Raw genomic sequence first — 72,089 nt, forward strand, 5'->3', positions numbered from 1 at the left:
CTTTATCTTGGCATCTTGAAGTCTTTGGAGGTTAAAAATGACAAGATTTTTTCGAACATTAATGCACATTATTGTTTAATTGGATGCGTAATAGGTCTAAACCATCTAACATTTCTCGAATAAATTGATGTAATTTCTCTTTTTAAATGTTTTTTGTAAGGTGGCCAAAAGAAACTTACATTTATTTATTTATTATACAAAAAAAATACCAAACAATTAGGGGACAACCCATAAGGTACTGGTCACTTTACATACTACTATCCCACTCCGTAAGGTACATATGCAATACGATGACTTTTAGATTGAAAAAAACAAAGTATGAGACCACAAAAATTGGAAATCATTACAACGTGAAACCTTGAAACCCCAAGTTGAGATTTTGCGAAATTAATTAAGAGACATTTAAAGTTTATCAAATGAAAAGCACATGAAATGGCTATAATCAGAGTATATTTTATAACATTTTGTATGAAAAAAAAAAAAAAAACTAACCTTCATTCAATGGTAAACCTCTCCACTGTTAAGATTATATATTCAATGTAAGGGCTAATGATATGCACAAGAATTGTTAAATTCCCCATTAAACAAGTAATTTCAAAGGCTAAAAAGGACAATCAGTACTCAAAATTCCTCGATGTAAACTCACAGACAGGATATGAATGTCTAATAAAGATTAAAGAACCAAAAATGAGAACAAATTGAGAACGTTTCGATTCAAATTAACTAAGAATGTAAGTTTATTCACGTCGGATACTTGCAATGTAAAAAAACCAACAGAACCGTCTTGCTTCAACCAACATAAAAGGAAAAAGGCATAGTCATGATGGGGATGGAGAAGGGGTGAAGATGACTCACTAGGGAATACTTCTTTTTGTGTAGTTGCAGTTCTGTAGCGTTACAGACATCAGCATGAATCAAGTTCAAAGCAAGCAGGGTTGTGTTCACTGCTATAAAGAATGCGCTCACATATAACAAAGGTACAACTGCTGCTTTTTGTGCCCAGAAACCATCTTGTTAAAGTTAACCTACAAACGCATTGCAAACATTAAGTGTAATGCCACACCATTTGTGTCAAACTAGTAATAGGTACCCTACCATGATATCTCAGATTCTTTACTTAGCAGGAAGAAAAAAATAGAAGCTTGTGGTTAATTTTCTCTCCAAATAAGGGGAGATACAGAGAAAGTAAAATGAATGAAAATACCTTACCCAAACTAACCTAGAGCTACACTGCCTACACACAAAGGTTGTAATGGTAAAAGTGTAAGTGTTTTGTTTTCCATTTTTCTCAAACTTAAAAACCCAAACAGCATAACTGAGGAACATGCAAAAATGGTTACTCTCTCCTTAAATAAGTGTCAGCATGAAAAGTAAAAGCTTTCAGAAGATATGTAATTATTGCATTGCATAGTAGCAAGGTTATAAAATTACCCTTGTTATTGCACAAACTCATAGAAATCAGTTTTGTGAAACAGGTTAGCAAGGGTAAGATAGTAAACTTGATATATGACTTTAGGAAGTGAACGCTTATTTGAGACAAACTAAAGCCTAAGGTATACACTTACTTTGGAACCAAGGGAGTATTACACAGTATTTCCCTTTCTTTTCTTGCATGAGATAGTACATTATTAAACTTTGAATCTTGTTTTCTCTATAATAACAGTAAAAACAATAAAAATAATAATGATGATAATAATTAATAATGCAAAAACTGACCTTAAAATGCCATCGGTTTAATGGGTGCCATCTCCAGGAGGAAGATTTGAAGTCTGTCCAGTATTGTCTTTGGAACCAATGCATGGAGTGAGAGGCGGGAAAGATGGAATCGCCTTCAGTATGAACTTCCTACCACTTTTCAAAGAGCTCAAACCAAGCTCATTCAACCGAAGTCTAGGTGGAGAAACTCTTTTCTTATTTGGTGATGTTGCTATCACCTTATTGGGTTGAACAAAAGAGTCTCTTAATATCTTTGGTGTGTCATCATCAATGGCCTGCAGAGGCACCGGGGTAATTGAGGAACCACGGGAACAAAGGGAAGAGAGGCTCACACAGCTAGGAAGTAAAAATTGAGATTTTGAAGTGTTTGACCAATCTCCAGGTGAGAATTCATCTGTAAATTCAATGTTCGGGTATGATTCTTGATCAAATGAAACCGTCTCAAGGTTCCTGTTGCTTGCTTCTGTGATCATGTTAAAGTCAGAAGAATCTTTAGGGGATGTAGGGGTGGTCGTACAAGGAGGGTAAAACGTGCATTCAGATTCTGGGGATGGAACATATCTTTTGGGGAGAACACGAGTACTTGATGCATCCTTTCCATTGCTGAACAAAAAAAGTGAGATCAAGTAAAGCTCCGTGATTAAAATATGTACAGGTGGCAAAATGAATTCTAAGTAACAAGTCAGGTTGGGCTTTCCTACCAACACTTTCTTTTGTACATTTTTTAAGTGGGGATGGTAAATGTACCAAACAATCAAACATGATTTTACAAACACTATGTTTTTAAAACATCAATCATGCAATTAACATTTTAATTAATGCACTTTAGGATATTGTAAACACTTAAGTGACTTTTGCCTTTTAGCTAATTTAAATAATGTAGTACTTATGCAGCTATTGAATAATACATTAAGAATTGATCCAACTATATGCAGATGAACTGACATTACTATCTTAGCAAATATGCATCATGAAGTGAACAAGTGAACAAATAAACTCATAAATAGTATCTTACTTTGAACATTGAATAGATGGTGTCTGAGGAGTCAAATTGTGAGGTTTGTGGATTTTGGGAAGAGATGATCTTGACGTGAGGGAAACCACCTTGAGCTTATCATCAGATGACCCGTTTAATTTCTCACTATTGGCTTCCATTACCATTACTCTATGTATGCCGCTAACTGTGATGTCAGAAGTTCAGAAATTATTTGAGAGAGAGAGAGTCACAAGAGTCAAAGAGAATTAGTTTCAATTAAAATGTGTCCATGGAAAAATTGATGGAGAAATTAAATCATAATAAACCTGTTAGACTAGAGTCACACACTATACAACACAATCAATTCAATCACTTAAACCCTAAAAGTTTTCAACTGCAAAAGTATCCATATTACCGTAGTTGAAACCATCAAAGCTCTACCTAAAACACACCCAGAGCATTTGCAAAGTGCAACATTTTAAGTGATATATAACAATATCAAAAATACCATTGTTAAATACTATTTGTAGTATTTATGAAGTAATACCATTGTTATGCACTAGCTTATTAGTCACTCCAAGTATATATGTGTCTCTTGATAAAGCTATCAACAAATCTAAACTCAACCAACAACAAAACCAGGCCAAATGAAATAGGATATCTGCAGTGTGCTATAGCTTGGTATAGGGTAACAATTGACTTAGTGGCCCTAATGGACTGGTGGTTAAATATACTGGCAGAGCGTGTACGCACTTAGTTTTCAGTAGCTAAGCTTTATGTGGTAATTACACATCCTTGTAATAGTAATACTTTATCGTATGATATAAAAGTTGCCGGAAAAAACAAAAAAAAATAGGATAGTTGAAATTTGAAGGTAGATAAGCCACTTAACATATCATTCTAAAAATTAGTTTTGTTACACTAACTAATCAATAGGTAAGTAGTTATTGGTTATCGAGGTGGGATATCGGTGAAAATTAATACTTAATTAATATCAAAGTCGAGCTTAAAAGTGTCAATATTTGAAACATCATCTAAACAAATCATATGTCTGGAAAATCTTCCTCCAAGCCCACTTCAACAAGCCATCTAATTATTAATCAAAATCTTCCATTTCAAGCAAGCCATCTAATAGGGTTACTTAATCAGATTGGGTGGACTATTTTGGGTTTGGGCTTTTAGTTTCATGGTCTAACTAAAAAAATTAGTGTTTATTATGTTGTATTTAAGTTCTGGAATAGACTGATATAACTGATATGGGTAAACATCACCGATAATAGTGAGACAGCAATTTTTACTGATATTTTGGAGGAACCCCGATAACCGCTATCCCACAGATCATCAGAATCATGTTCTTAAGAAAATATATATATATCAAAATAAATTAGCCATACACTATGATTATGATTATTGTAACTTCAAAGCGGATGGGTGACTATAAGCATGTAATTTATCTAGATATGATCTCCAAAATTACATTCACTAATAACTGACTTATATCTTTTCATCATTCTATCACTCAAAACTCAGGATACCTATCTACATGTTTAAACTATGCCTATGTGCTTAAAACCCCTCATTACCATGTTTTAGTCCCTCAATGATAGTATTTTGCATTTCTTTAAGATCCTACTTTTTTTCTGTAAGTAATATTTTGTTACCTGCTTTTGCACCATAAATATTTTGACAGCCTTCACACCGACATCCAGCAGAGCATCCAACATTAGCCTGTTGAGATTAATTTAGTACAATGAAACACATATGAAGAAAAAGAAGCAGCTGAAATGAAATGAGTCATATTAACAAGATCACACCTGATAACACTCACAGTACTTTTTCAAGCACATTGATTTCTTGCAGTTGCAACCCCTTTTGTGCTTTGCCAGCGGTGTCACTTGATCTCCATGCTCCTATGAAGAGTCATTAGCATTAGCTAAGCCAATTTTATCACATCTTTTATAAATGCGATAGCATGAGGTAACTATTGATTTTTAATGGATCATATAATTGATCGTATGATCACAAAAAATGAATATAGCTAAAAAAAAGGGATCAAATAGAACAGATTGATTGAAAGTCGACTAAAATGGTACTTTTAATGCATACACTGGATGGCTTTTACGCAAAGAGCCAATTTAATATCGTAGTGATATAGTTTCCTAGTCGTTACTAATTACTTATAAAATACTACTTTCAACACGGACAAACCCTTTCCAGATCTATCCAATGTGACCCGATCCGTAGATAATCACCCATTTTGACCATTACCAACACACTCTACCCACACATTTCACCCCATTTACTATGCAGACATGATTGTAAAAAAGTGAAGTTTAGATGAAGAATCACATACCACTGTTTGACTAATTAAAGGCTGTGAGAGGTGATGAACAATCTTGGGCGCAAATGCAAGCGGATTTCGTGATTCTATTTGTTGACGTGTCTCGAGAACTGTTTGTTCAAATTCAGGTCTGTTAAAGCACCCTTGGCAAGAACAAGGGCCGGCACAATAGATTCCAGCAGCAAAGCAGTCACAATAGCTGCAGAGAAACGGGTTGTTAACCCTAATTTGATAGCCATACTATGTAATGCAAAAAACTTAGATCAAGTGATCAACTTACAGTTTCAAACACTTGGTCTTCTTACAACTGCACCGTTTGCAACCATCACCTGTGTTCTCTGACTTCTTTCTGAAACAGTTAGACAAACATGTAAGCATATTGTTAGCAACAGCAAGCTTACTACATACACTAGTTGGAAAATGGTAGATATGTAATGAAAACAAAGAGATACAGAATAAATTTACTTCAAAATGGGTCATTTTAAGTTTATATTATATCTTTAACATTTGGCTGTTCAATAGCCAATTCCATTTTGGTTCATGTTCTTGACATTCTTAACAGCTCATCATGTCTCATTAGTCGTTACTCCCTTCTGTGGTATGTAAATGAAATTTTTCTTGCTTTCAAACATTTTGGTTCATTGCCAATTAGAGTAACTTTTCAATTAACCCATTTGAGTTAAAACACAAGTTAAATAGACCTAAATAGTTTAATTTTTTAATACAAAAGATTTGCAAATAGTATCGATAAAACCAGACTATGGCTTATTTTCCCGATGAAGCTGATCCTAAACCTGCGCTCGAGAGTTAGCTCTCTGCCCTATTCCTACACCTGATCTGTTTACCTACTTTAATGCTCACACGCCCCTTTATCAAATAGTACACTAAAATATGTTTGGCTGTTCAATAGCCAATTCCATTTCAGTTCCTTTTCTTGACACTCATAACAGCCCATCTCTATCTCAGCAGTCTTTCCTCCCATATATTGGTATGTAAACAGAAAATTTCTTGCTTTCAAACCATTTGAGTTCATTGCCATTTAGCGTAAATTTTCATTTCTCCCGTTTGAGTTAAACACAAGTTGAATAGACCCATCTCTAAGTATATGGGCCGGATTTGCCATCTCTATATACTACACATGTCAAATTATCTAGCCAGGTGCGTTGACAACCTTTGTTTGTCTGATATTTTTTGACATTAATTAATACTGTAAGTAGATAAATATGACTACAAAACCAACCATCTTGAACCCTCTAATGTACACTACACATGTATTTTTCATAAGTATTGTGCACTATATAATCAGTCCAAAAAAATGAACATTTACCGTTTCTTTTTAGGTCTTGATCTTTCTAACTCATCAACTCTTTCAGCTTGTTCAGAATTCAAGCTTCCCTGATCAATATAGTTTTGATATTCACTCATCTTCGTAGATTTTGCATCACTGAAAAGAGTTTCATTACATTCCTCACTTCTGACAGAAACATTCTCTACTAACTTTCTATCTGATGAAACTGACAGGCATTGCGTGCTATCTTGAGAATTAACAGATATCGACTTTTTTCCTCCATGAACCGAATAGATCAAAGGCTTGGGGTTAACAATGCTATTCAAGTGCAAGCCTATACCTGAGGGCTTGCAAACAGGTAGACTAGAATTCCTAACACCTTGAACCAAAGAAGACTCTGGACTGCCTGAGTTGGCGGCAGGAGTTAATGGAGCTAGGGAACTAGGGCAATTTTCTATAACTTCCTCATGAGCTTCCCCAAATTGAAGGCGTCTTCGCTTGCTGAGCTGACTTTGACCAACCTGCAGTGAGTGTTGCAATCATTGTAATTTCAGATAACAACACATTAATATAGACTTTACTAAATGTTATGCAAGGGATAGGAAAAGACGCAAGACATAAATTGAACCATATCTTTATTTCTTTACTTGAATTATGATTAATTACTGTACAAGAAAACACTGGCTCTACCTCTACGTCCTTTAACTCTGTTCTTTTCATTTATAATATTCAAATATTCAATAATGGAAGGATTAAGAGTCAAAGCCGATGGCCAACTTAAAAGTGTCTCCAATCAGTATAATGTGTGTAATCCTAGAAAGAAAGAATTTGTATCTATATAAATGCGTGTGTGAAAGAAAAATGCCACTAACAGTACTGACATGTACCAAAGCCTATAGGTTATTCATTATTATTGCATTTGCATAAAGTGTGAGTTCAACTGAAGTTTGCTAAATTAAACAATCTTTCTAAGGTAACTAAAAAATAAAAATATATCTTTCCCAATTAAACAGAAACTTCAGTCATGTTATTTGAACCAGAACTTACTAAATTTGATAAAGACTGGGGATGAAATTTCAGACTTTGTAAACATAGGTTCAATCAAGTTACATATGTTTGCACTTTGCAGATATATGTTTAAACACGGCTTCAGCTATACATATTATTAGAAAGAAGAGACCAATTCTTTCGCAACTCCGTAATCTACATATCAAAGAAAAGGTTATATTTACTGAAACAACCATCGACATACAATTAATATTGCTGGCAGGCAATTCATAAGTTATTTCGAGCAAAGCAAGTAATATGAATATAAGTATGTATTTTAGGACATAATCATCTCTTACAAAACAAAAATGCACAAGTAATCTGAAATACAAATCAAGGTAATCATATGAAACCTACCTGAGAGACTTGCTGGTCATATTGTTGAACAGGAATATGATCCCCAGATACATTTGACTCAAGATTGTGGCAAATATTAGATTGCAGGAAACCCCGGGTTTTTTCATCCTCTACAACAGGCTTGGGGCAGGAACGTAAACTCACACCATGGTCCTGTTCTGCCAACATGCTGCTTTCTACAGATCCCTCTGGGTGCATTGAATCATTCGCATTAAATTGAGCATCTTTTAAAATGTCCACACTTGAATCTTGCAAGGCTGTGAGATTGGAATTGATCATGATATTGACTGTATCATCTTGTTGGAATAACTCTGAGTCTGATGATAAACGACATTGGGAGCTGAAGATAATTCAAAACAAGCCATTAGTCATCAAGGTCATACGGAAAGGTGGAAAACAATATGCAGTCTTGGCAATACAAGCAGTTTTGGCAACCGACTTTAGAAGGAAACGGGTTGGTTCTGCAAATCAAAACCTAATGAAAAGGGTTGGCCGGCAAACATTTTTTGTCATCATTTTATAACCAGCTAATGTGTTTAATATGGTTACAAAAATGATGTTACAGCAATAATAAACTAGGGGACTGCAAGTAGTAACTAAAAGAGCTACAATTTCAGTCTGTTTCTTCACCAATTCCTTTAAGCTAAACGCTTTTATTTACGTATTTCCCAAATGTTCTGAAACAAGCCATTTGAAATAAATCATAAAGCAAACCGACCAAATACAAGTAAATGTGTCAAAAGTGGCGCCTATAATAAAATGTATTTGATTAACAACCAAAAGAGATTGGACCTTTTCAAATCAGTAGATTGTCGATGCGTATTGATACGAGGTGATGTGAACACGAGGGGAGGAGACGTAAGCCCAGGTAAAACTTGTAAAACAGACGTCCCCTTGACAGGCTTTATAGGAGATAGACTGTTTATGTAATTAAAGATAGAAGACTCCTGAAATGAGCAGAGTATAAATAAATCGTATTAACAAAACTAGAGCAATACAAATGTTTAAAAGCATATATCGTGTAATATCACTCTAGTGTTCGCAGTTAGCAACCAAAGTTCAATCTTCACGATAAGTCCAACAAATAATCGCATCAAGATATTTACAGAAACACACTTATAATCCAAATTCACTCAAGAGGTTAACAGCAAGCAAGTTCACCCACATTACATGAAACTCGGGGTTGCATATTTCAAAGGTGCGACTTCTCGAAAATACATTCAATATAAGCCCCTTCAATCGTGTTTTACGGCGTGTTTGATATTTGCTTACTTGAAAGTGCATATACCTTGTACAAATAAGTCCATAAGCAATTTTTTCGGGCAGAAACAAACATAAAACAGCAATAATCATAAGACTCTAATTCAGCATGAACTGAGCAAATAAGCAGGTGCTTAGTTTTTCTTTCAAACACTCGAAAAACGCTTATTGCGTCTTTACGATATACGAACCTCGATATATCCAATTCCAAACACAACACCACTAATCCAATATTACAAAACAAATCACTTGAAGATAAAATAAACAAATTAACATAAAATGTAAATTTAATTTAATATAAATATATAATAAAAACCACAATTGCATTTACCCTAATCAACTTCAATATTCACACTAAAACCAAATGTAATTACAATTCTATTTAAAATTAACAAAATAAAAATAAATAAATAAAAAACATTTCTAGAAACTAAATTCAGACAGACACAAACTTCAAATTACAAATACATAAATTATATATATATATATAATAGTGGTGGAGATTACTTGGAAAGAAACAGTAGATTGTGGTGAAGATATGGAAGCGATTATTGATTTAATACTTGATTTTTTAGGGGATTCCATAAATTTATTAACAGAAAACCCCAATTTTCATCCTCTAATTAATAATAATTATATTTATATTTATATTTGCTCATCGTTTTCTATACTGCCAATTCACCCTGAAAAAAAAAATGGAAATAAAATTTGTATATGTTGGTGGTGGTGGCGGTAGAAAGTTAAAAAGTAAAAAAAATTAAAAAAATTGAAATGTGTTATTTTTCCCACTAAAAATTGGTTAAAATGAACGACATTTACGCATAAAATTTGTTAACTAATTACGAAATTGTTTTCTATTTTGTTTTGCTTTCTTTTTTTTAATAAAAATATTATATGTTGAAAATATTAATTGGGAAATGTTGGTGGAAAATATAGGGGGCGGTTTTGAAACCAACATTCTTGGGCGGGAATTTATTAGGGTATATTTTCATTTCGTTCATCTTTGGCCCAAAACTAAAACTAAGCCCACTTTTAATATTACTTTTGATTTGATTATTTTGTTGTAATAATAATGCAAATGGAAATTTTAAAAATATGTTTTCTTTTGAAAACTATATTAAAATACTTATGTGTATGAAAAAACCAGATTAATAATATTAAAATATTATAAATGTAAGAATATATAATTTTATATAAGTATTACTTGTAAAAATTACATTGTTAAAAAGTTATATAACTTATTTTTATCTTTACTCTCTTATAAGAGAAATAACATATTTTTATTTTAGGTAATTTTACCTTTGAATCATCAGAAGTACCCTTGACTTTTTATGTGTTGCCCTTAATAAATTAATTTACACTCTAAACTTTTATTTTAATAATTAACACTTCAAACCCTTATCTTCTAAAAGTTTCTAATATCACAATTACATCAATCTACACTACTTGACACCGCCACCACCACCTATAGTCCCATCACCGACACCATTAGACTGTTTTCCCCACCACCGTCGCCGCATTACGCGGGTAACATGCTCGTTTATGTGAAAGACTTGTGTATTTGTTTGGGATTTTGGGTTATCATTTGTTTGTTAGATTGTTAAGATCTTGTTGAATGTGTCAATGATATAAGATAAATGCAAATACTTTAAAAAAAAAAATAGATAAATGCAAATATATATGGATGAAAGAGACTCATCGTAAGTGAAAATTATTAGATGCCCAAATTTCATTTTAGTTCGTCCTAGTCTCCTAGTTGAAAGTTGTTTGGAACCCATCACAACTATGCAAAATTTGTACACGAGTAAGGAACTTTCGATGAACAAATGCGAATGAGAGTGTAAGCCTCGCCCCATCTCGTTATATTTAATTTCGTTACATTTAATTTGTAATTGCGAATATTGTACTCCTTTACTATCGCATGAAACATAATTAGGGGGAGGGAGCCGAGGGTTCAACCCTCCCATTTCCTTCAAATACCCAATCAAATTACTCTACCTCATTTCAACCCTCTAACCTTTTTTCCAACCTTTTTCAACCTTTTTTTCGTGGTAACCGAAATTCCCAACCTTTTTTTTAAATTTTCATAATTTATCTTTAACATTATAAACTTTGCATAATTAACCCTTTTAATTATAACTAACCAAATATATAAATAAAACACATACCTTTCATTTAGCGATTAAAAATTTAAACATACAAAACATAAAATAAAATAAAAACACATACACTTTATTACGGAAAAAAAACTACATAAATAACTCGGCAATCGATGTTGGTTGAGCCGTCGGGTCGTCGAGATGAGATAAATTTAGTCTCCCAACGTGCTCTGTAAGATCATATCGAAGACGATGATGAACCTCTTCATGTTCTATTTCATCTACTGCATCGTGGTTATAAACCACTTGAACTCCCGTATCCATACAACGAACCGGTGACATTGCTCTTCCATCATCCTTTAGAATCATGTTGTGCAATATAATACACACGTGCACGATGTTAGTAATCTTGTCGACTGTCATCGCTCGCATTGGCCGACTCAAAATCCCCCATTTTCTTTTCAAAACACCAAACGCTCGCTCTACATCCTTTCTTGCCGATTCTTGTACTTTCTTGAACTTCTTGTCATTTGGTTCAGTCAGATATGGCATTGCCTTGACATGAGTCTCCCACCTAGGATAGATTCCATCGGTAACATAGTAGCCCCGTTTGTAACGACGGCCCTCATATACAATGTCGATTGATTCAAGATATTGATATCGTTGAGCGACCCTAGAGGACCAAAAAAAGCATGCCAAATCCACAAGTCTTGTGAAGCAACGGCTTCAAGCGTAACCATGGGGTATGGATGATCACCTCTCTTGTATTGTCCCTTCAACGCTTTAGGACAAGTTCTCCAAACAAAATGCGTACAATCAAGACTTCCTAGCATTCCCGGAATCTTGTGTCTCCGTTCATGCGCTTTTTACAACCGGGCAACATCATGAGTCTACGTAATTACTCGTCACGATATTACTCGATGACCGCGCTGCAAAAATGATCAAGGCTTTCGCGAGAAGTTCTCCCTGCCATGCACAAGTAGTCATCAAAGTTATCCGGAGGGTTGCTCGTTCCGAGTTGTTCCACCACGAATGTGCATTTTTGTATGGCAGCTAAACTTTTTCTCCTCGACCGATCTACACGCTTTTGAAAGTAAACCAAACGTTGCTCAATATCACTAACAATCTTTAAAAACAACCTTTGACTCATTTGAAATCTTTCACGAAACCAAACCGGGCCAAACTTTGGGTTTTCAACAAAGTAGTCACGCATAAGCGTTTCGTGAGCTAGTCGTGTCGTCTTCAACCGCATCAAAAACACTTTGCAAAAAAAGTAGGCTACTACCCGTTGATAAATTTGGAAACGACAAAGGAATTGAAAATTCCGAAGCCGAAGAAATCTCTTCGGACGACGATGATGAAGATGAAGAAGATAATGGATCCATATGATGAAAATATATTAATATTTGTGTTTGAATTGAGAAATATAGAGTAAAAATGGTCTTTGGTTGTGTTTTGGTATAATAGGTTCGGTCCTATTTATACAATTTTTTTTAAAAAAAACTTTCCCAGACTTGTCACCTTTAGTCCTTGGAGTGTCTAAGTTTACACCTGTGGTCCTCCAACGGTCACATGAGCATTTGAAATAGTTACATTTTTGGTCCCTGCCTTCTCCAACTCGCAACGAGAATAGTATTCGCCCACCCCAGCTCCCTGGCATCTCCCTTCCATGGCATCCGAAGCTCACTGAGCTCTCTCCTTCTCGCCACCAGCTCCCTTTCGTCTCCCTCCCCCTTAGAAAATGCATGTGCACCACCTTCCTACGTTTTATTATCACATTTTACGCATTTTGCCACATATACATAAACTTTCCTTCTATTACCAACACATGTTTTGTTCACAAACAATTGATCAATTGACCCATTTTGCTACCGCTATCACAACTCCGCAACATGGGCAAATAACATTTATAGATGTGTAAAGAAGCCCAATCTGATACAAGGAATCCGTTTGGATTACAGAGAGAATGAAGACAAACTAATACAAGACATAACCATTTTTGTTCAGCAAAATCCAGATTTAACTTTTCAACATGATAAAATGATTAAAAAAATTCATCTTCAGTTGGCCAAAAATCAAGTTTTACAAAGGAGTCATAACACAACTAGGTGGCTAAATTGCATTTCCGGTACGTTTTGCATACCTTGGAAGTTCTAACCACATGATTTGTACCACATATCAAACTCAATATCGAAAGGAACACTACATTTGAGATCCGTATGTTCTTCAAATTCATTTCAACTTAGATTTTTTTGAGCTTTTAAGAGGTTTTGCGACAGGACGGGGCGGAGGTTTTGCAGCAGCTTTCTGGAAATTATACTTGACGGAAGAGAAGGCACAAAGGACGGCAATTAGCATGGTTGGGTACACATAAACTGATCTTGTGGGATCAGTGTTTACCGGCTTTCCAAGAAGCCCCTCCTTAACGAGTCCCCATACAATTAGAAGAGTTCCAAACATGCTCATTCTTTGTGGTTTTAGTAAACCGATAAACGCCCCTGCTACAGAGAAGTAGCTTCCTGCAAGAACCTGGAAAGAAAGTAGTTATATTAGTGGCTACTTATGAACCAATTGTTAGAGCATTAGGTATGGATGCAGAATGCAAAACCAATTCAACGCTACATTAGCTTTCATCATTTCATCATGTTTTGGCCGTTATGGACGCAGAACCACCCAGGATGCAGAACGTATTTTTTATTTAAATTATCACATTTTTTTCAACTATGTTTTATTAAATAATATATTAATAAAAGTATAATACTAATATATATAACGAAACATTAATAATAAAAAAGTGTATGTAAAAGTATATAAAATGACACCTATATAAATTTTTATGTACACTCTTCGGAATATTTATGACGCCTAGATAAGCTTTTATGTACATATCTATATCTATACTACATTATAAAACATTTACTCCCTTTATTTTTTCAACTTTAAGTAGTTGAAAACCCCAAAATACCTCTATCACTTATTCATAATACCCTTCGAAGAAATTATAAAAATTATATGGGAGTTTTTAAAATTTCATACTCTTTCATTAGAGATGTCATTCGATATACTTTCGACGAATTTTTTAATCCGTGGGCGGAGCCCGTACGGCTAAGGCATTTGGCTATCACACTCTATGACCTATCACCTCCTATGAACTATCACACTCTATACCTATCACCCATACCATCTCACCGCCGCAACGTGCGGGTACTTTCTCTCGTATATGTATTAAATAAATTTATCTATCTTTTAAAAAAAGAATAAGTCGAAGGGTAAGAAATTAACATAAAGTTATGCTATAAAACATGTCATAAAATTAGAATGCCATCAAATGATTTAACTCTATCCTCTATATTCCTTCTAGTGTAATCTAAATTTCGATTGTTTAAATTCTTATCTTTTACCTCAAAGGAAATTATGGTAATCTATTTTATGGAATAAAGACTCATCAATCCATCATCCTATATTAAATAAACATCATGCTATATAAATAAATAATAACCCATGTGCACCGAATTTATATTTCACAAAAGTCCAAGAAGAAATTTGAACGCCGAGCATCGGCATATTCATGAAGAACCCCGATCAAGAATTCCGCATAGAATGGGAAGTTATGGAAAAGTGGACGCTGTCGGCTGCCAAGTCATTATTTGGGGTCGGCATCAAGAGACCATACCCCATGCTCTTTTGACCCAAGAAGAATTGGATCGAGGAATCATAAAAATGAGCAAAAAGGTTTACATACAAAACCTTTGTCAAAGAAAATTAGAGATGGTGATTTCAACCCATTGGCTATCAATGAGTCAGGTTAGGTTCTCCTATATCTCAAAGGGGTTAAATAAAAATTTCTCAAGAAAAGAAACATATCAACGAGGTCAAAAGTTGAACAAAAAACTATATATTTATGAATTGAATACTCAATTATCATACTAATATTGTTTTGTAAATACTCGAGTAATTAACACATTAATTTTTTTTTTAAACGAAAAATCAAAACCACAATTAACACATAAGTATGGAAACGACAATTATATTAAAATTATGAAACTATAGTAAGATGCAAGAATAGACAAACACTACGCACTCTACCACATAATAAAGCATTTGGGCTAAAATCTTAAATTCTGAATTTTTTTAAGAACAAGGGATATTACTACAATACCCTCGCTAAAAAATGAAAAAAATTTAGTCAAATTTTTTCATCCTTAAATATTTTAACAACAAATAAGAAACACAATCTAGATATACCCGTGTGTAACATAGCCAAAAGCCATTAAACAAAACTTTTTCCTTTGCATCTTGATCACTTTTACTTTTCTGTTATTTTGTAACCTACGACCATCACTCCTAGCTGCATGTACTAACTGAAATCTTTGTATTTTATTATTAAATTTGGTGTACACTTGAGTTTGAATTTTTTTTCAGAAACCATCAATCACCATGCATTTTACACGTACTTTTCTAGTAATATATTTAAGTAAACAAGACACAACAAGTTTGATTATTTGCAGGTCATACCTATTCTGTCCCTTTTCAGCCATATTATAAGTGACCAATTTCAACTCAGACCAGTTTTCACCCCATATACTTCGCAACCATCTTGTCATCTTAAAGAAACATTTGCGCAAAACGCCATAACGGGGAAGAATGTATGAAAATACAAAGATCATAATGCAGAGAAAAGGTCCTTAATATCTTAGCAATAATAATTGCTCCAATGAAAATAGACAATGTTCTTATATTGGCCCCTGTCACGAATGGCCGGATCTACACTATATAAAGCTGGGTCATCTATATTATTCCGGGTATAAAATTATTTCAGATGGCATTCATGGCATGTACATATAATTGTAAGCACCTACTTTAAATTTGGACTGGGACCTACTTTAGACTGTATCTAAGACACCTTGGAATTCAAATTAACATATTAACCATTAAGTCAGTCATGTATTATCTGAATGCGACAATAGAGATGGATATTACTTATTTACACAGAAATGTGCTGATTAGGACCATAGTAGATATCTAGCAGGTCAAATGGGTTGAACGGTTGAAAGGGACCGAAAGTCTATGTAAATGCTTTTAAGTTACAAGTTACAAACTCTTAAACTACCTTATGCAAAAAGTTAGGCTGACATAGCTTTTCAATGTTATCTAAAACATAACTACTAAGCATATCAGAGCAACATTAGAATGTTGTTGGGGCATCTCAGCCGGCTTTCACCTGTATACATAAATTACCCTTCTGATACAAACCCGTAAACCCCTTTGTCCGGCCCATTATGCTAGCGACTACCAAGTCTGATAGGCCAAATTTGGGAAACGTCTAAAGCCTTAAATTAGGCAAGCGTTAATAGAGAAAGGATATGGCAAAGTTAAATAGAACAAACCTCCAAACGTTGTAGATCAGGCATTGCCGAGGCTACTTTTATCTCAGTTAGGTTGTACTTGTCTAGTACACTACTCCAGCTCGGAACACTCATATTGTAGATTAAATCATTAAAAAGGGCCCCTGGGTAAAGAAGGGTCTTAACTGCAGCTACTGGAAAGACTTCACTTGCGACCAACTGGCTAGATGTAACATGGATAGGCGTCGTACACATACCCGATCTACATGGTATCCTAAATTTACGAGCAAAAGATAAGTTACAGAATCTCATCTTTTTAGTATAATATACATGCTATCATAATCATGAAGTTAGAAAAAGGAAAAAAAAAAAGAAGCTAATAACCAAGCAAAATAAACATTTTGCTTATGATTGTCATAAACAATAAGCAACGGCTGCACACAGCACACTAGATGAATATATAACACACCTAACAACGATGACTACAAATGAATCTAATGCACCAAATTCAATGACATATAAAGAACTAACTTTGAATTGAACTATTCTAGAATGAGATATTTTTCATTTCTTTTGAATGTCTCAAAGATGAAAGTCTTATGAGATAGAGGGATAATAAAAATGATGGTTTGGTTCATTAACAACGATTCTAGAATGTGTTTCCTAATGATGATAAGGATAACATTCACAAACCATTTAATCTGAGTAACACATATTTATGTGTTACTTGGCAACAGATGCTCAGATTTGAAGAATGGTGATTCATAAAGATGTTTAGTTCTATGACGATATCTCTGCAAGGTTTTTTTATTTATTAGTATAACCTCCCTCTTGATTGTATTTCAAAACAAGCCAATATCGTACAGTTCTATTAGCAGCAGGTTGGCTTGGACTCGGTATTTGTATACTAATGTGATGTGATTAGTTACCATTTACCAACAGCAAGCAAGTTCAAAAGGCACCTACATATAATTAAGAGCAGATATAACAGTGGTACACAAGGTTGCCATTCCCTATTCAAAGACAAAGAATCATGGTATATAGTATATACACACACGCAGAAAACTAAAACAACCGTTCAGGTAATTTTGATGCATGAAGGGTCAAGGAAAGTGAAAAAACCCGGAAAAAATGATTCTAGAAGTAGGCTGCAACTATTTATCCTGAGTGGTGCCTTTCTTTGTTTTTCATTTTATTGTAAATATATTCACTCTTCTTTACTTTGTAGAGATCATAAATTCTTTTGCGATGTTTCATTACAATCAAAGTTCTTAAAAGTGCTGACATGGAGCTTTTTGATCAAGAAACCAACTATTCTATTAATGCTTGATCACGTAAATGATTATTAGGAAGACAATTTAATAGAAGTTAAAAAAGGGTCAATTAAGCAAGTAACTTATAAATCGATGCATGTTATGTAACTGTGAGAAGCAACATGCTGGAGTTATGTTATTTTGACATAATTTATCTTCTCTAATACAGATACTGTTATTCGATTGTTACAACCACTTAGGATGGGACCTCTCCAAGTTAAGAAAAAAGTATCAATGAAAACAAGCTGAGAAAAGTCACCACATTCGATTGGATGACTAGTTGCTACAAAAACACTATAAGCAACTCCTAGTGGATGATTATACAGCCCCACTAACGACGCAACCAATGCCAAGCGATTGACAGTGTTTTGTGAAGGGTAAAGCTGCTAAAGCTACATTTTTAATCCCCGAGTTTCTTAAGGCCCCAAAATTGAGCACTTAAAATATAAGGACTTAAAACCAATCCAAGAAACTTATTAGCATAAAAAGGCCTCATTTTCAAAGTTCCTTTTAGGCCACTAAAGTCTTAAGACGCCCCTTGCGATCAAGTAATGATCTTTAATATATTGATGACAACAGTAGCTAGAGCTAGAGCTAAAAATGAAGAAAAAAAAAAAACACCAACCAAGGCAAATATCGGTTCAGTCATATGATATATAGAAACTTGAATGTCTAAATTATATCACAATGTGACACGCAAATGAAATCCTTTAAGTTTATGGTTTCTAAAGTGAATCTAACAGCATATTTTCACACATCTTTGTTCGATAACTTATACTAAAATATAGTTTTCTCTAGGGGTGTAAATGAGCCAAACTACTCATGAACTACTCGATTTCGACTCGCTAAAATCTCGAATCAAGCAGATCCTAAACAAGCTCGAGCCGAGTTCGAGCATAATGCGGAGATCATTTAATAATCAAGCTCAAGGGCCCAAACAAGCTTAAACAAGCATCTTATCTAATACATATAAAATAATCTAATATAATTTAATTAGTAGATATTATTATTATATTAAAATTCATAACTAATATTGCTAAAAAATTGTTACTTCTATGTATAATTTGTTTTAAAATAATGAATATACAAAAACTACTTATGAGCCGAGCTCGATATTTACTCATAAGACTCGAAACGTTATTAGTAGCATATAAGAAAAAGATCTATATAAATATGTAAGTAATAAAAAAAAAAAAAAGATAGTGAATAGAAATAAGATAATAGACCTGAAAAAAGGAATCTGAAAGATGATGAGAAAGAAGAACAAACGCGATGCGTGTATCGGTAGATTTGAAAACTTCGCCATTGATATTGATATTGATAAATAAATATATAGATACAGATAGATAGATATATATAGAAGAAGATCGCAACTGGAATTCAACTTTTTATATTATGCGTACTCATCAGTCATCACGCTCTTGTTGGGTTTTTTATATTTGCGAGTTTATCAACAAATTTGTTTCAACAACAAACAACAACAACATGACCCAATCTCTACGCAGGGTATGGGGAGTTAAACTGTAGACAGTCTTATCTTTACACAAAGGTAGAGAGACTGCTTACAAAGGGACCTCCGGCCACAAAAGAGTACAAGACGGAAAATAAGAAATATTTAGAAAATCATACTTGTCTGTCGAGACTCTAAAAAGAAAAAATACATGTCTGTTGGGTCCGGCTACTATGCGGGTCGAACGTTTATCACTCATGCGTCCAACCGATATCTTAGAAACATGTTTGACAATACAAATACAAATACGAAAGCAACCATATTGGGCATATTAAACAACATAAAAGTAGCAAACTAATACGTAACTCGAAGAAGTAGTAGGAAACAACAAGACAAACATACAAATAAATAAGAAATGACAAAACCTGAAAAGATCCCGATTGAGCCAAGGTAGTAACTACTTCTAAACAACCTATGGAAAAAAGGACCTTAGGCCACCTAGCTATCCTAATCCTAATCCTCTCACTTGCTCTTCTAAACCAATAAACTAGTCCTAAACCTCTAGTCCTCTATATAAACTCTCATTGGTCATGTCCTCCGACAACCATCTTGGGGAAAACAAACACAAGAGTAACCTCCCCCTCGGTTTAGGCCTCTCGAGACTCAAGGCCAAAAACCCCTACGAAAGGTCACAGAGAACCAAAGTCTAAATAAAAAGTCTACTTAATCTAAAACCCATATGCCTTACCCTCGCATTCCACTACCTCTACCTGGAAGCTCCTCTAACGCATTCGGAATTCCGTACTTCCAACTCCATCTACCTACCACTCTTCCTGTCACGTCAAAGTACTCTGTAGCGTAGCTAAGCCACTTCTCTAGGCCAAACCCTCACAAACCTCCTTTGGCAAGGCAATATGGGAAAAGAAGACTATCTAGGTCGCCCAAAAGTCCTACCCTAACCTACTATTCTACTCTAATCCTAGTTCTCATGCCGTCCTATCTGACGTCATGTCCTCCGACAGACCAAGTTCAATTAGATCCTTCGCTAATCGATCCCCCCACCTCATCTTTGGTCGTCCCCTTCTTCGTATGCCGTCCACGTGAATAGACTCCGCTCTCCTTAGTGGTGCAGTTTCATCCCTTCTCCTAACATGGCCAAACCATCTCAAGCGCTCTTCCCTTAGCTTGTTAATGATGGTCCTTACTTCAAGTTCTGCTCTAAAAACTCCCGTCGGGATCCTGTCTGCTAAGGTCTTCCCGCAAGTCCACCTTAACATCCTCATCTCATCCACCTCTATTCGAGCCGCTTGGGCTTTCGTCATCGCCCAACATTCTGACCCGTATAGCATAGTCGGTCTAATAGCCACTCTATAGAACTTCTCTTTCAGCTTTAGCGGGATCCTCTTGTCGCACATGACTCCCGTAGCTGCTCTCCACTTCATCCATCCGACTTGGATTCGATGTGTCACGTCTTCGTCTATCCCACCCGATTTGTGGGCATATTCTAAAGACTCCTTTGGACGCAATATGTGGCCCCCAATGCTAATAACCTCATCCCCATTTTGTCTTATCTCCTGGTTATCGAAGTCACATCTAAGGTATTTTGTCTTCTCTCGGCTCATGCACAAACCATGGTCTTCAAGGGCTTCTCTCCATTTCTCTAGCCTCTGGTTTAGTTCCTCTGTCGATCTCGCTATTAGCGCAATGTCATCGGCAAAAATCACACACCACCGTAGTTCCTCCTCTAGGCCCCTGGACAATTCGTCTAGGATCAACGTGAAAAGGTATGGGCTAAGCGCCGAACCCTGGTGTAGGTCCATATCTACCGAGAAAAGTTCTGTGTTCCCCACAGGGGTTCGAACACCGGTCCTTTCCCTATCGTACATATCCCTAATAACCCTAATGTATCTCCCCTTAACCCCTTTCGCTTGTAGCGTCCTCCAAATCAGCTGTCGTGGTACACTATCATATGCCTTTTCCAAATCTAGGAAGGCACAGTGTAGCGCTTTTTTGTCTTTCCTTATAGTTCTCCATAAGGCTTTTGGTGATATGAATAGCCTCCATTGTCGACCTACCTGGCATAAAACTAAATTGGTTCTCTGCCACCTTTGTAACCCTTCTAAGCCTCATATCTATCACTCTCTCCCATAGCTTCATGGTATGACTTAGGAGTTTAATGCCCCTATAGTTACTACAACTCTGCACGTCCCCCTTGTTCTTATAGATAGGTATGACCTCGCTAAGTCTCCATTCTTCTGGCATTTTTGCACTTGTCCAAATCTTGTTAAAAAGGCTTGTCAGCAATCTTATCCCCACATCTCCCAAGCATCTCCATGCCTCGATAGGAATTTGGTCTGGACATGTTGCTTTGTTTCTCCCCATCTTCTTTAGGGCGAGCCTTACTTCCTCTTGGCTGATCCTCGGAGTATCGTCGTCGTCGCAACATATGTCTAAGTGAGTACCGTGATCGATTCCTCCTTCACTTCGCCCCGACTCTCTTCTATTAAACAGGTTGGCGAAGTACTCTTCCCATCTTTTCCTAATGTCTTCTATCTTCACAATGCTCCGTCCGCTTTCATCCTTAATATAGATGACGTCTCCTAAATCCCTATATATTTGTATTTCTTTCTTTTAGTCCCCCCTAAAAAACATTTAACTCCTTGAACATAAATACTTATTTAATCTTAATTTATATTTAAACTCAAAAGGACACGATAAAATCTGAGCTCAATAGACTTGTGAAAAAAACTGTTGCGAGAGGATTGTTCTTGAATGTGGTTGCTTTCCATAAATTATGATCTAAGTACTTATAGGCAATGTAAAACGCCTATAACAAGTATCATCATTCGATTAAATCTACAACATAGAGAATGTGGACAACGACATTTATGAATTTGAATTTTGTCTGATGTTCATATCAACTAATGGCATATTGGACATTTGTAGAGAGCTTTTCTTAACTTGAAATCTTTTAAATCCCATGTTGACCTTTTTTATGTTTCGATTGTCCGACGATTGTAAAATGTACAGCTCGTGAGTTATTTTCATCTCATACAATGTTAGGTGTTTTCAAGTTGATATTTATATGCAACATATGTTTATATCTTTTAAATTTAATCTTCAATTTGGCTAAGTGTTATGAATCTTTGTCCAAAAACACAACTTCCATATAATATATCTATACTCCTTTAATAAGCAAACTACCTCACCCTTTTTTTTAACACCTCTACCTTTAAAATGTCTTTTATGCCCTCCTAATTTACACTACCCTATTTTTTCTCCATCACGCTCATTACACACACATACGTTCATCCGATTTCCGATTTTCTCTCCCTCCCCCCTTCTCTGATTTTCTCCCCCCATAAACACCATCCACCACCTCCCCAAATACCACCATCCACCGCCGCAATCCACCTTTTATGTACGCTATCCCCCCATAAACACCATCCACCACCGCCCCAAAAACCACCATCAAACCACCATCCACCGCCGCCGGCTTATTTTTTTTTCCCTTTTTCATTGCCGCCGCCCCACAAACCACTATCAAACCACCGGCGTTTTTTTTTATTCCCCGCTGCATCGCACGGGTACAACGCTAGTTTACATACATGGAAACTTAATTTTAATACAAGAATATATATGTAAGCCGAAACCTAGTTCCACTTAAAAAAACCTTAGATTGAGCCGAATTTAAACATTTCTATCAACAAATCTTACGAATTTGTGACTAGGACTTAGACAACCTTTTAATCAATTCCTATGCATATACATATAAATATATTAAGATTCTTAGCTTATAGCTATTTTTCAAATAAAATACTTAATATGGATTGCAAAATGATCGACATAACACAACAGGTTAAACACGAGTTCAACCTTTTAACACAAATGAGCATGGTACCTGCGTAATACGGTGACAGTAGTGGGGAAGACAATCTGCTTTATTAGGGATTTTGGGTAGTTATGTAAAGAAAAAAAAAGACAAAAAAGTTCAAGGGCAAATAAGGTATTTCAAAGACAGAAATATTTAATAGGGGAGATTTGCTTTATTAGGGAGTTGAGATTATTAAACACATCAATCCATAGGGTATGTTTGACAAAACTAGTTATAGCTCGTAACTATAACTTTTAGTTGGAATTATAGGCTGTAAATTTTAAGCAAAGCTCTTAACTAAAACTTTTATTTTTCAAAGGTGTTTGGTGCAATAACTGCATATTAAAATTATAAAATGATCATAAAAGACAAAATATTATAACAATAAAAATGTCATTATATATAAGTAAATGCAAAAAAAAGATACACTTAAAAAAGTAAAATCAAACATAAAATGATGATTAAAAATCATTGACGTCGTGCATCTCATATTAAATCAGTAATTTCATCTCGAATATGTTTTATCTCATTAGACGTCTTTCAAAGAAGTTTTTGAAGTTTGTTTTATGATCATATTGTTTCATTTTTTAGGAGTTTCTTTTTTAAAACGTAAAGCTAAAGGTCATAATTTTTTTTTTTTTGAAAAGATTGTATCAATCAAAGCCTAACCTGTCATTTGTCAACTCAAACGCGATAGATTTTTTTTAACACAAAGTTAGTTTTTTCTTCTTTCTAATAGTTTAGTACTCGTAAAACTTTGGGTGGCATTTGGGTACATTTTCCAAACTTATAGATTAGATTCCATTTTCATTTCATTTTTCATCATCCAAAAACAAGTACCCACATTTCTTGTTCCTTTCATTCATGGCATCATCATCAGCATCAGCTCTTCTTCAGTTTTGTACAATTCAATTTCATTCGTATACACAACGTGTCTTCCACGCGCCACCTACCGTCTATATAAACCTCCGCCCATTATCTTCTCGGTGCTCCGTCATTACATGTGCTCGCCGTCGTACTACCAACAGCAGCTCTTCAATATCCAGAAAAACCAGCAAAAAGGTCCTTACTTCAATTCATTTCCATATTTTTTCTACTTTTTTTTTTTAATGCAAAATTGAGTTTCTATTTTTTATTATTAAGAAGGGCCCTAAAAAAGTTAGTATATATTTATATAAATTTCCCAATTAGAAGTTCAGTTTTTGCGAAAACATAATTTCAAATTTTTTTTTTTTTAAAAAGATAACGAATCTTCAAATAATTCAAGTTTCTCAATTCAGGAACTAACTTTAGTGTTAAAAAATCATTGTATTTTCTTTTTTTTTGCTGATAGATAAACTTTTGCTCTATTTTTGTTCGAATATATATTTTACATTCCCCGTAAATTATGTAAATACATTCAGAATGTTGCCCTATTATATATAACAACCTGCTTTTAGGTTTTCTTTGTTTTATGCCTTATTTTTTTACTTTTCGCATTTTATAAAAGTTTCATTTTTAACCGATATCCCAAAAATTCGATAAAATTTTTGTTAACTCGTATATGATGACGCATGTTTTAGTTTGTAAACCGTGGTAGGTATGCTAGGATTCTCTAAAAAAAGTTGGATAAAGTTTGAAAATTCCAAATGTAAGTCATTATCGAATTTAACTTATGTCACATTATTCTTGCAAGCAAATTTATATCATGCCATATCCAGTTCGACAAGAGTTTTGCGGTTTTATCAAAAATTTTGTTACTCGTACTAGATTGTTAAAAAGGGACAAGTTTTAGCTGTATGATGAGTAAACAAGAAATGATAGAAATACGTAAGTTGTCTCGTTTTGGACAAAATGAAAAGTAGGTTGATATTTTAAATAAGAAGCCTTGTGATAAATATTATTGTTGGTTTTTGTTTAATTACTTGATTGTATATGTGTGCGTGTTTAAACATTTATATATACTGTTTTTGTGCAGCAAGGTTTTGGTCAAAAAACTGTTGGTAAGGAGGAAGATATTGAAGAGGATGCATTTGAAGCACTTTTTAAGCAGCTAGAGGAGGATCTTAAAAACGATGGCTTATCATTTGATGACGATGATGACGAGATAAGTGAGGAAGATCTTATAAAGCTTGAACGTGAGCTGGAGGAAGCACTAGCTGACGACGAATTGTTAGGATTGTTTAATGATGATGCGGAAGATGATGAGAAAGTTGAGGTGGAAATCAAAAGCAACAAAGTGTTGAATAAAAAAGGTACAACGGTCAGTGAAGTAATTGAGAAGGAAGTTGAATTTAACAAAGTAATAGAAGTGGAAGCGAAGCACCAAAATCAAAGCGAGTGGGAAGGTGAAATTGAAGAAGACAGAGATGAAGATGATGTAGATGAAGAAGAAGAAGGACCACTGGAGCTTAAAAGATGGCAGCTTCGGAGATTGGCATATGCACTTAAAGATGGACGCCGTAAGACTAGTGTAAGCGAGTGGGAGATTGGCAACTCTGATGTTATAACTTGTGGTGTTTTTTTTTTATTTTTTTAACAAAACTAGACAGACCACTACATGAATAGCACAATCGTGAAACTAAATGCAAAGGCTGTAATATCTATAGGAACATGGTTAGGCTGGATAAGAATTTTCATTTTGTTGGATCAATAGGGAACCCCTATATAATGTTTCAGAGATCACCCTTATTGCAGTGCAGGGTTTATCTTTATAGGTGTCATCACAGATTCATGGTGCTCTGAAGTTAAATATATATATATATATATATATATATATATAATTCAATAGTTATTAGGCAAAGGACATATATATGTTTTCCTTTTTTTATGTGGCGATGAATTCTTTCGTCCACCTAGCAGTTCTTGTTGGATTTATATATTGTTGCAATGCTTGAATGCAGATCAAGAATCTGGCTGCAGACTTATGCCTCGATAGAGCTATTGTTCTTGAATTACTTCGTGACCCCCCTCCGGATCTTCTTATGTTGAGTGCTTCATTACCTGATAAAGCCGATTCAAAGATATTGAAGACTGTAATCACACCTGAGGATGCTGCTCTGTTGGCAAGTGAAAGAGATGCAATAAAAGGTAATACCACCAAAAAGGTTCCGGTTCATGAAATGCAAAATAACTGGTCTGCTCAGAAGAGACTGAAGAAAGTGCATGTTGAGACACTTGAAAGAGTTTATAGACGATCAAAACGTCCCACTGTGAGTGAAATCCTGCTCCTCTAATTTTTAATTGCGTAAATGTGGTTCGCTCAGATGAGTCAAATGAAAAACATTAGCTAAAAAGGGAACGAGTCAATTGGGTCTAACGGGCCATATTGTCGCATGCCGCACATAGACTACTTTAAAAGCATACCACCTCTTAAACTGTTTGCAAAGATTTAGTTAATTTTAAAAATAAATTTGTAGATGTAATGCTATTGTTGTGTGAGTTAGAAGTGGATACAATTTGTAATCATAGTTGAAATTTAAGCTATTTACAAAGATTTTTTTTTTTTTTTTTTTTGGGGGGGGGGGGGGGGAAGGGAATTTGAGGCTGTTAGGCATCTAAGTTGGGTGAAAAACCTCTCACATCCCATTTTTTAAACCATAAAAAACATGGGGGCCCAACATTTATTAAAATATTAATAAATTAGTATGTGAGGGGTTTTTTTACCTAAGTTGGGTGCATAACAGCCCCATACTCACTTTTCCCATTTATAAATAAAGTAAATTGTTTCTACTCTCTAGCTCAACCCCCCAAACCCAATGCATTATAACACATTACTCAACCTGCCATCTTCCCACCGCTAGTAGTTACTGAAGCTGTGTTTTGCATTATGACAATAGATCAAGTCTATATATACTCCTGTATATTACATTTAACCCACTACACTCCAAAAGTTCTTTAAATCAATATAACATTCGTTCCTTAATCCATCACAATGACTCATCTTTTAAATACTTTGTTTATAGTCTTTCAGAGTTTCATCTCAACCACTCATCTTTTCAGTATCCAATCATTTTAATCAATACCATTCATTTCATTAGATTATAAGCGTGTAAGTGTGTAACCCGTACAAATCATTTCACACTGTCAAGTCATTGCTGACCATGAAGTGTTCGGCCCGTCACATTGCGCAGGTAAATGCTTGATGATCTTTCATGTAAGTAGGATAGGTGTATGAAGGTCTATGGTTATATGGGATGAAGTAGTCGTTGAAGCCTGGGCACTTCTTGGTTGAGCATATGTATGATATAACTCTGAAGTCTAAGCCAACTAACTAGTGACATTAATACGTTCAGATATCTAAGGAAAATAAAGAACATGCTAATAGTAGTTTTATTTTCATAGAAAGTTCAATACTTTATTGTTGAAGTGTTCCACTGTATTGCAACATTTCTATATTGGGAAAAGTTGAGATAACTTAGCGTGCATTATCATAACTGCAATAGTTCTTTTTAATTTGGGTTTAAAAGATTCCCTTATTTTGTTCACTGAAAGTTTTAGATAACTAGTTGAAGAATCTTTACAGATAACATTCTAAATTTCATGGGATGAAGCTGCTAAGTGTGGCCCAACTGTCAATTGTGTCACAACTGTTAATTGTGTTTTATGTTAATTGTGTATTTTTTTTGCATTTTAGAGAAAGTTAAATTTTTATTTGTGGTTTTTTGTATTTTATGCAGAATGCAATGATTAGCAACATTGTGCATGTGACGAAAATACCTCGCAGGAAAGTTCTGAAATGGTTCGAAGATAAACGTGATGAAGATGGTGTTCCCGATCGACGTCTACCATATCAAAGGTTTGCTTCTGAATCTATATTAACTTCATAGTTCAAGTTTTCAACACATGCGTCTGAAAATCGGTTCAAAGTCCTATTTAAGTGTTCTCGTATAGTCAAAATCAGAAAAAGAGAAACACCATGCATGTTTTGAATGTCATTACTTTTAACTTTGAGTTCAGTCAACAAAACATTTCCTCAACTATAGCTTTGAGTGAAAGTGTTGCATATGTTGCATGAATATAAAGAGCTTGGTTATGTATCTGGCTGTGATTTGGATTTTGGACTATCGCTATTGAGTTTTTGCTTGTTTATTCTCGATCACTTTAAAGTTGTTTGTACATTCTAAAATGTGGAGGAGGTCAGGCAGGTTGGGTTGGGTTGGGTTGGGTTGGGTAGTGTATCAAAATGGGGGTGGATTAGACAAGCTTTAGATGTGGGTCTGAATATGTTAGGTCAGATTGGGTTGGCCTGTCAACACTTTATAATCCATTTTGGCTTGTAAATAACAAATACAGTATCAGATTTGATTACAAGTAGGTGAAATTTCACTAAAACAACATTCATTTGCATTTGGTCCATTTTGGTAAGCATATTTTGGTTGTCCTATTGCATAGTTAAGCTCTGTTTTAATGGCCCATGTTTGTAAATATGACCAGTGAAGCTGTAACATTGTTAAACCGGCATTTTTTTTATATCCTTTTGTAGTTATTATTATAGTATAATGGCCTGTTCTGGCGATCATACTTTTGTTTTGTATGATTTGGCTAATTATTGTTTTCAACAGGTTATGGTAACGTTTATGGTTTTGATTCAAACAAGCATCCCGTAAGATATGAGTTTCTATTAACGAACACGGTTTTGATTGGATTTTACACATGTTTTGATGTCAATTTTTTTGACCTTTGTCAAAGCATTTCGAACATATTATAATTATTCAAGACATGGTTATTATTTTTAAAATCAAACAAATTCATACATTAGAAACAGAGTTAATTACCATAGTTATAAAAAAGTATGCTAGAGTGTATATTTACGAATGATAAAAAATTCATAATGATAATAATTATAAAAGAAATTAAAAATAATGAACAATAAAAGCATGTGTTGAAACCAAAATGAAACCCAGAGTCTACATTTCAAAAAACTGTGATCTCAAGAGTAATTGCTAAGATGGACCTAAGGCTTCATACATTTCTATATAATTACACTTGTCATAATGTTTAGATGTTAATTTACTAAATCAGAATATAAAGTTTTATTTCCATACAAACTTGAAATATATATTCTCAGACATAAATGTTTCAGGATATCAAAAGCATTGAATGCATGTGTGAAGACTTTTGACTCATTTTACCTGTTTGAGCTATTTGACCGATTATACCTCTTTGAGCTATTTGACTCGTTTCAAGTTTTGCTAATTCTATATATTACGTGTATGACCGGTTACTACCAAAATACCCTTAGAATTAATATGTTATCTATCATTTGGGTTGATACAGTCACCTCTACTAGAATGCATGCCAGGTTTATCATATTACAACATGTAATCGCTCTCATTCAATGCGATAGGGGTGTAAATGTATAATGGGGTCAATTTACAGGTCTTACTTATATTGCTTATGGATATTTCATATTGGTTTATACTTTTTCTTATGGATTTGGACACATTTGGCTTTTATATTTTCACGTTGGCCGTAGCATGATATTTGATGTGAATTAGAGAAACCTTACACTAGTTTCAGTGATAATTATATGCTGTCTACTAGCAAAATACTATACCTTTTGCTGAGTTGGCGAAAAGATATTTTTCCTGACACACAAAGATGTTACGATACTTAAAACAGGAAATTTTCAACTACTGTTAGTAATGGATTTTCCATTATACAGGGAAATGGTATCTAAAAGTTTAATCACATCTTTCTTTTTCGCTTTTTCTTGAGCACATTCATATACTCTGTCACATTTGCAATGAATGTAGGGAAACAGAAGAACATGATTCTGAGACCCATGGGGATGTTATAGAGGTTCAAAAAGCCATTTAGGAGGCAGAGATCTTAATGGATTGCAATATTAACGAAATAGAACCAGTTTATGCAAAAAGATGGTAATAGTAAAGATCATGGACCATTTCAGTATTGTTGCAGTTTTGGTTGTGGTGGAGTGAGAAAAGGTCAGTATAAAGAAAAGCTTGGCGTTTACACCCAAAGATTGTACACACCCTTTTTTTGACAGTACGTGTGGTTGGTACAATAATGGTGGTGATTCAGGTAAATTGAACAACAGTGATAAGTGAGTTTGGACACATGCTATTTTGTGGAATCTGTTGTGAAAATTTTAAGTCTGGTCATCCTCTTCATTGTTACTAATTTACTAGGAACTTTTACCGCGTTTCCCAGCGTGATTATAATGCATATTATATAGACAATTTGTGGTATCAATAGTTAAGATTTATTTCAATTGGTGGTGTTGTAGAGGATGGTGATGTGTTGTGGCGACCGTTGCTCTATGTTGATCTTGCCGAGATACAAACTATATGTATCTAGTAGTATGTGCATGATCTGTTTGGGAAAAAGGTGAAATAGAAGGTTGTTAGCATTCTAAGTTATGGGTATTTTCTTATTGGCAACCATGTTAAATGTTTTCCGAATGATATTTTAGGTCTTAAGTTGCGTATATTGTTTTTGCACGAGTCCTTGTTCTTATATTGAAAGCGGCAAGAAGCTCAATTAATTGTTACATGGTTAAATAGGAAAAGGGTCAATTAGTTGTAAAATAGAAGTACAGGGGGTTTATTGTAAAATAGAGTTGGCGGGAAAGGTTGTTGAGAGTCGGTTACTCTCTGTATATAAATAATTCGTATATCAATAACAATAATCAGTTTTTTGTGTGTGAATCTCTTCTCTCTCTCTCTCTCTCTCAGTTTCTCTCTCAAAATTCTGTTTTAATCGTAACAAATTGGTATCAGAGCTCTAACCGCCGGCCTCTTCTCCGGCGACGGTTCTAGTTATCAGTTTTACTAATTCCGGAAAGTATCTATCTCCGGCGATCATCGGAATCATAGATTCCTCTGTTTTTGATCGGAATTCTGCTAATTACAACGAGCAGTTTCCGTCATTGACTCCTCCTCCGACGGTTACAGGTTCCAAATCCAAAAAGAAGATGACGACTCGCAATCAAGAAGTTGAGAAATTATCAAAGGATATTTCTAGGGTTGATCAATTTGTCAATACAACAAATGACGGTCTGTTAGCTTTGAAGAACATGTTCACGGAGATGCAAAAGCAGTGGGAAGCTAATTTCCAATGATTAGAGAATCAGCGGACGGTGGCAAACGACAGCGATGGCGGTTCCGGTGGCCGTTGGGGAAATAACCGTCTCACAAAGGTGGAATTTCCAAAGTTTGAGGGTGATGACGTGGAGGGATGGTCATATAGATGTCAACACTTCTTTGATTTAGATGAAACACCTGAGAACTATAAGATGCGATATGCTGCCGCTCATTTGGAAGGCAGAGCAGTGTCTTGGCATCTGGCCTACATCAAATCCAGTGGGAAAACACTGCAAGAAATCTCTTGGGAGGAGTATGAGAGATCCATCTCTGCAAGGTTTGCACAAACACTTATAGAGGATGCTATGGGAGCCTTAAAAGCATTGACACAAAGTGGTGAGTTGGATGATTATTGTGATGCTTTTGATTTGCTATTAAACAAAGTAAAACTGCCTGAAGAGTATACTGTTAGTTTGTTTATAGAAGGGCTTAAACCTGAAATTAAGTGCAATATTAGGTTATTTCAACCTGAAATTAAGTGCAATATTAGGTTATTAATTCTGCTTTTAAACCATCTTATACCAGAACAAACACCCTCACTAGTGTAGCCAAACAACCACTGTTACCTAGTCCTCCAACCTCTAAAGCTTTAATCCCCATAAACACTAAGGCTGTGGTTCCAAAAAGAATTAAAAGTAAACTGATGGAGGAAAAAAGGGCAAGAAATGAGTGCTTTTATTGTGATGAAAAATTTACAAATGGGCATAGCAGAGTCTGTAAAGGAAGGAAACAACTGTTTTTAGTTGAGGTTTTAGATGATTCTGAGGAGGAAGTATGTGCAGTTGAAAGGCAGTTAAATACTGTGGTGGAACCAGATTTGGTTCAGAGAGACCCTCAGATCTCTTTAAATGCCATTATGGGAATTCCATCATGTTCTACAATGCAAGTGGTGGGGTCAATAGGAACCAGAAGGTTGCACATTCTGATTGATAGTGGTTCAACACATAATTTCATGAATGAATCATTAGTTTTAAGGTTAAACTGCCACACTCTACAGATTCCTGATGTGAAGGTAACAGTTGCAAATGGTAGAAGTGTGGATTGTATGAGTTTATGTAGGAATTTCAATTGGGGAATGCAAGGTAATAATTTCACAACAGATATGCTACTGATTGAGCTGACAAATTATGACATTGTATTGGGAGTACAACGGTTGGCAACTCTCAATGATATCATTTGGAATTACAAGAACTTGACCATGAAATTTGAGGTAGCTGGGCAGACTTTTGAGTTGAAAGGGGTAGTTCAACAAGGGGTTCAATTATGTTCCATGGAAAAAATGTGCCAATTGGTGGGAAATAAGGAAAAAAATAGTATAGGCTGAGCTTTTTGCTTTACAAGATTTTTCTGCAGAAACTAGTATTGCTAATCCAGTTCTGCAAGGATGTGAAAAGAATGCAGAATTAGACAAATTATTGGATAATTTTGTAGATGTTTTTGAAGTACCAACATGGCTACCTCCACAAAGAAACTGTGATCATAAAATTAAGATCAAGGATGAGAAGATTGATCTCAATTTGAAGCCATACAGATATCCCGGAGCTCAGAAAGACATTATAGAACAAATGACCAAAGAGTTGTTGGACAGTGGAATTATAAGGCACAGTACTAGCCCTTTTGCAGCACCTGTGGTGCTTGTGAAGAAAAAAGATGGCACATGGAGGATGTGTATTGATTATAGAAGGTTAAATGAAGCAACTATCAAGGATGTGTACCCTATTCCATTGATAGAGGAGTTATTGGATGAGCTGCAAGGAGCAACAATATTTTCTAAGTTGGACTTAAGGTCAGGATACCATCAAGTAAGGATGCATGAAGATGACATTTACAAGACTGCCTTTAAGACCCATGAAGGTCATTACGAATTTCTGGTACTTCCTTTTGGTCTCACTAATGCCCCAGCTACTTTCCAAGCTCTCATGAATACTACTTTTAAATCTGTGTTAAGGAAGAGTGCTCTAGTATTTTTTGATGATATATTAGTTTATAGTAAAGGGTGGGATCAACATTTGGAGGATCTCAGAATGGTACTTGAACTAATGAGAGCATATAATTTGAAAGCAAAGAAGTCTAAGTATGCTTTTGCAGCCAAAAAACTTGAATATTTGGGACATATAATTACAGAAGCAGGGGTGTCAACTGATCCCACAAAGATTGAGGCAATACAGAATTGGCCACTGCCAACCACAGTTAAGCAATTGAGAGGGTTCTTGGGTTTATGTGGTTATTACAGAAGGTTTATAAGGAATTTTGGGATCATTGCTAAGCCATTGACGGATATGCTGAAGAAGGACCAGTTCAGTTGGTCTGCGGAGTCCAAGGAAGCTTTTGTTAGCTTGAAAACTACTTTGAGCAAGTCACCAGTTTTGAAATTACCAAATTTTTCGTCCCCATTTATTTTAGAAACAGATGCTTCTGGGAAAGGGATGGGAGCTGTTCTAATGCAAAATGGACATCCCATTGCCTTTTTGAGTAAGACATTGTCTGCCAAACAACAGACATGGTCTGTGTATGAGAAGGAGCTTTTGGCGATTATAATGGCAGTCACGCATTGGAACCATTACTTTAGCCAAATAAAAAACTTTATCATCAAAACCGACCGCCAAAGCCTCAAACACCTGTTAGACCAGAAAATTGTAACCCCTTTACAACAGAAATGGTTGGCCAAATTGATGGGATATAATTTTGAAATAAGCTACAAAAAAGGAGTGGAAAATGTAGTGGTTGATGCATTGTCTAGGGTGGAAGGATTGGCTATTTTATAGATGGGAATAAGTTCAATTAATTCCCTTTTGTGGAACAAATTAATTAGTGCTTGGCAGGATGATGCAGACTGCAAATAACTCATAGACAAGCTGCAACAAGGAGAGCAGATTTCTAATAAGAGTTGGGATGGAAATTTATTGTTGAGAAAAAAGAAGATAATGATTCCCAATGATGCTCAGTTGAGGAAGGACATCATTTCTGCTTATCATTCTTCTGCAGTAGGAGGCCATTCTGGCATTATTCCTACTTTGGCTAAGATTAAGGATCTTTTTTACTGGAAGAAATGTCTTAAGGATGTCAAGCAATTTGTAAAGGACTGCCCTGTTTGCTAGAAAGCAAAATATGAGCCAATTGCTTCTCCAGGATTATTGCAACCATTGCCTACTCCAAAATCCATTTTCACAGATATCTCAATGGATTTTGTTTCAGGTTTGCCCAAGGTTCATGGGAAGGAGACTATCTTTGTGGTAGTAGATAGACTCACCAAATATGCTCATTTCATGCCATTAGCTAACCCATTTACTACTGCTTCAGTTGCTCAAGTGTTTTTAGACACTATCTTTAAACTTTATGGCTGTCCATTGTCAATTGTTTCTGACAGGGACCCCCTATTTGTGAGTAATTTTTGGAAAGAGCTTTTTAGGTTACAAGGGCAGAAAGCCATGTCCTCCTCCTACCATCCACAAACTGATGGCCAAACAGAAGTGCTAAATAGATGCTTGGAGTCTTATTTGAGGTGTATGTGTATGGATGCTCCTTTAAATTGGGTGAAATGGTTTCCTTTGGCTCAATGGTGGTACAACACTACATGGCACTCTACTATCAAGATGACACCTCATGAAGCATTGTTTGGTATTAAACCCAATATTCACATCCCATATATTGCAGGGGATACTACTGTCCAAGCAATGGAGGAGTTGTACAGAGATAGGGAGATTATGATTGTGCAACCGAAGAAGAATTTGGAAATGGCAAGGAATAGGATGAAACAATTCAGTGACCTCAAAAGAAATGATAGAGAATTTGTAGTAGGGGATTGGGTATACGTTAAACTCCATCCTTTTGCTCAAAGAACCTTGAAAACACACTCCAACAAGTAACTTTTTCCAAAAACATTTTTGATTCTGCAGAGGGTAGGGAGTGTTGCTTACAAGTTAGACTTACCCAAAGAGGCTCAAATACTAACACTTTGCATGTCTCACTTCTGAAGAAAGCTCATGGACTGTTACCTACACCTACCCCTTTGCCTGCAGGTTCTAAATTCTTGTTGAAGCCTAAAGCTATTTTGGACAGAGGCATTGTTAAGAAGGGAAATAAGGGAGCAATTAAGGTCTTGGTGCAGTGGGAAGGCTTGTCAATTACTGAAGCCACTTGGGAATTCTTGGATGACATGAAATGCAGATTCCCCACTTTTCAATTTTGAGGACAAAACTTTTTAGAACGGGAGGGTATTGTTACATGGTTAAATAGGAAAAGGGTCAATTAGTTGTAAAATAGAACTACAGGGGGGTTTATTGTAAAATAGAGTTGGCGGGAAAGGTTGTTGAGAGCTGGTTACTTTCTGTATATAAATAATTCGTATATCAATAACAATAATCAGTTTTTGTGTGTAAATCTCTTCTCTCTCTCAGTTTCTGTCTCAAAATTCTGTTTTAATCGTAACATTAATCGTTCAGATATGTCTCTGGATAGGCTTAATGTACGTGCGGTTAAGGCTATATGGAAGTCAAGTATGCTTATTACCAATGGATCCTTAGCAGGCACACACACAATCACTTTCGTTATTGTAACAATGGTGCCCTGATCTTTGATCAACTGAATTCAGAGTCAACTGCTTCACAAGCTTGAATCGACAAAAGCCTACACAAATGCTTATAATGTATCCTCACAGTTAATGTTTTCGGGAAGAATTTAGTCTATGGTAGTGTGCTTTTAGGCTGGACAGAGTGCCTCGGGGAGGGGATAGGTAATGGATCGGTACTGGTTTGAACACCGCCCGTCCAACCGGTATTGGTGGGGTGGGGAGCAAAATGGGTAGCATGGTGCTGGTTTTGTTCCGATGTTGACATATACTATATAGGGTTGGTTAGATTAGGGACTCCTTATTTTAGGGACTGTTAGAGACTCGATCTAGACCGTCCATTTTTATCAGATCTAATCACCACTGATCATCTCCAGCGACATCTCCGGCCATATTCATCTCCGGCGACATCTTCGGCGAGACTTATACATGTGTAAGTACAACTTATGTACTTACACATATTGTACTTACACATGTGTAAGTTGAATAAAAATTATGATTCGGAGCGGGCTTCGCCCTTAAGGATATTCATAAACCAAAGCTGGTGGGGGTGATAGGTCATTGAGAGTGATAGGTTATAGTGTGATAGGTCATAGGGGTGACCGGTGATGGGTGATCTACCTAAAAAAATTGTACTTAAAGTAAGTTACTTAGACATGTGTAAGTCTCGCCGGAGATGGTCGCCGTCGCCGGAGGATCATGGTGGTGGTCGGAGATGATCATGGTGGTGGTGGTCAGAGATGATGGTGGTGGTGGCCGGAGAAGGAGGTAGAAGGAGTCCCTAACAGTTCCCTAAAATAAGGAGTCCCTAATTTAACTTTTCCCTTCATATATATATATATATAATGGTGGTGGTGGTCAGAGATGATGGTGGTGGTGGCCGGAAAAGGAGGTAGAAAGAGTCCCTAACAGTCCTTAAAATAAGGAGTCCCTAATTTAACTTTTCCCTTCATATATATATATATATATATATATATATATATATATATATATAGGGGAAAGATAATTTGAGACCACCTAAAAAAAGTCCAAAAAAAGACCATTAATTTTCGTAACTTATACACCACCATCATCATCTACTACGATATACAAGACTTTTTTGTAAAAATACTAAGACTTTTTCAGCGACGGGCCCACCAGAAAATCATGTGTAAGTTACTTAGACATGTGTAAGTATTACACATGATTTTCTGGTGGGCCCGTCGCCGGAAAGTCTTAGTATTTTTATAAAAAAGTCTTGTATATCGTAGTAGATGATGATGGTGTACAAAAATCAATGGTCTTAGTTAGTCCTAAAATAAGAGGTGGTCTCAAAATATCTCACCCATATATATATATATATATATAGGTTGTAGGTGGTGGATTGGAAATAAAACACACAGGGACAATCCATCTATATATAATATTAAGTAAATTCAACTTTACAATTTATACCTTGAAGTTTAAGTTATTTATAATATTGGTCCAAAGTCTTTTTTTTTTTTGTTTTCTGTACATTATATTATTATTATTTAAAATTACTTTAGTTATTATTTAGAATAAAATCAAATAGAAAGTAAATTGAGTAGAAAAGGGTGGGGAGGGGAAAGGAGGGGCGGGGAGGGCTGGTGAGACATTCATAGCATTAGGGAGCAGGCGGGGAGAAGGAGAAAAACCGGGGAGGGGTGGGGTGGGAAGCGCTCCCCCCACCCTTAGTCTAGATTAAATTTGTTGTATGTTTGTAATTTAGACCTCTAGTACCTTGCTAGAGTGTTCTTTAGTTAATATAAAAATAAAAATTATTTGTCGTTAAAAAAAAAAAGCCTATGATGTAATAGATATTGTTATCAATATATTATAACTTGATATGAAGATAGTGAATCGACTAATACAATGATACGTAACATAAGTGTACATGTTGCGTTAACAAAGTATAAAAAGACATTTCATAATATTTTATAGAAAAAATTAAAATATATTTGTTTCAAATAAAAGATTAGAAATTTTAAATAAGCAGGGTTTTTTTTTGTCAAATATGACATCATAAATGAAAGAAAAAACCTTTTAAAAAATGTGTGATCTCGACACATCATAATCTTTCTAAAAATACTTATAAAAAACAATCCTTCTTTATTATATATAATAAAATATAATATAAAGATAAAGATTTTACTTGCTAAAATAATTATCAAAGTTCATACTAAAAAGTGTGAACTTTTAGTTCTACACACTTTTTTGTGTGGAGAAATTTATACACTTTTATTTCTATATATTTTTACACACAAAAAAACGTGACAAAATTTTTAATTTATTCACACTCATTAAAAGTGTGAACAAATGCAGTATTGTTTGTAGTGCCTATTGCATTAACAAAACATAAAAAGACATTTCATGATATTATATTAAAAAGAATTTACTTTGTTTCTAATATAAAAGAATAAATTTGTAGACATCATAAATAAAATAAAACATTTTGAAGATATTTAATTGGTTATTTATCTTTAAAAAGATTATTAACTAAATATGACATCATAAATAGAATAAAAACACTTTAAAAAAATTTGTTGATATGACACATCATAATTGTTTCTAAAAAAAGTTTAAAAAACAATCATTCTTTATTATTTATACTATATTATAAAGTAGATTTCTCTTAGATTTTCAACATTGAACTTGAAATTTTCAATATTGATTTTAAGTATTTTCCCAAAATGCCCCTTTTATCTATTCTATATTTACTTAAAATAACTACAATATCCTTTCTCTCTTCTCAAATCTCAACCAATCATCTTTTTTCTCTCTCCTCCCTAAATCATTTATTCCTCCAATTTATTCAAAATCTTTTATCTCAAAAACCGTACGTAGATAAATTATAAAAATTGTATGGGTGTTCTTAAAATTTCATGCTATTTCATTAGAGATGTCATTCGATATACTTTCGACAAATTTTTAAATCCGAGGACGGAACCTTACGGCTAAGACATTTGACTATCATACTCTATGACCTAGGAATCACCACCACCATTTCACCGCCGCAAAGCGCGGTTACTTGTTCTCGTATATAAAGATAAAGATTATAATTCTAATTTAAATTTCCTTCTATACAAAACACAAAGATGAGTGTTAACTTGCTTTTATTTCTCCCGTTCTTGGCAATTATATTATACAGACAATGAAAATTTATAATGTTTCAGAAGTTTACTTCTTTCGGTTTATTTTAGTTTTTTAGAGAATTGAAATTTGCATGTTACTATCTGTTCATGTCATCGTATCCTATGCTATCAACCAGACCAATCAATCCATAATGTTATTTTTAGAGTTAATTGCACCATGTGTTTTGTCTATTTAAGTAATATGAGTCTCTCTTTTTCTTTTTTTTTTCTATAATATAATTGTTAAGAGGTTAAGAACTTTTTGTATGTTTATTGTTTAAAAGAAAATAAAACCAGAATAAAAAAAAAAAAAAATCAACCAGACTTAATGGGATGAGTTTTTGTGTTAATAAAACTCATTAACCTTCAAATTAATAGTTATTCCATAGTTTCATAAATCGACAAAATTGGTGCTTTAATTTTTGAAAAAATAAGTTTCAAAAGGATTTTCATAGCAATTTAATGGAAATTAGAAATTTCTCAGATAGGGGCTCTGCCCCTGGATCTTGCTCCCAAGGGCGCTGTTATCACTACCCTCAAGGTCATAATAAATTTAGATAAGTGTATATTTTACACCTCCAAGCCTGTATGATGTCTTATTATGACAATGTTTGTCAAATAAATTAATCCAGTACACTAAAATAACCCAAAAAAAGAAAAAAAAATTATACAAAACTTTCAAAGGGGTGTTTGGTACAATGGAATGGAAAGAGTGGAAATTGAATGAGAAACACTTCTCATGTTTGGTTGTAATGGAGAATGGGAAAGAGACCGAGAATAGGGAATCGTTTCCATTTCCTCAATTCTCTATGAAATGTAGAATTGATGGGAATGAAAATTTTTTAATTTTTTTTTTTGTTTTAGTGATGTTATATGTATTAAATTTGATTATTATTTAAAATTTAGTATTTTTTATATATTTATTCTCTGCTTGTACCAAACGACGGAATCGATTCTCTTTCCAAATACTCATTCTCTTTCCCACTATATTCATTCTCTATTACATTTCCACTATATTCATCACCGCATCTGTTGATCAGCTAGAAATAATGATATTCAAAATGGTAAGTAACAATTAGTAATTGCATATCCAATCCAACTCCTAGAGTTATGGAACTTACAACAACACTTAGAGGTGTTTAAGTGTTTTGTAAACATGGTTTGTTCCATCTTATGCCACGGGTCAAGGTCTCACCGTTTTAACTCGTTTTAAGTCGCCCAATTAAGAACGTGTAAATAGTCCGCCGCTGGTCTCACAATGGGTCGGTAATCTACCCTGAAGAGATACCATCCGCCTATGGTCTCACGGGGTCAAATAGTACCTGGCAAGTGCTCTAAGTGAAGTGGGTGACAATGACTTAACTTTGAATGGGTAATGCATTTGATGTGAATCCAAAGTTTATGTACGAAGACTCATGCAAATCTTCATAACATAATATTTAATAAAATCATTTGTATAGTCTTAACAACACAAGAGAGCACGGTAGCTCCATTTGAACGCACAAAGAAGCGCAAGGGCAAAGGTTTGCGATGGACCCCGACTTATACCTCTCTTAGAGTTTGTTCAAATGAGTGAGCCGGTGTATCTCAAGGTTGTAAGACTCCAATTTTATTAAAAAATCTCTATTTCGATAATGTTTAGTCAAGTTTATATTTTCTCAAAACTATTTTGCATCACCATTTATATCTCAATAAATACGCAAAACAATAAACTTACTAATCTATTAACTATTAAGCATGCAACGAGTTATGGTAGGCCTCCTAAACATGTCACTATGGTTTCAGTTATGTCTAAGTTTGGCTCCCCCTTCATAGAAAAGGACCACATACATCAAGTTGCCATGATTGCGTAAGCCTTAAACATATATAAAACAAACAATTATCACATAAGCACATAGTTGCTGACTGGAATTTTTCACCAGCTTGACGACCTGTTTAGACCTGCTTCTGGTCTGATTCAGCATTCGACCAGAACTATAAAGTTTTAGCCCTATGTGTTGAGCATCTACAGTTAAAAGCACAGCCTCTAACTCATTACGGATTAAAAGATATGAATTGTTTAGTGAACTGTCGCAAAGCAGAAAAATCACACGAAAAATTCACATAATCACACAATTATCTCATAATTAACCCTAATTATTGGATCATCATGCTATGCCTTTTATATCTATATATCTCAAGTAATAATCACAAGGAATTTTGCATGAATCTCTTATGATTTTTCACTATTATTTAACAACCTTAAATAATTAAAGTACACAAGCATACAATTTATATCAAATAAACATGTCAATTCATAATATCAAAACTTGCTTAGAGGGTTTTAATTAACCAGTAAATTAGGTTGAATTTAATTAAACAAAACCCTAATTTATTTAATTAAAAATTCGATTTTTTTATAATAAATAAAACAATTAAAACACAATTTTTAATATTTAATTATTAATAAAATTGAACCAACCCTAACCCCACTGTTAAAATATAGTTGACTCGTGACACCACTGTTAAAATATAAGAACATAAACATAAAACAAATCACGAGTACGCAGCGAAATAGAAGCGTATATGTAATACTATTAATTAACAAAGTAATGAATAGAATATCTGTACCTTTGCGCAAAGATTCCAATAATGTTATTAATATTTATTATTATTAATTAAGGGTCTAAAGTAAAATCCATGTACGATCGCACACTTGACACCCCTATGATGTATGCTAGTACCCGATCACGAACTCACAAACCCATTGTGTTCCTCAGTGTAGTAGAAACCGAAAACCCGAAAACCTTTGTCGTCGTCGAACAAAGCAAGTCATAATTAATGAAAACACAGCATTAATTATGTATATTGTAACATAGATAAACAAAACCAATTTGTTAATTTGTATTGGTTTTCTTAAGATCGACCGAACCAAAGAAGGGAGAGAAAAGATCAATGTTTTAGGGTTTTTACAAATCTAATTGGCACACAAAACCCTTAACTCTTAACTCCTATATATAGGGATTAATATTTATGGTTTAATTACTTGGTCACCAAGTTTGAAGAGGATTAGGAAACCCTCTCCTAAATTCGGCCCACCCCCTATTTTTTCGTGTAATTAGAAAACTTCTTATTTTATAATTTACACTTTAATCCTTCTCTTTTTAATTAATTAATAAACACTATTAATCTTTTAATAGTTTATTAATTATTTCATGATCAAATTAATCAATATATTACTTTAATACATTAATTAATTACATAGAGTTTACGTGTCATTTTTGTTTAACCCCGTAAGCTTAAATAATTACCGACATGCGTTTATGTAACATGATCATATACGAACGATATATGATAGAAAAATGTAAATCTGACATCAATTTTTCATTAGAAGTGTTGGTTACATTACGTGTTCAGATCCTATTGGAGTAATGTAAAAACTCAATCGACAATCTCTTGTTTGGTTATGTAATAATTATTAATAATTTAAGATTACTAGAGAATGTAAATTACAAGAAAGGTACGTAAAATATACCCAAACTTGTCGTTAGGTTACTGTAAAACAAGTGAAACAAATAGAAAAATATTTTGATCCTTAAATCATAATAGAATTGATGCATGAATATTCACGAAGCACACCTATATGTATTGATGCACATGATTTTCATGATGTACCGTGATTTTAAATGAAGAGAAACATATTGTTTTACATTAATACTTGTTTTCTTTTAACTTGGATATCTATACAAAAATGATCCATACACAATATTTTTTAGTCATACACAACATTGTATGCATTATACAGTTGTACAATACAATCATATAATGCATATATTGTTGTATATAACAAAAAGATGTTGTGTAGGATTTTATCCTAGGTTTTAAATCTCTCTTCAATTCAAAGCTATTTTAAAAAATTGACACATAGGATAAAATTCTATATGACATCTCTATATTTTTTTTTACAATATTATTTAATAATAAATATCTCTAATATATGTTTTCTCACCGTAAAACTCACTTTTCAAATCACAATATATATATATATATATATATATATATATTCATAATATATTTCTTAAAATTATCTTCCTACCAAAAGATTCACTTTTCCAAAACACATAAAAAGAATTTGTTTTAGGTCCTAGGTTTGTTTGTCTTATCCAAGTTTTTTAAGAACTTTTTGTTGTATTGCATAATATATTTTGACTTTTTTCCATATGTTTTAGTAAGATGGAGACATTCATAACCATGCTTGGAACGGTTGAAATATCATCACTTTCTTTAGTGTAATTAACTTACTCTATGTATCATAAAAGACTTGGATGTCACTTAATGATATATTCTACCTATAATTTTTATTCCATTAACATTAGGATCCACCGTAACGTACGATGCATTCCAGTGTAACTTACGCTTGCCCAAAAGTTCCATTTTTCCTTTACGCAACAAAGAATCTCTTTACGCCCTAAATATTGGCCCGACGTAGCTTACGGGCAAGGCTGGCGTAGCTTACGCCAGCTTAGAACTTCCGTTTTCCAGTTTTGACCTTTTCTCTTGTTTCTCGATCCATTTGGCTCCAATTCGTAACCTGTGGCTTGGAATCACTGACCAACATAAACGTACCATTCACCTATTAACAACGCAAAACATGTCCTTTTCACAAATTAAGATCATGCAATATAGGCGTTTATCAATACATCCCTACTTTCCTTCTATACATTGTGACTAATATACCTTTACAAAAATTTCAGACTCTATCACTCCCTCATACACAAAACACATAGCAAAAACCATAACTAATAATTCGTCCCCCCTTTCACATCCCACCTCGAACGTTGTCACAAACTGTATATTTTTGTCGTTGCAACGCACAGTCACCCATCTAGTATATATATATATATATATTCATAATATATTTCTTATAATTATCTTCCTACCAAAAGATTCACTTTCCAAAACACATAAAACGAATTTTTTTGTCACGAAACTATACTATATGACAACACACATGACATATAAAATAAAATAAAATTTAAATAAATGGTTGAGATATTATTTTCCAAAAATAATTAATAAATAGTAAGTAATTACAACATGGCATATATTAAGTCAAATAATGTTATAAAAAAAGGGAAAAAATAAAAAAATTAAGATAAAATGACACCTAAGCAAAAATTCTAAGTGTCAAATAAACAAAATTGCCACATAATAAAAAACTTATCCCCTCGTAGTTATATAAAGAGACTAGGTTTTTGCCTTGTGCATTGCACGAATTAACATAAAGTTACAACAAATAATTCAACAAAAACTTAATATAAGAAAAACTTCAAATGAAGAACGGGCATAGTTTTTTATGAAATTCTTATAACATTAAACATATAACCTGTAATGATTCCATGACATATTTATTACTTAAAAGCAAATAGTTAGGAAGACACTTACACATGTATAGCATATGGTTACATCAATAAAAATTATAGGTAGAATGTATATATAAGAAGATGTATCATGTATTTATGAATCCTTAATGTTAATAGAATAAAAAATATAGATAGAATATACCATTAAGTGACATCCAAGTCTTTTACGATACATAGAGTAAGTTAATTACGCTAAAGAAAGTAATGATATTCCAACTGCTCCAAGCATGGTTATGGATTTCTACATCTTACTAAAACCTGGAAAAAAAATCAAAATATACTATGCAATACAACAAAAAGTTCTAAAAATTCATATCTTTTAATCCGTAGGTAAAAACAACGCGTCCCTACGAATGATCATGTACTTATCACTAACTATACTACATCTGATCGGCTCCCCTATCCGTTAAGGTGTGTGTGTGTTTTGAGATCTTTACTTGTACAACTTTTATAAATTTAAACACTAAACAAACGCAACTCTCAATTTATTACATTATAGTTTTTGATGATCTACAAGTATTAAAAAAAACATATATTATCTACTAACTATAATATTTCCGCTTAATTATTATACTATTACCGTCCAACGAACGGGTCTAATCTAGTATATTTATACAGAGGATAGAGATCAAAAGAGAAGATATCTTAAAGAAGGATTTTTTAATTTCTTTTATGAATTTGTTTTTAATTTTTTCATTATATTTTTATTAAAGTCATTGTAAATATAAACTTTTTTAAAAACTAAATCAATCAAATGACCCCTAACCCCCCTCTAAAAAAAATAAATTCCAATAAGGAATCCTTTGGGCCCCTTAAGCTTGCCAGTTTATAACTGAACCATAATTGGTAAATGCAGAGCCTGTTAAGTAAATGACCCATTATGCTATTCGGGAAAAAAAAGTAAATCACCCTCAATGACCAAACACTCCAACCAACTATCCATTAATAATATCCTTAAGGGCGAAATCGACACTGTACCCTTATATGTATAGTTAACTAACTCTAATTAGAAAATTTTTTATTTTTATAACTAAAATTATATTATGATATGTGAAAGACAAAGAGAAATGGAAAGTTACATATAAATCATTGTAGAAAATAAAACAAATAAACCTGGATACCATATAAACTTTGTACAATAAGTTGTAAAAGGCCAAAAACAACTGAAAAAACGACAATTTTAGTTAAAAGTATAAGGTATAAGTAACACGTAAAACAAAAAAACAAACTCGAACTTTTTTGAAAATTTGGGTGATCCATAGACAACACTAACTTGACACAAATACTACATACTCCAACACCTGTTAGAAAAATAGACCCTTCGCAACAGGTTTTGTAGCTGTTGTTATACACTAAACAACATGTGACGATCATTAACCCCCGTTTGAGATAATGGCGTAACTCCTTGTTAGAGAAAGGGACATGATTTGCAACCGTTTTTATTAAACATCCAAACATAAGTTAACAACCAATAGTGCTCGTTGTCATTAGAGTTTTTTAAATATTTGATGATGAGGACTATTGTTGCAAGATATTAAACGACGGAGATTAATAATGCCAAAAAAAAGAAGCCGTTGTGACATTCGCCACCAAAACTGGCAATTTATTAGTCTCTAACTTACATTTCAAATTTCTTGACTAGTCAATGTGTCTATATAGTATAACAAGCATAGAAATGTGGTGATCATTTCAATATGTGGTTTTTATTACTTGGATTCCAATAGTTTAAGATTTAGACATTTGATCTTCTTAAACATAGATGACTATAACTACTCCCGTACTTTTTAGGCGCGTAGTTGTTAGTCGTATTCATTTTTTTATTGTTAAATCATTACATATTAGTTATTTGTGATGAGTTAAAGTCGTAATATTAATAATAAGATTATAAAGGTATAACATGAAATATTTAACTAATACTAATTAGATCATCACATATATTTAAAAGTGCACAATTACTACATACATAATATGGAGGATATCCCTCCTGATTAGTTTAGTTCGACCAAGGGAATTGTAATCCCATTAGGAGTCTAGTTTTAAAAAGTTAAGTAATCTATCTCTTCTAAATGTAAACTCAACCATTTATCCCTTATAAAAACTATATTTAGTTGTAAAAGAGAAACTCTATTACTCTTTGAAAACTTACGGCCAAAACCAAATCACAAATATAAACTCTTTTGTTTTGCTTCTGCCGCCGAACGAGTATACCACCATCAACTCCTCAAGCTATTTTAATCTATACTTTTTTAAAGCAAAATTTGGTAAGGTTGATATGATCCCTGTAATTTTTTGATTAAATACAATTTATAATAAAATCCTTATAGATTATATTTTATTTTGTCAAGGTGTTTAAGGAGTGATCATTAATTTCGGGGTAAAATTTCTTATCTTTTCTTTTCATATATTTATATATATATATATATGAATATGAATATATCTTTATATTTATTGATCGTTTATTATAAGTAGCCTATTTGATGAATATATATTAATAGATTAAACTCGTCCGTTGGACAGTAATATAATAATAAGTAATTACTAATATACTTCTTAGAAACCAAAAAGAAGTGAAGCAATCAAATTAAAAGAACAAAAGACGAATATATTTGGAGATTATAAAACATCATTCATCTCTTTATAATCCAAAAGAAAATCACAAGTTAACTTCAAATTAAAAAAAAATTACTATATAAGAGAAAAAGAGACAAAAAAACAAAAAAAACAAACTCATTTGAAAAGATAAATAAATTACTGATAATTTATTTACTATAGAAAAATATATATAATAATGTTTGAAAGATTTTTAAAGATATAAATCTTTAAAAGAAAAAATAAATTATATCATCTCTTAGTTATATAGAAGAAAGAAGAATAAGAATAATGTATAATCTGTGAATATATATACTAATTATAACCGTAACTTTGTATTTTGGTGAAAAAGAAATCTATCCATTAAGTTTAAAGAGATATACATGAAACAGTTAATTATGATAGTTAAATTAAAGAAGTAGACATCCATCAGAAGATTTTATGTAGTAATAATAATAATAATAATAATAATAATAATAATAATAATAATATATAAATATAATATATGGGAGATGAAAGATTTTCTCTCTATAACTAATAGATCATAGTTTTTCTCTTAGTTGACATTTATAAGAGATTGACACAAGATTTTTGATTATTTTGTCATTTTTCATTAAATTATTTTATTTAAATTGCCATGTGTGTAGGCATATATTAATCTTAATTATCAATCTTAACTATTTATCAATTTAAAAAATAGAAGTTAAATTTTTTGGACATTTTAAAATCAACGGAATAAAAAGAAAAAAGCACTATGTGATAAGTATGATAAAGTATAAAGGAATTTTTTTAATTTTTATTTGTTTACATATATATCAATATTAAAATCTATATTTAAATTAGATAATGACTTAGAAATTCCAATTTTTTGTATAACTATTTTTCTTTTTAATCTTTTAGACGTTAAGTTTAATGGTATAAAATTAATTACCCAATAATATAGGATTCCAACTATTTCTTTTAACCGTATCTTACAATTTATCATTATATATGTATTATCATTAATGATGATTAGGATAAAAAATAATTTTTAAAAGTAGAAAATTAATGTAAGTATGACACATATAAAAAAAATTCTACATGACATTCTTTCATAATGACCAACTAATCAAAAAATTATCCTCTCTTAATTATATAGAGAGATGGCAAAATTTACAAAAACTAATAAAAGACTTTTTAAGGTTAAATCAAAAGCTTGAAGTATAGGTCACATTAATCTTAAAAATTCATGTATTATTTGTGGTGTAGTAATTAATATAATATAAGAAATCTGATTGTGAAGACATGGAAATCATAATAACAAATTTATATAGGTGTTGGAAAGATTTGAAAGTTTATATATAAATATTTATTTGTAGTAATCTTTCAAACAGTAAGTTTGAGTTATTCTAGAATCTGGACAGATTCAGTTTGTTAACTTTGAAAGGTCGTATCTTGGTCATGGAAGATGGTTAAGTCACGTTTTTGGTGTCTAAATTTAAGTTCAGGAAGTGTAGTCTCTGGTGGAATTGGTTTCGTGACAAAATACGAAGTTTAAGTTTGCGAAAAGAATTTTGTAAGAAAACTGCGCAAATCTGAGTTTTTCGAACAGATTTGAGTCGACTTCAAATAATTATAACTTGGTCAATTTTAGGATCTGGAAGTTTTCGTTTCTCCTGGAACATGTTTTAGGTGTAACAAGTGTTAGTATATGATCACGTAAAATGAGCGTATGTCCGGAAATGATTTAAGCTTACGGGGTCACACAAAAAGACACGGTAACTTTATATTATTAAGTAATATATTAAAGTAATATATTAATAAGTTTGATCACGAAATAATTAATTTAAATAACTTAAAAGGTTAACTGTATTTAATTAATTAAAGAGGAGGATTAAATGTGAAAATAGGAAATTAGTGTTGGACCCTAATTTTCCTATGGGGGGTCCGGTTCTATCAAGGGCTTTTTAAGCCTTGATTTAACTTGTTTTCCAAGATAATTAAACCCTAATGATTCCCTATATATAGAGGGCTTAATTTAAAGGTTTTTCATTCAATTTCACAAATACGTTTCTCTCCTCTTTCTCCCTCCTTTTCTTGGTTCGGCCGAAACACACAAAAACAAAGGGTTTCGGGTTTTGTTTGGTTCGACTAATAGGGATAGTAACAAAGGGTTGTTCGGTTCGTGATCGGGGTACTAGCATACGGTATAAGAGGTGTCTAGTGTGCGATCGTAGAGGATTTACTTCAAATCCTTTTAAAGTTTTCTTTACATTATCATTTACGTTAAAGGTATTCCCTAATCCTATTTCAAGGTTAAAAATTTGATTACATGGTTTTATTTACTTCCGTTGCGTACTCGTGAATAATGATATTAAGTTATATATTCCAACAGTGTTATCACGAGCCACCCATGTGATTTTTAATTACCTAAAAATCAAAACTTGAAGAGGGGGGGGGGGATTAGGGGTTTATATTTTTCGAATTTATGTGTAATTATTTTGATTATTTTATTAATTAATTGGTTTAATTGTAATAAAATAATGAAAAAAAAAAAAAAAAAATTTAAACCCTAATTCGAAAATCTGGAATTAAATAAAAAAATTTGTTTTTTGAAAACCCTAATTGCAAGTTTTGATTTATTGCATGATTAATATGTTAATTGCATACATTTATGGATTACTTTTATTTTACTTGTTAAAAAGAAGTAATAATCATGAGTTTTTACATGCAATTAATTCATGATTATTAATTAGTTATAATGATAAAATTACTTGATCACTAGGTCTATTTAGGTGGATAATTAAAATAATTAATTGTTTGACAATGTGATAATTATTTGTTAATATTGCTGCTTGACACCAGTCCACTAAAACAACCATATCTTTTAATCCGTTGGGAGTTAGAAGTCGTCCTTTGAACTGTAGATACTAGACTCACAGGGATACAACTTTGTAGTTCTGTGCTAATCCCATTTTGGCCATCCTCTAGGCCTAAATGGGTCGTGAAGCTGCTGGAATTTTCCAATCAGCACCTTATGTGTTTATGTGATAAATTTGTTATTAAATTTTGCTTACGCAATCAATTTTACTTGATGTATGTGGTCCTTTTCCTTGAGAAAGGGGAGCCAATCTTAAACCATAGTGGCCTAACCAAGGATGGATACCTAAGTGTTACGTGTTTATGTTTTGTAAGTTTAGTTTTGCCCTTTAAGAAAATTGTGTGCAAAATTGTTTTTGGAAAATTAAATTTGACTAAATTATATTGAAATAATGATTTTGTTTAAAAAATTTGTGCTCTAAAATCAAAAGATACACCGGCTCATCCATTTGAACAAACTCTAAGAGAGGTATAAGTCGAAGTGCGTTAGCCTTCTAAAAGGGCGGGTTTTTAATTGCGTCCATCACAAACATTTCCCTTTGCGCTTCTTTGTGAGTTCAAATAGAGCTACCGAGCTCTTTTGTATTTAAAGGTAATAAAAATCAGTTTTATAAACATATTATGTTTAGAAGATATGCATGAATCTTCAAACATAACTTTTTGATCACACATCAAATTGATTGACCCAATAAACTTAAGTCATTGCCATCCAACTCGTAAAGGACACTTGTGGCTATTGTTTTACTCATTGGTACACAATAGTGAAATGGCAGTTGCATGGCGAATCCCACTCACTGGTACACAGTGGTGGACAAATTTGCGCGTTCTTGGTTGGACGACTTAAAGCAAGTTAAGCGGTGAGACCTTAACCCGTGGCAAAAGATGGGACAAAACATGACTACAAATCACTTGATGAATCGAGTGTCATTTGTAAGTCCCATTCTTACTAGGAATTGCACATGTAATGCGATTACCTCTCGTCACTTACCTTTTGAGTACAATCATTTCTAGCAGATCAACTGATGAAATGAGTGTATGTCAATTGGATCCTAGCCTTAATGAAATTAATTGTTTATTTTATAAACACTGGGTAATTATATTCTTAAGGATTTATTATCGAAAATACTGATTTTTGAACTTAATCTGTTTTGTAGATGGCCATGAATCCTCCTACAAACATCAATGCTTTTCGGCAAATGTTAGAAAGAGAAAAACTATATGGACCAAAATTCAATGACTTGTTCTAAAAAGCTATGAAGTCCTTGAAGAGGAGAGACCCGTTGTTCCGGGAATTGATGATGCAACTGATGAGTTGAGTGCATACAATAGTGTGTATGGAAAGCAAACTAACATGGATTTGTCTGAACTGGTTAAAACAATTCATTGCTTACAACACGAGCAAGGAACACAGGTTGAACCTCATGTACTGAAAATAAAAACGTACTTTGAGCAATTGGAAAGGTTGAATTATGCTTGTGCTCCTCCTGTTATGATTGGCATAACTCTCAAGTCTTTATCTAAGATTTTGAGGAGTTTGTGCGCAACTATAATATGCATAGCATGAATAAAACCATTGTTGAACTTCATGCTATGATAAATGGGTATGAAAATAAGCTACCAAAGAAATCTCCTACACCCCAAGTTCTCGCAATCAAGGGGGGAAGAGTCCAGAAAGGAAAACAACCAAGAGCTAAGGGCAAGAAAATGCCTCCAGTGAAAAAGGATACACATGCTAAGGACCAAACTTGTTTTCACTGTGATGAAGTGGGACATTAGAAGAGGAATTGTCCTAAATACCTTACCCAGTTAAATGTGAAGGAGAAGCAAGCTAGCGATGCTAGTACTTCAGGTATCTTCACTATTGAATTATTTTCCTTTACTAAGCGTAAATCATGGGTTTATGACACTGGATGTGGAACTCATATCTATAATGAATTACATGCACTTAGGAAAAGGAGGAAGCTCAAGGCCAGAGCTTTGCAGCTGTTCGTGGGCAATGGTCTACCAGCACCTGTTGAAGCTATGGGAGAATATAATTTAGTTCTTCTTTATGGTTTAATTATTGTTTTAGACAATTTTCATTATGCACCATCTATTACTAGAGGTGTAATTTCAGTTTCATTGTTGAAAAACAACGCATTCATTAATGTTTTTAATGATAATAGTGTTTCAGTTTCTAAAAATAATGTTCATTATTTTGATACTATTGATAATAATGGTATTTATGAAATTGATATGCGTGGTTGTGATTCACTAAATGATAATTCAATGTATAATGTTAGCAAAAGAGCCAAGACTAACTTGGACTTTACCTATCTATGGCACTGTCGTCTTGCACACATTGGCAAAAATTGCATTGAAAGACTTCAATGTGAAGGGATCTTACAATTAAATGATGAATCATTTGATAAATGCGAGTCATGTGTTTCTGGCAAGATGTCAAGAAAACCTTTTCAGCATAAACCGGAAAGGGCTAAAGATCGTCTTGGACTCATTCATACCGATGTTTGCGGCCCATTTAGACATGTGTTAAGAAAATGAGCTAGCTACTTCATAACTTTTACAAATGATTTCAGTCGTTATGGTTATGTTTACTTGCTTAAACATAAACATGAAGTGTTTGAAACATCCAAAAACTTTAAAAATGAAGTAGAAAATCAACTCGGCAAAACCATCAAGATTCTTCATTTGGATCGAGGTGGTCAATACTTAAGCCAAGAGTTTAAGGATTATCTAAAAGCGTGTGGAATTGTCCAACAGCTTACTCCTCCGTACACTCCTTAACATAATGGAGTGTATGAAAGGAGAAATCGAACCTTGCTAAACATGGTGAGATCTATGATGAACCTTACGACTTTCCCATTTTCGTTTTGGGATTATGCTCTAGAGACTGCTGTACGCATTCTCAATATGGTTCCAACCAAGAAGGTTGACAAGACACCATATGAATTATGGCATGGAGATGTCCCTAATCTGTCTTACTTTAGAGTCTGGGGATGTGAGGCACTTGTGAAGTGTGATACGCCTGACAAACTTGAACGCAGAACTACTAAGTGCATCTTTGTCGGATACCCTAAGGAAACGATGGGTTACGACTTCTAGTGAAAAGTTATTTTGAGAACCCTTCTTTTTGCGAGAACTTTTGAAAACTTTTCAAATTAAGCCCAACCGATGATTATTACATGAAAATTGTTTTTTTATTATAATCTGAATAAATTATGTGTAATTTTGAAGTTTATAATTGTGTGGAGGCATGGATTATCATCCGTTACACAATTATGTGGAAATTTGGATTCTTGATCACATGTGCACGAATATTGCTATGATTACATGTGATCGACTTGCACACATGTGATCATAGCAATATTCGTGCACATGTGATCAAGAATCCAAATCTCCACATAATTATATAACGGATGATAATCCATGTCTCCACACAATTATAAACTTCAAAATTACATAAAAGTTATTCTGAAAACAGTCAAAAAACAATTTTCATGTAAAGAACAATCATCGGTTGGGCTTGATTTGAAAAGTTCTCAAAGGTTCTCGCAAAAAAAAAGGGTTCTCAAAATAACTTTACCCACGACTTCTACGATCCCGTCAAAAACACTGTTCACGTTGCTTGATATGCTGAATTCTTTGAAAAGAAATTAGCTCAAGAGAACAGTGGGAGGATTGTAGAACTTGATGAGACTCAAGAGGAAGATGTGTCACCTTCTTAAGCTCCTAGCAATCATCAACTGGGGGGGGGGGGATATTCAAAGTGATGAACCTCAAGTCGATGATGATGAAGCGATTCCACTTCGTAGGTCCGAAAGGACAAGACGTCCTACTGACAGATTATGTCTGATGGTAGAAGAAAACATTTTAGGAGATCTCGATGAGCCTCCGAATTTCAAGGCTGCATTATCAGATCCAGAATCTGACAAATGGCTTGAAGCTACGAATATGGAAATGAAATCCAAGAATGACAATCAAGTTTGGAGCTTGGTTGATCTTCCATAAAATACTCAAACTGTTTGGTGTAAGTGGATCTTCAAGAAAAAGACGGACATGGATGGAAATGTACACACCTATAAAGCTCGTCTCGTGGCGAAAGGTTATACTTAACGTTTCGGTGTTGACTATGATGAGACCTTTTCTCCAGTTGCGGACATTAGAACTATTAGGATTCTCTTAGCCATAGCTGCATACTATGACTTTGAGATATGGCAAATGGATGTTAAGACTGCCTTCTTAAATGGTTACTTGTATGAAGAAGTCTATATGGATCAACCTGAAGGTTTTATTGATCCACAACATCCCAACAAAGTATGCAAGCTTCAAAGGTCCATTTATGGATTAAAGCAAGCATCAAGAAGTTGGAACAAGCGGTTTGATGAAGAAATCAAAAGGTTTGGTTTCGTTCAAAATCCCGATGAGCTATGTGTATATCGCAAAGCTAGTGGGAGTAATGTTACTTTCTTTGTCTTATATGTTGATAACATATTGATCATAGGAAAACACATTAGGAGAAGCGGGATTTATTCTTGGAATCAAGATCTACCGAGATAGATCAAAGCGGTTGATTGGACTAAGTCAAAGTGCTTATATTAATAAGATCTTGAAGCGATTCAAGATGGAGAATTCTAAGCGTGGGTTTACACCTATGCAATAAGGACTTAGTTTATCTGTCAAACAAGGAGCTAATACACCTAATGAGGTGGAGTGTATGCAAAGAGTTCTTTATGCTTCGGTTGTGGGATCTACTATGTATGCGGTTAGATGCACTAGATCCGATGTGGCGTTCTCACAAAACATCCTTAGCCGATATCAACAGAATCCAGGTGAAAGTCACTGGACTGCTGTTAAGAACATTCTAAAGTACCTACGAGCTACTAAAGATATGTTTTTGGTGTATGGACGAAATCCAGACTTAGAGCTCAAAGTGACCGGATATTGTGATGTTGGATTTCAAACTGATAGAGATGACACGAACTCTCAGTCTGGATTCGTCTTCGTTCTTAACGGAGGTGCTGTGGATTGGAAAAGTAAAAAGCAAACCACATTTGCTATGTCTGCAACAAAGTTTGAGTACATTGCCGCCTCAGAAGCCGCAATGGAAGCAGTCTGGATAAGGAAGTTCATTAGCGGGCTTGACGTGATCCCCTCGAGTAACTTACCCACTGATATGCACTATGATAACACTGGTGCATTAATCATTGCCAACGAGCCCAGAGCTCAGAAAGGTACCAGACATTATACTAGATGATATCACTATGTTCATAAGCAGATCGAACTAGGAGAGATCAAATTACTCAAAGTTCACACAGATTTTAACTTAGCTGATCTTTTCACAAAAGCTTTGGCTAGTCCCAAGCTTGAAAGGCATGCCGACGGCATAGGACTTAAATTAGCTAGTTATTTCATGTAAATATGTTGTTTCGGTATTTGGATAAGGGATGTTAAACAATTTATATTTTTCATAATGAAATAAAGTACTTGATATGTTTGATTTCATTTAATATTAATTGTATCATATATTTGCATGTTTAATTCTTGAATATTTTATTAAATATTCTAAAATGTCCATTGTCGATTAATTATATGGGAATATAATTAAATTAAGACAAATCTGAGTGATTGGTTATATTCTTTGAATATATAATGGCTGGTCCCACCAAACTCACATGGTATCCATATGACGCATATCGGACTACCCCACTAACGAATTTATCACTTTATGGATCGGCGTGATTAAGTGAAATTCGTAAATTGTTACTTTATTGATCCTTTGACTTGAGATACAAGCAGGTCAGCATGTATGGATTTCACTTACTTGATATAGTTCTAGCTCTCCTGAATAAGGGAGTACATGAAGGTCTATTTTCAGAAAGTGTAGTGAAGTATGATGACTGACACGTGTAGTCAATACAGGATTTGTTCCTCCAACTAATAGTTGCAGAATGATACTACCGGGCCCCTCATTGGGACTATTTAAGATGTTTACATGGCCATGTCCAAATAAATCCAGATGTGTCTCGATTATATTTGGTAATCTTAAGTAGTGATGAAATGAGAAACAGAATAGTTAAATCATGAAATGATATTGATCCATATTCATGTTTAACACGGTATCTGAACAAAGGGATAATAAATGCCTCAATCATTTAAATATACTTTAAGAAACTATACTTAAATATTTCCGGGAGCATTGGCGTGTTGCTAGACGCTAACCAATGTTATTACCTTCATTTATTACGAGCTCAAGTGGAAGCTGTTAGTATATGATCACGTAAAATGAACGTATGTCCAGAAATAATTTAAGCCTACGGAGTCACACAAAAAGACACGATAACTCTATATTATTAATTAATATATTAAAGTAATATATTAATTAGTTTGATCACGAAATAATTAACTTAAATAAGTTAAAAGGTTAACTCTATTTAATAAATTAAAGAGGAGGATTAAATGTGAAAAATAGGAAATTAGTGTTGGACCCTAATTTTCCTATGGGGGGCGGTTCTATCAAGGGCTTTTTAAGCCTTGATTTTAGATGTTTTCCAAGATATTTAAACCCTAATTATTCCCTATATATAGAGGGCTTAATTCAAGGGTTTTTAATTCAATTTCACACATAAGCTTCTCTCCTCTTTCTCCCTCCTTTCTTGGTTCAGCTGAAACACGCAAAAACAAAAGGTTTCGGGTTTTGTTTGGTTCGACTAATAGGGATAGTAACAAAGGGTTGTTCGGTTCGTGATTGGGGTACTAGCATACGGTATAAGAGGTGTTTAGTGTGCGATCGTAGATGGATTTACTTCAAATCCTTTTAAAGTTTTCTTTACTATATCATCTACGTTAAACGGTGTTCCTTAATCCTATTTCAAGGTTAATTATTTGATTACATGGTTTTATTTGCCTCCATTGCGTACTCGTGATTAATGATATTAAGTTATATATTCCAACAACAAGTTCATAGAAAAAGGAATGGATTTTTTTTAGGCTTTATAGGTCTTTAACTTTTATAAAACTTTTTAGTGCGCAAACAGTGATTTTTCTGACTAGTCAGTAATTATGGAATTTTTAAAAATAGTTAACGTGCCAAATAAGTTATGTAAAAATTCATGTATATATATAACACTCTAAGGTTAAAGTGGTTAAGATTTGAAAGTTTGAATTGTTCGTTATAGATAAAGTTACCAAAAATTTCAGTAAATATAAACATGTAGAAATCAATGATACTTCATTAAAACAAATACACTATACTAAGTTATGTGACTTGTAACTTAATAATACATGACAAATCAGGTTGTGAATATTTTGAAAGTAGCCATATGTGTATTTCATCATATACGTGTTACAATGAACGGTTATTGACCATGTCCATAATTGTAGCTTATTCATTATATATGTTGTGTAGATTCTAGTGATCATTTTGGACTTTTCACAACTACTTGCTTATTGAGGTGAGTTTCATGGCCCCTTTTTATATTATTTCTTTGGGGGAAAATGATGCTCAAAACATTTTTCATTTCTTTACTAGCTATGCCAAAACTAGTTTATTTTATTGGACAAATACGTGTAATTATGAAATGTGTATGCTAGCTTGCTTGTGTTGATTTTAATGATGCAATAGATGTCTATCGATATCTATTGAAGACAAGTTAATGACAATGGATAACAGTAATAACAATTAACCAACTTTATACTCCAGCTGGTAGTTTGTTGGTATTACAATGTGTGATCACTACTAGAAACAGGGCTATCCTTGACCCGCTTTTTATGATCCACGCTAATAGATGACACGCAAAGTGAGAAGTCATAAAAATACTGTCATAATTTGTAAAATCTGAAGGATTTATGACACGCATTTTTTAGTGTCATAAAAAAAGGTCGGGTAACACGGGGCTACAGTGTCTTCTTATGATACAAAATCTCTTTACTGCTAAAGTAACACAAAAAAACCCCAAAATCGAACGCCCCTTCAATCTCTTTCTTTCTTCAAACCCTAGATCTCCAATCTCGCATTTCTTCTTAAAAAAAAAAAAATTAAAATCAAAATCAATAAATTAGTGTTTTTTTATCAATAAATTAGATCAGTATTCAGCTTTATTCTCGAAGCCCTCATTTAATCTCATTTAATCATTTACTCGAAGCCCTGTTAAATCGAAGCACTGTTCAAATCGTTCTGTATATTTGGTAATTTAATTTCACTCTCTTTTTGTTAAAATATTATATTGAATCTACATATATCTGTGTCTATATGTCTGTGTCTATACATATAGTGTATATATCTACATATGTATGTATTTGTGTCTATACGTCTATATTGAATGCAAAAAAATATACTTGATATCTATATATCTATGTGTGGCTTTTTGTTAAATTAGTAATTTATATGCAGATACATGTATATATGTATATATATTGATTATAGTCTATATATCTACATAATGCACTCAAGTTATTGTGACTATATGAATCTGTATATGACGTCTCTATATGTTCATTAAATATTACCTGATTTAGCTTATCATTATGCTTATTAGATTGAGAACTGAAGTGTAACGTTGAAAGTTCACACTGAGTATATGAATCCATACGGTAGGTATTTTAGGGGTTCGGCCTGTGTCTCGTGTTAATTTGACCTAACCTTATCACTGTAATTTTTAGTTTATGAATTTTGAGTGTAAGTATGTAATGTTGAAATTACATAAGTTTGCCCCTATTCTGAGTATATGACTCTGTACTGCATTTGTGTGTGAAGGATTTTAGGTATTTGATATGATCTTATTATCTGTACCATACTGCTCATATATGTCCGTGGGAAAGGTAATCACAGAATACTGATTATTGTTCACTTTTGATTTTCTTCTCATTGTGCTTGAAGTTGTTTAAATGGCAGGAGATTGAAGGATAAAAAAGAAGTGGCTGAGCCTGAAGCTGATCCAGAAAGGGACCAACGGACTGTTTAGGCTTACCAGGTTGATGGATTATATATACTTTCTTAATGATCAAGTTATTTGTTTCGATCTTCTAAGTAGTATACTCATCTCTTTTTGAATATGTTTGTCTGCAGATGCCACTGAAGGCAACTGAATGGGATGTGTATGAGTTTTTCTCAAAAGCAGGAAAGGTAAAAGGCATTACATATGCTTCTTTTGTAACATTCATGTACGCTATTATTTTTTGCTATATTATGAAGATATGTTGCTTGTACTGGGATGACCGATGAGGTGATTTGCTTTAGTTAATTTGTTTTTTCTTCCTATATATTGTGTAGTTATTGATAATAATATAACATGATTTGCTACGTATATTTTGTATAGCATGTTTAGACTCATCCCACAGGTTAATCAGCTGCCTGTGTCATTTCCTGGACTTGCTGGTCACTGGATCAGGTGCAAAGGACTCGCATGGACTTTCATCCTATTCAAAAACCATTACTATTAGTTAGGTAACTCCTATCATTTTTTGGCATCTATATCACTTCATAAGGTTTGCATACCGACTTTTTACAATTGTAATCCATCAGTTGGAACAAGTATGGGAGATATGTATGCACAGGACTGTGGAAAGTTGGTTCAAGGGAAAAGCTGGTTTTTAATAAGAATTCCAAAGTTTGGAGAGTCAGTAAATGTTCGATGCTGCTAATTAAAGGTATGCAAAGATATATAAATTAGTTGATCAAAGTAAAGGTATATAATTGTCAAAAATCTATACCTTTAATTCTTAACATGCAATTAATGGATCCTGGCTGCTCTAATGAAATATCCTGGTGTCTAATTGATCACCATGCGCATGTAAAAGATGAGCCCAACCTTTAATTCTTAACACGCAATACTGGGATTGCAGTGAGGCATGTGCGTTGCTCACATTCTGGAAAGGTCGTTAGGGTTAAGAAAGGTATCTGCGTTATTTTGATGCTCCCTAGTTTTGATGCTATTGTATGATCTTACATTGATGTATTTGTTAGTAGGAAATTTTAGTTTTAGTAGTGCTTTTAAAATCTTGTTTGGCTGCTTGCTATGTTTGCATCTGAGTTTACAACTCCTGGCCTTGAGCATTTATAATTTATTTTCTTACGTTTTTTTGTTGTTGTTGCTGTTAATAATGATTGCAGAACCGAATACAAGCTCGCCTATGAAAACATGACTGATGATTTGGATGAAATTCGTGAAGAATGGGCAAATTATGTGGCAAACTTCATTTACCAGTCTAGAATTCTATATACTTTAGCGGTTGTAAACTTTTATGGTTAATTTTAAAATTTTAAAATTACCGTAGGTTGTATGAAACACATTGTTTTGATATATATGAAATGCGCTCTTTTGCTATTTGTGTGTTTATTTTTATTATGAGATTAACTGTTATTTAATGTGTGGATATTAATAATTTTATAAAAAATATTTTTTTTAAAAAATAAAATAAACCATGACACGCAAAAAAAAAGTCATAAAATAGTGTCATAAAAGTTTGTCATAAATGTGTGTCATAAGTGCGCGTCATAGACGGATGACGCACAAATGCGGGTCATGAAAATTTATGACTGGTCCTTCCTTGAAGGGCATTTGCGCGTCATCTGACTCTTTTATGACACGCATTGCGCGTCAAGAATAGCTGTTTTTCTAGTAGTGGATTGAGTTGTTGGAAAGCAGTGATGAGTTTGTATTATTGGAATACTATGATGGCAATGAGTTTTTGGTATGCATACATGCTACTACATGTTTATATTTACACTATTGTCCGTACTACTTATATCATGCACAACAAATTCATTTGTATTACATTAAACCTACGAACTCACAAACATTATTTTGACATTTTCGAGCATTCATTTTTAGGTAATAACAATGCTTAAGAAGAGTGAGCATATGGACTTTAGGAAGACTAATAAAGAGATCCTTCATAGACTCCTAGTTTGCATTTGAACATTAAACTCTTTTTGCTATTTGATACATTTTTTTTGCTATTTGAGGCGTGTTGCCTAAACTTATCCCGCTTGTGGGAATTACATTATTTGGATTTCATTTAGTATGACTCTATTATATACTCCATGTGCTATGCTATGTCTTTTCGTCATATCCTACGATTCCGCCTAAGGTGGGGTGTGACAGCCGCATAGAAATCGACGCACTCTATTTATATATATATATACTAGTATGGTATCCATGCGTTGCGGCGGATACAATTGACATCACAAAATCATTCGATGTACACCTATATTTCCCCGAATGGAGCATGTTTAAATCGCAATGCTATATATATACATCATATCATTCTTTAGTCCAGTTCAGCCTTCCGTCGATAGGTCGTATACGTACCAGAATGCATCTCATGTTAATTCAGACCTTATTTTTTTTGGTTTTAATGTAAAGTGATGAAGTTAAACTATATCATTAAATAACTTAAGATACATCAAAATGATCTAGTTTATTTGGTACTATAACATAATTTAAGTTTGTACTATGGTTTGGACTATAGTAATAAGTGGAATTTGAACGAACCTATGCATATTTTGGACAATTAATCATCTCTTTATCTTCTAAGTTTGGACTATGGTTCTGACTATCATAATAAGTGGAATTTGAACGAATCTATGCACATTCTGGACAATTAATCATCCCCTTTTAAGTTTGTACAATGCATGGTTCGGACTATAATCTAAGTTTGTACTATGAATCTTATTCTACGGCTTCTCAAAGCCCATTAAAAACAAAAAACAAAAAAAATTAATTATACTTTCTTATTCCTTGAACTTAAATTTCGTTTGTCGGTTTTCATTAATTAACTGCATCAAAAATATAGAAATTGATTGTGTCATTCATCTAGAAACTTGGGTGTCATTGCTTTACTGCTTGTGGTATATAAGTGAAGCAATCAAACTATTGTCCCTTGGATATTATTATTACACGACTAGTGAAATTTTTGTACATGTACCATAATATATATATAAACTACTCACTTTATCTTTTCAAAAATCACGTTGGCACACATTTTATTAATATAATCACTGAAATAATGCAGAACTTTTGTTACCCTTTTGATGAAACAAATTACTGACATATTATTATTCTTGTTAAAGCCACGCGGTCAAAATGTATAAACAATAATAATGTCAAAAAAAGAAAACTCAAGATACACAAAATTTTGTGCTTCACTAACAAAGTGGGCAACAAAATGACAAAAATATACAATAAACACAAACAGAAATGCCAAAAGTCATGGTCGCTGGAAGAAGACCATGCATATATGCTTTAAACTCATCTTTCTATAGATATCTGCATATATAGTACTAGTTTTAAGACTGTAGCATTAATTAACATATCATTTTGAATTTAAAACGTGATATATGATTCCGCTTACTTATTTATATATATATGACCCCGTATATGTACAAGATATTTAGAATATGCATTGATAGATCATTAATAAAGATTTTTTAAACTCAAGCTAGCTAGGTATCACGAGGGAGAACTAACAAAATAATTATCATTATATATGAGACACGATCAATACAATCAATGACGGATCCAAGGCTGCCTGCTCTGTTCTATGCTTAAATAGGCCCCATATTGTGATTAACAATCTCGTAAGTCATGATTGTTCATATTTTTTTTGTTTTTTCATTTAGAGTGATAAAAAATTCATTTCATAATAATGATAAACTAAAAATAAAGTAAAGATAATAATGATAAATAAAAAAATAAACAAAAGGAAAAGACTATGTAATTAAAAAAAATTCACACTAATTATGCTAAGTTCGAACTTATGAAGAAAAAAACATTACCAATAGGCAAAATATGACATTTTGTAATATCCTTTTTTATTTATTCATATACGAGCATGGTACCCGCGCAATGCGGCGGCAAGGCGACGATGACGGTGGTGGCGACATCTATTGGTGTAGGTAAACGTATTTGATTTAAAGGGGTTAGTAGATATATTTTATAATATAATGGACTAATAGTGTAATTTAATATTAAGGGTTGATGATTTAATTCATTAAGGGTATTTTGGTCAATTTGCATGTCCCATTTTTGTAAACTTTCAACATGGTGGTTATAATTTTTATATTTATACTATCTTATAAAGCATTTTGCTCTTTTTAAAAATCTTAAAAATCTTAAAAGATGATTTGAACTGCCTAAATTATCCTAATTCTTTATTGACTAATTTAAACATCTCTACCTAATACCCTTAAAAACCTAATCACTCAATTTTTTTCCGTCTCCTCAAATCTTAACCAATCATTTTTTTCTCTTTCCTCCATAAATCATTTTATTCCTCTAATTTATCCAAAAACTTTTATCTCAAAAACCGTATATCGATAAATTATAAAATTGTATGGGTGTTCATAAATTTCATGCTGTTTCATTAGAGATGTCATTCGATATACTTTCGAAGAATTTTTAAATCTGAGTACGGAGCCCCGTACGGCTAAGGCATTTGGCTATCACACTCTATGACTTATCACCTTTTAGGACCTATCACCATCAGCATTTCAGCACCGGATTGCACGAGTACTATTGCTGATAGTAGTATAGATATGATTGAACTAGCAAAATTTTGAGCCTTTATAAAACATTGAGCCCTGCTCGTTTTGCAAAAAATGATCTCAAATTAACCCACCCCTTTCATAACTATCAACCAACTAACACACATAAGTTATTATTATATCAAAACATTGAGCTACATGTATTATTTTATATATAAATGAGGCACATTAATATTTCTATATGACTAAATACTCATTAAAATTTACTCTAACTAATTAATAAAAATTATAAATACTATACTGTATACACTGAAGAAATCAAACAAAAAAACTACCATGCAAAAATACTTCAAAATACATATATATTATCAAAGTTACCATATAAATTGCAGAAATATATATGCAAGATTAAAAAAAAACTACTATCGAACAGTAGTTTTACAAATAATTACACGAGGAAGATATAATTGGACACAAAAACCAATAAAGCTTACAAGGTACAGAAAACAAAGCAAAGAAGCATTACTTACGACGAAAAACGAATAGAACGGACAAAGAAACTAGAAGCCAAAAGAGCCTGCAAGGAAATTTAGAGATAGATTTTGTTGTCAAATTCAAACATATATAGAGACTACGTACTTGTGGCTTTTTGCAACATGCATGCTAGCTTTTTGGCCGTTGGATCCATATCTAACAGCAAGTTGAAAGTTCGTTAAAAGCTGATTTGGAACTTTAAGGATAAGGCTGCCCATTTTCTTTGAAACAGTCACATATGTATATTAATTATTAATCATATACTCGTATAACATATATATTTATATTTATATATATATGCTCATGAAATTGACTCGTGGGTAATAATTCTAAAATGGTGTTAATTAGAGACAACATTGGTCGTCACACTTTCTTTTCACCATGATTAGATTTGATTTACCTGCTGAAACTAGTTTTCAAAAATACTACTTCAATTCTTTGATTTTTTTTAACGCGTTTTTAAATACTTTATCTTTAAGGTGTGGATCATTTACTCGTAATAAGAGATCTAGCTTACGCTGTCTTAACCGGGTCCGTGCTAGAGAGCCCCCTCACACTCAATACCTAGTAGGAGTAGAAACTCTCAACTAAACCACCCGAAGACATGACATTTAATTGGGATAAATCTCTGCCCCCTCTACAGGACTCATATATGTTTCACTGGAGGACTTTATTTGTGAAATACCTTGAAATGTCCTTCTCGGACCTCGAACTCGAGACCTTCATCATGAAAAGCTGATGCTCAACCATTGACTATCGATAAAGTGAACATGATTCGAGAAGATTTTTTTTTCTTTTTTAACATTAACGAGATTTTTATTGAGATCGAGAAAGATATATTATGTTAAAACTTGGTTTATTCAATGCCTTTTTAAGAGTTAAAGGACTCTTTATTATAGAGCGGAAAGATTTTCGATAAGTATTGCCTCTTAGAAATTAAAACCATATTGAAAACAATGCAACTAGAGTACTAGATAGCTTCGTAAAGATTTTTATATATATCAAAAGAAAAACTGACCTAATAACTTATTGACCAATTACAATTCTTGATTTTATCAAGTTGAAAATCGATGATTTCATTATTATTATTAAACTAATTGCGAGTATAAAATAATAATTTTAATAATCATTATCCAAAATCATCACAAAACTATCTAAAACCAATATGGGTTTTAGATTTGGCTTTAAAAATAGTACTAGATTTTAAACCTGTGTCAAATACACAGGTTTTTACAGCATTATCAAAATAAGAATTAGTATATGTTAAAAGAAACTTACAGTATAACCTCTATAAATTAATTAGTATATGATATTTTATTAACTTAGCAAGATACTATTATACCGATAAATTAATAAATTATTAATTTAAAGAGTTTCATGTATTCCCTTCAAATTTTCAAGTCTAATGTACATTCACACATTAAATGAAACAAGAGTCCATATCAAATTGCTTTAGACACGGAATAATTCGTTCGATGAATCCAACCGGCTCAAGTAATTTAAACGACGTAAACTCTAGAGAAGACATTTGGAGCTTGAGAGTTTGATTACAGGTATTCATTATTAGCACAAAACGGATGTAAATACATTGCGAGATTATCCCTGTGAAAATAATAAATGTTATGAGATTCAAAACATTGAATAATTTATGATGGATAATGTTCAAAATCTAGTTGATTACGAAGTTGAGGATGATACAGTAGTTTTGAAATAGGTCACTCAGAAAAAAGCATTGCAAACGGCAACAATAACAGCTTTTCACAACTTTTAGTTGCCATACGATAAGACAATGTTTCAACTTTTAAGTGTAATGGAGAAATTTAAAGATATATACATATTTAACATGGATTTGAAGTTTTTTTAAAAAAAGCAAGGGAATGTAGTACATTTTAGACTTAAAAAATATTAGAATTTTGGAATATTTAAAGAATTATTAATTTATAGTTTTGATGGGACCTATATATTTACATTGAGGTTTCAAAAAAATTATTTTCTTATTATTTTATTGATTGATGTCTAATTTTGTACTGGTCCCGACTTGGAACCGGACAAATTATTAATTTTATCGGGGTTATTAATTTATCGAGTATTAATTTATAGAGGTTTTACTGTATATGTTAAATATAGTAATATAACTAAAACGGAATTTAGATATTAAAATGTAAATAATGAATGCTAATCATATTAAGGTTGGATGATGTAGTGGTTTTTTTATATAAACTCTTCCAGATAAACAATATCCTAACTTTGATTACACAATTGACCAAGTTCTTATTGATGTCTTGCATTTTATTTTCGTTAGCCATGGTTGTTAAGAACAATAAAATTAGCAGCTAATTCGTTGGGTTTTCAATGATTTTGTGTGTCGTGAATTTATTTTTCATTATATTAAAAGAAGATTGGCATTTTTTATGGTAAAATAGAAAAGAATATAGAATATCAAATTTGATACCTTGATAAATGTTAAAAAAATAAATAAAAAAAAATGTAGGCTCATTTATTTATTTTAATATGAAGTATTTAAAGTAATACTATCAAACAAAATTAGTATGATAATAAAAGATATGTCAATTTGTGTATTTATTTGAATTTTTTATTGTCTTAATAAACTAAATAGATATAGATAGTTTAAATAAATATATATAAATAGTTGTATTTATCTAGATTGATACTTTTTTTTAATATAAATAGAGATGACACTTTCTTGAATATTTGTATTTATCTAGATTGGGATTTTTTTAAAAGGAATTATGATCGACACTTTTTATGAACTAAGATCGACACTTTTTATTATTTTTTATTATGATAACTTATTTTTAGTATATAATTATGACATCATCAATTTTCGACTAGATTAATACCCGGTCGGTGACCGGGTTACTAAGTAAACTTAAAAGCCTAGTTTATATCCAACTATAAAGCTTATTATTACGTCGAGCATAATGTTAAAATGAAGTCTTAAACTTTGTACACTTTTTGATATAACATATATAGAGTCGGTTTGATATATATTAAGATTGTTAATAATTAACTTTACCCAAAATTGGACTTGAATTGATACGGAAAACCGGGTTAGAGTCGTAAGATCTCGACTCGGTAATCCGCCAACTTGCTTTCTTTTGGTCGGGGTCGGGTTGACCTTTTGGGTTATTAGGTCAACCTGTTAACCCAAAATTATAAAAATTTATATAATGTTTTTTAATAGGTCGACTCCACCAATTTATTTGATCAGACAACAAACACTCATTTGAATTGAAATCAGCCCGTTGACCCGTCAACTCACCAACTCATTTAATAGGTCAACTGAACAACCCATGTGACCCGAAATCAACCAACCCATTTAACACGCCATTGGGATTTTAACACCATGATTAGATGGGATGTCTATGGGTTGGTTAATTTCAATTCGTCAACTTGCCACCAGTTTACTCAAACAATAGAATATTGCAATGTCTAGCCATATTTTTACTTTACTTAAATAACATGTACTAATTCATGTAAATGGATTTGATGATTTGTGTCATGTCATTTTTTTTTTCTTTTTGCATTTTAAGTAATATATCTATATTCTCTTATAAACTATTTTAGCCCCTTCTTCAAGTTACATGTTTGCTCTCTAAATTACCCCTCATAACCTATTTTATTTTTATATATATATTATACCTATCATTTAACTACTAAAATACATACACTACCCCCTATAACGCGCTTACTTTCAGATAAAGTACCCGAACTACTAATTGGTGCAGCCACCACCATACTGTCTTCGGCGCGTCATGCGGTTACTCATCAATATATGATTATATATAATAAAAAAAATTATTGGTGTTCATATATAGAAAAGACAAAATGTAAAAATAGACAATATTAAATATCGAAAGTAAGAATTTAAAATATTAATTTAAAGCAAAAACAGACTGTATTGTCAAAAAAAAATACGATCTACAATTTATATTTGAAATAGTATTTTTTTTATGACATAAGATAATGATCTCCAACTTGAATAGCATTGTGATTTGTTAAAAAAAATTGCATCATGTTATGGTAATAACATTTAAATGTTGAATGTGTAGACTGTGTTTAGTTCAAATAAAAAAAGTCTTTTAAAAAAATGATTACTTCAAGTAACTTGTTTTTTGAAATCTCATATTTAGATATTTACCATGATTAATATAGAAAGTATAGTTGTTTGGATACATTTAACAATTTCCATGAGTATATTTTTAAAAGTATTTCAATATAATACTCAAAGTTTTAATATATAGATCAATGTATTATTAATAAAAATAGTAAATTAAATTTTAAACTATAATAAATTAACACCTAATATTAATGATGTGATAATCCATGTGTATTAAATACGGTCCTAAAATCTAATGTTCTAATAATCAGCTCTAATGCTCTAATAATGGAATGATGGAGATACTTATATAAAAGTTAATGTTTAGATCGTGCATGTAATATGCAAGTAATTTGAATGTAATTACCATTACCATGTAGTATATAATTATCATGATCAATGGCTAAAACATACAAATCATTTTGAAAATAATTATCATGTACTGAGTATTAAATAGTTACTATAATTTAAAAAGCATATATTAAATTAAATAAAAATAGTTACCATATCTAAAATAGTCAAATTTAACTTTTAGTTTATTTATTACTTACCATATCTCGAATTTTAATTTCAAAGGCTCAGATTGTTTTGCTTATTAATTTCAATGGTCCAGATCAAAACTTAAATTTATTTTTTTCTCTCTGCTCTACCGGCAATATATATATATATATATATATATATATAATTTAACAAAATTGAGAGTTATAATTGATTAATAAGTTATTAGATTAATTGTCTTTTTAATATATATAAAGATTTAGTCGGATTAAGAATGGAGATAGATAATGCTACATTCTAAAACCTACTTTTAAAAATCGACTGGGGGTTATGCATGCATATCTGTCTCTCATAGTTTACATACTTTTTTATTATTTTTTTCATATTTTATATTTATTTTTATATTTGTTAAAAAAAAACTAACTTAACAGCTTATTGACCAAACATAGCTCTTGAATTTATCAGGTTGAATTTTGATGATGTTATTATTAATCTAATTATAACTAATAATTCTAATAATCATTATCCAAATATATTAGTTATATTAATTTTTATATTAGTGTAAGTAAAAAACAAGTCTTATTAATTTATACTTTTTATCCTAAGGACTTAAATTATAATTAGTAAACTAACTTTGAGAAAAAAAATTTAAGTTTTTGTTTTTTGTTTAATTAAAAAATTCTCAACATATTATTTATGACTTTCTTTTCACACAATATTCAAATTATATGTTAATAAATTTTCAATGAGTATATAAATCATAAATATCAAGTACGAATTAATATCTATCTATTTTCTTTTATTAGTTATAAAAACTCTATCTTTTAAACCAATCATGAATCTTAAATATTATTTTTTTATTAATATATATTTAGTTTTAAATTTTGAGTTTAATAATTTATCTTTTTCCGATCCCTTACAAATTGATAAACTAATTCTTATTGACAATGCTATAAAACCAGTGTATCTAATACGGATCTAAAATCTAGTATATACTAGATTACTAGGGTCCAGATAGCACATGGCATTCAAACTCAAATTACATATAAAAAAAAAAAAACAAGAAATTTAAATTTGGGGAAGATTCAAAATTGGTTTCTTAAATAGGCGAAAATAGATCAAAAAGTTGTGCCCAACCACCTACGGTTGTTGGTAATTTTATCGTGTTTTTGATCTTCTTTTTTAGTTTCTTCCCATGAAGCATTTTAAATGTACACATTGCATTTTCATTTAAATATGATTTGTGAGAAATTATTGGATGATCAAAAAATGAGAAATGATAAGGCACGGGCATTCTCTATGTAATTAGTGTATAAAAGTTACTCAACAATTTATATATTACTATATTAGAAATTCCTTCGTCCTCTAAGTTTTTACATAACAAAATACAAATTTTAATATACTAAAATACTAGCTAATCAAACCCGGATTCAATCCGGGTAGTAAAAAACATGTTTTTATTATAGATCCAAGATAAAGGTATTTGTAATAGGTGAACTTTGATGTTAATATTATTAAATTTAATACAACTTTGAACATAAAAATCATTCGAAAGATTCAAAATGCCGATACATTTTGTATACTTGAAACTTTTGGATATTTGAATTAGTACACATATAAAAGTGGTTTAAAAAAAACGGAAAGTCGACAATATTAAGATGCATGTACAATTACTAATAAAAGAACCATACTTGCGAATTGAGATGATGCGGGTCAAAAATACGTGAGAGAAAATAATACGTGAAAATTAAATGGTAAAAATGGAAAGGAAGGAAAAGAAATAAAAAAAAATTGTTACATTAAAAAGAAATACTTTTGTTATATGACATCATCTATTTTAAAAATAAGGTGTATGGAAAATTTTTAGTTTACCACATCAACTTTTTACTAAAAATATATTTTGAAAACAATCCTCTTTTATTTATAATAGAGATTTTATACTGACAGTCGTTAACTGGTCTTTGACCATAAAAAACACCACAAGGATTCGAGTCTCACTTCTTACATTTATAAGTTTAAGTATTGAGAATTTTTCGAGAATACTGAATTTCATTTCAAACATACGTGTAATTTAGTAGTAGGACTGGATTAGCTTGTCGTTCAAAAAAATATATAAAAAAAAAAACTTTGATATCTACCAATATATATATATATAACAAGGTCCTAAATTCATTCCTAAACAAATAAGAACCCTTGGATGAGTTCCAACTTTGATTTAGAACCATTAGATCAAATTTAATTAATTTATCTTTTTTAAATGACAATATTAATACTTTCACTTTATATGATTAGTCATATATATCCTTTCTAATTATGGTAAAAAGATTCATGTCGAAAAACACACATAATATATGATGTCGAGAGGAGCAATTGTGAAAGTATACTTCATCATAAGTCAAGGATTAGATTTAAGTTATAATTTGGCATGCATTATTATATATATTTTATATTTATTTAGTTATTTGGTTTAATAAAGTTAGATAATAGTGGTCAACCTAACTGGTCATAAGTACTCACAGTTTTATCCAAGGTTTTGAGTTCGACTCATATTCATAAATTTAATTTAACAAGGGTTTCTATTACCCTAGACTCTAATAAATCTTTTGAAAATTTATATAAATTAATTAACTAATATATAATGTTAAAATATACTTGACAAACCATAAGTAAACTTAAGACATTAAAAGTATATGTTATTATTAACCAACTTATAAAATTTTAAAGTACCGATTTAAGAAAAAATATACTTTAAAATATAACCTTATTTACTTAAATTATACACAATTGTTTTATGTCGATCGAATACATTGCAATTTGACAACAATCTTATATAGCGTCTTAATAAATAAGGACGATAATAAAGCTTTATTATTAAACTATTAAATAACTTATGTTTATATCACGTATTAGCTAATACGCTATAAACATAATTTTCATTATAACATAACTAGAGTAGTTATTTAGCGGGTGTCAAGGGTTGCGTTTGTAAAGTACATTTTGCAAAAAAATATGCGTTTTGAAAAAACATGCCCCAACATGCTTTTTCAAAACTACGTTATGTCTATATGAAAACCCAAATAATCATTTTTTTTTACCAAACACTTTTTACATTATTTGTGTTATGCAAACATAATAATCAAATAATTCATCAAGATGCAATCGCAAACACCTTCTTAGCTTACCAAATGTAACTTTTACAATAATATTATTAATTGCGTTTTATCATATGAAAAATCACATAAACACGAAACGTTGACTTTTTGAGGCTAAAAATCTTAAGAAAAAATTATAAAGTTAATTTTTTTAATAAAGATGAAAAGAATCTATAAATCTAATGGGGAATTGATATACGTTTGATACCTTTTAAAATAATGGTTTTTATCTGTTGAACAAAAAAGATGGTAATTATAAACTCACTTGAAAGTAATCAAATGAATAATAGATGTAAGTGTAGTCCTTAAATATTGCTATGATGCTTTGATATTTTATATAAGGTTATTTTTGTTTTATTCATTTATCTATATGTGTGCATTTATATAAGCATTAAACTGCGTGAGAGATTATATAAAATGACTAATATATTTGGACGTCTTTTTTTCCCTAAAACAACGAGTTAGTAGACATTCGAGAAACCACAATGATTCAAATAGATAGTATGCAGAACTCGAACCACAAATTTATGAAATGAAACACATGTTACTCGAAAAATCCCCCTCATAATTTACTCTTACAAATATAGAAAGTGAGATTGAA

The 72,089-nt window shown here is 32.6% G+C and overlaps 5 protein-coding genes across 6 annotated transcripts; 1 reads left to right on the forward strand and 4 right to left on the reverse strand.

Annotated features, from left to right (window-relative positions):
• Positions 1-565: 565 nt before the first annotated feature.
• Positions 566-9,587, reverse strand: LOC122579774 (protein tesmin/TSO1-like CXC 2). The gene is made up of 11 exons (XM_043752005.1): positions 9,493-9,587; positions 8,518-8,672; positions 7,726-8,065; positions 6,361-6,842; positions 5,314-5,382; positions 5,046-5,232; positions 4,507-4,602; positions 4,354-4,420; positions 2,732-2,897; positions 1,717-2,319; positions 566-1,025 (listed from the first exon to the last, which is right to left on the reverse strand). The coding sequence occupies exons 1-10, from the start codon at positions 9,568-9,570 to the stop codon at positions 1,734-1,736; spliced, it is 2,226 nt and encodes a 741-aa protein (XP_043607940.1). The 5' UTR covers positions 9,571-9,587; the 3' UTR covers positions 566-1,025; positions 1,717-1,733.
• A 1,647-nt stretch (positions 9,588-11,234) lies between these two features.
• Positions 11,235-12,755, reverse strand: LOC122610434. The gene is made up of 3 exons (XM_043783426.1): positions 12,636-12,755; positions 12,002-12,324; positions 11,235-11,757 (listed from the first exon to the last, which is right to left on the reverse strand). Exons 1-3 carry the CDS (start codon positions 12,753-12,755, stop codon positions 11,235-11,237), a joined length of 966 nt encoding a protein of 321 aa, XP_043639361.1.
• A 370-nt stretch (positions 12,756-13,125) lies between these two features.
• On the reverse strand, positions 13,126-19,152 carry LOC122579016. Its single transcript, XM_043751097.1, has 3 exons — positions 18,969-19,152; positions 16,472-16,703; positions 13,126-13,613 (listed from the first exon to the last, which is right to left on the reverse strand). The coding sequence occupies exons 1-3, from the start codon at positions 19,046-19,048 to the stop codon at positions 13,317-13,319; spliced, it is 609 nt and encodes a 202-aa protein (XP_043607032.1). The 5' UTR covers positions 19,049-19,152; the 3' UTR covers positions 13,126-13,316.
• A 1,026-nt stretch (positions 19,153-20,178) lies between these two features.
• On the reverse strand, positions 20,179-21,574 carry LOC122610435. The gene is made up of 2 exons (XM_043783427.1): positions 21,268-21,574; positions 20,179-21,176 (listed from the first exon to the last, which is right to left on the reverse strand). Exons 1-2 carry the CDS (start codon positions 21,572-21,574, stop codon positions 20,179-20,181), a joined length of 1,305 nt encoding a protein of 434 aa, XP_043639362.1.
• Positions 21,575-23,830: 2,256 nt separating this feature from the next.
• On the forward strand, positions 23,831-30,282 carry LOC122579105 (protein OVEREXPRESSOR OF CATIONIC PEROXIDASE 3). 2 transcript variants are annotated; one of them, XR_006320605.1, is made up of 5 exons: positions 23,831-24,128; positions 25,024-25,518; positions 25,949-26,257; positions 27,086-27,178; positions 27,725-27,810. XR_006320605.1 is itself a non-coding variant. In XM_043751205.1 (5 exons), the coding sequence occupies exons 1-5, from the start codon at positions 23,931-23,933 to the stop codon at positions 29,865-29,867; spliced, it is 1,185 nt and encodes a 394-aa protein (XP_043607140.1). In that variant the 5' UTR covers positions 23,845-23,930; the 3' UTR covers positions 29,868-30,282. The 2 variants fall into 2 exon arrangements, 1 of the variants encoding a protein (XP_043607140.1); XM_043751205.1 differs by lacking the exon at positions 27,086-27,178 and adding an exon at positions 29,804-30,282 and having other exon boundaries at positions 23,845-24,128; positions 27,725-27,843.
• The last annotated feature ends 41,807 nt before the right edge of the window (positions 30,283-72,089 follow it).

The sequence above is a fragment of the Erigeron canadensis genome, chromosome 8 (assembly GCF_010389155.1).
Source record: "Erigeron canadensis isolate Cc75 chromosome 8, C_canadensis_v1, whole genome shotgun sequence".
NCBI lineage: Eukaryota > Viridiplantae > Streptophyta > Magnoliopsida > Asterales > Asteraceae > Erigeron > Erigeron canadensis.

Excerpts from the sequence above, each read along its gene's own strand:
- LOC122579774 (XM_043752005.1), bottom strand. The coding sequence starts at position 9,570 with ATGGAATCCCCTAAAAAATCAAGTATTAAATCAATAATCGCTTCCATA. Across the intron at positions 5,383-6,360 it reads TCAAGACCTAAAAAGAAACG|AAAGAAGTCAGAGAACACAG; the intron begins GTAAATGTTCAT and ends TAACTGTTTCAG. Across the intron at positions 4,603-5,045 it reads CTTTAATTAGTCAAACAGTG|GAGCATGGAGATCAAGTGAC; the intron begins GTATGTGATTCT and ends GACTCTTCATAG.
- LOC122579016 (XM_043751097.1), bottom strand. The coding sequence starts at position 19,048 with ATGGCGAAGTTTTCAAATCTACCGATACACGCATCGCGTTTGTTCTTC. Across the intron at positions 16,704-18,968 it reads TTTCAGATTCCTTTTTTCAG|GATACCATGTAGATCGGGTA; the intron begins GTCTATTATCTT and ends TCGTAAATTTAG. Across the intron at positions 13,614-16,471 it reads CTGATCTACAACGTTTGGAG|GTTCTTGCAGGAAGCTACTT; the intron begins GTTTGTTCTATT and ends CTTTCTTTCCAG.
- LOC122610434 (XM_043783426.1), bottom strand. The coding sequence starts at position 12,755 with ATGGAAGGGAGATGCCAGGGAGCTGGGGTGGGCGAATACTATTCTCGT. Across the intron at positions 12,325-12,635 it reads TGACCGTTGGAGGACCACAG|ACGACACGACTAGCTCACGA; the intron begins GTGTAAACTTAG and ends ATGCGGTTGAAG. Across the intron at positions 11,758-12,001 it reads TTTTGCAGCGCGGTCATCGA|GGTCGCTCAACGATATCAAT; the intron begins GTAATATCGTGA and ends TTGGTCCTCTAG.
- LOC122610435 (XM_043783427.1), bottom strand. The coding sequence starts at position 21,574 with ATGGGGAGAAACAAAGCAACATGTCCAGACCAAATTCCTATCGAGGCA. Across the intron at positions 21,177-21,267 it reads CCAATTTAGTTTTATGCCAG|ATTTGGAAAAGGCATATGAT; the intron begins GTAGGTCGACAA and ends GTGCCTTCCTAG.
- LOC122579105 (XM_043751205.1), top strand. The coding sequence starts at position 23,931 with ATGGCATCATCATCAGCATCAGCTCTTCTTCAGTTTTGTACAATTCAA. Across the intron at positions 25,519-25,948 it reads ATGGACGCCGTAAGACTAGT|ATCAAGAATCTGGCTGCAGA; the intron begins GTAAGCGAGTGG and ends GCTTGAATGCAG. Across the intron at positions 26,258-27,724 it reads GACGATCAAAACGTCCCACT|AATGCAATGATTAGCAACAT; the intron begins GTGAGTGAAATC and ends TATTTTATGCAG.